This window comes from Urocitellus parryii, chromosome 10, assembly GCF_045843805.1.
Source record: "Urocitellus parryii isolate mUroPar1 chromosome 10, mUroPar1.hap1, whole genome shotgun sequence".
In the NCBI taxonomy this organism is placed as follows: Eukaryota; Metazoa; Chordata; class Mammalia; order Rodentia; family Sciuridae; genus Urocitellus; species Urocitellus parryii.
In genome coordinates, this window is record NC_135540.1 from 116,138,362 (window position 1) to 116,210,450 (window position 72,089).

At 39.1% G+C, this 72,089-nt stretch overlaps 1 protein-coding gene across 1 annotated transcript; it reads right to left on the reverse strand.

Annotated features, from left to right (window-relative positions):
- Positions 1 to 9,591: 9,591 nt before the first annotated feature.
- Pgm2 (phosphoglucomutase 2) lies at positions 9,592 to 42,350 on the reverse strand. Its single transcript, XM_026385908.2, has 14 exons — positions 42,227 to 42,350; positions 38,619 to 38,786; positions 34,388 to 34,494; positions 33,035 to 33,119; positions 31,013 to 31,096; positions 30,692 to 30,885; positions 26,599 to 26,788; positions 25,799 to 25,896; positions 24,834 to 25,014; positions 24,643 to 24,736; positions 23,017 to 23,146; positions 22,001 to 22,190; positions 16,297 to 16,430; positions 9,592 to 10,246 (listed from the first exon to the last, which is right to left on the reverse strand). Exons 1-14 carry the CDS (start codon positions 42,275 to 42,277, stop codon positions 10,144 to 10,146), a joined length of 1,809 nt encoding a protein of 602 aa, XP_026241693.1. The 5' UTR covers positions 42,278 to 42,350; the 3' UTR covers positions 9,592 to 10,143.
- Positions 42,351 to 72,089: the final 29,739 nt, after the last annotated feature.

Sequence of the window (72,089 nt, forward strand, 5' to 3'; positions counted from 1 at the left end):
ACACTTGAAATTGGCAAAGATGATTTCCTTAATTCATGGGAACTGGGTGGATGTGAATCAGGAGAGAGATTTTTCACTATATTTTCAATTTTGAGTTTTTCATCATTTCGATATTATCTAAGCAAAAATTAAATTCCTGTATTGTTTGGGTGAAGGATAGGAAAATTATTAACTTTGGACTTGATTAAGCAGGTATATATGTTAGGACTTTAAAAGTAAATTCAGAAAGAATGGAAATGGAATATACATCTAAAATGGCACAGGAAGCTAAGAGTAAAACAATTCTCTTTTTTTATTTATAAATGACAGCTAAATGCATTACAATTTTTATTACACATATTCAGCACAATTTTTTATATCTTGGGTTGTATACAAAGTATATTTCACCAATTCATGCCTTCATACATGTACTTTGGATAATAATGTCCATCACATTCTACCATCATTTCTAACCCCCTGCCCTCTCCCTTCCCCTCCCACCCCTCTGCCCTATCTAGAGTTCCTCTATTCCTTCCACGCTCCCCCTCCCTACCCCACTATGAATCAGCCTCCTTATATCAGAGAAAACATTCGGTATTTGGTTTTTTTGATTGGCTAACATATTTCAGAATCATTTGTGTTTCCTCTTCGTGAACTATCTGTATCATTTGCCCTTTTTCTTAATACTTTGTGTCATTGATAACTAGGGGATCTTTTTTACATTAGGGAGATAAGCTCTTTGTGACACAAATCGCAAACATTTCTCCAGTTTGTTGCAGAATATTTTTATTTAACATAGACGAATTTTTAAGTCCTTACTCTCATTACTTGAGTCATGGTTAGAAAGATCTTTATCACTCCAGAATTGTAAAACAACTTTGTATTTTATATAAATCTGTATTTTCCCCCAATTATTCCTTAGGGAGATTATCATTTTTTTCCCCAGACAAACTTTTATCTAGGGAGGAACAAAAATGGCTACACCTCTATGCCATACAAGGGGCCTGATGCCTCATAGGTTACAATAAATAGTTTCTTTGGATGATCTTCATTTCCTCCTTAGTTACTGATTAGTATTGTACATTATTTAAGGCAATTGAAAAATGTTTTTAAAAATTATTTTGAAAAGAATAATTTGAGCTGGGTACAATGGCACATGTGTATAATCCCAGGAGCTTGGGAGGCTGAGGCTGGAGAATTCTAAGTTCAAGGCCAGCCTCAGCAACTTAGCAAGGCCCACCTTAGCAACTTAGCAAGGCCCTAAGCAATTTAGTGAGACCCTGTCTTAAAAATTAAAAATAAAAAGTGCTGGGGATATAGCTCATGGTAAAGTGCTTCTGGGCTTAATCCCTAGGACCTCCACCTCAAAAAAATATATATATTTTTTGATTCTATTCCCAATAAAGAAGAGGAAAATGAGAATTACATTTTTTTTTAAAGAAAGCCAGGGCCTTGTACATGCTAGGCAAGTGTTCTAACCCTGATTTACCTCCCCAGCCCAAAAATGAGGTTTAGAGACGTCAAGTCGCATGTCGATATCACACAGAAAGCAGTGAAGTCGCACCTGAAACCCAATCTCAACTCCTACCGGTGTGGTGAGTCACATAGAAATGATATTTCTTTTTCCAGCTTAATTAAGGTATAATTGTACAGCATAATGGTATAAATTTAAGATGTACAATAGGATGATTTGATATACTTAAATATTATGAAATGATTTCCATAATCAAATTAGTGTACCTATCAATCATGTTTTTTCCTTTTTTTTTTTTTTGCATGTGTGGTGAAAACTTTTCAGATCTACTTCAAGTATACAATACTGTATTGATAATCATAGCACCATGCTGTATATTAGATCCCCAGAGCTTATATATTGTATAATTGAAAGTTTATATCCTTGGACTGACATTTCCTTTGATTCCCTTGCCCACCCAACCTTTTATATCAGTTTGATATTTTTGGAGTCCGTATATAGGTGTCACCATACAGTTTTTGTCTGTTAGCCTCTGGTTGGTATTTACTTACTATAATGTCTTCTGGATTCGTCCATGTGGTTATGAATGGCAAGACTTTTTTCTTTAAAGCTGAGTAAAGTTCCTCTGTATATATATAATCCACAATTTCTTTGTCCATTTGTTCATCTCCCAACAGCCACACGTTGCTTCCATGTCTTGTCCATTGTGAATAATGCTATAATAAACATGGGAGTGCAGACACCTGTTCTATTTTCATTTCTTTCAGATATATTCCCTAAAGTGGGATTGCTGAATCATATGGTAATTCTGTTTTTAATTTCTTGAGGAATCTTTATCAGTTTTCTCTAATGGCTATACAAATTTACATTTCCACCAACGGGTATACAAGGGTTCCCTTTTGTCTGTATCCCGACAAATACTTAGCTCATCATTTTGATAATTGCCATAATAGGTGATGTCTCTTGGTGGTTTTTGATTTTCATTTCCCTCATAATTAGTGATGTTGAGCATCTTTTTATATACTTTTTGGCCATCTGGATGTCTTCTTTGGGAATGTCTATTCATAATTTTTAAATTTGATTTTTTTGATATTGAATTGTATGAGTTCCTTACGTATTAAACCCCAACAGGTATATGGTTGGCAAATATTAGAAATGATACTGATTTTTTCTTTTTAATGATTACTGTCAACTCCTGGGAAACAGGACAGTAGAAAGATTTTTCTAAAACAGAACTGTACTCATTAAATAGGTAGTTATGAGTATAGTTTATAAATCTAATTTGTCCATTTGTACAATGATAGTCATACTTAACACTTGCAATTTATAAAATATTTTCACCTAGATCATCTCCTGCCATCTTTGCAACAAAAAAAATGTTAGCTTTTGCAACAGAATTTATCCCATACTAGAATGGGAGGAAAATGGATATAAAATGTTATTAATTGCAATATTATATTAATAAAAATTAGAAACAACTAGAATGTCCATTTTTATTTAATTACTTATTTAATAGTGCTAAGTATTGAAGCCAGGGCATCGCTCATGCTAGTCAAAAGCTCTACCACTGAGCTACATCCTCAGCCCTTTTTATTCTATTGTGAGACAGGGTCTCATGAAGTTGCCCAGGCTGGCCTTGAACATGTGATCCTCCTGCCTGAACTTCCCGAATTGCTGGGATTACATGTGTGTGCCACTATGCCCTGATTGGGGATGTCCACCTTTTAACTAGGGCTAAAAAGCAGTGACAGAACAGCATGTAGAGTTTAATACCTTTTATGAGCAAAAACCTAATATTTCTCCATTCCTTTGAGTTCTAAATTCAGAAAGTAAAATATTCACTTTGTGTTTCCTCACAGTCAATATTTCCCAAATAAAATGAATGCATTGGCCATAAATTCTGAGTCTGTTTCATGCACAAGATCTGACCATTCAACTGTAGGTTCAGTTCTCTATTTTAGGTTTCCACTCATCAGCCTACCTCTGGCCTGTGTTGCCAGCTGGCGATTCTGGAAAAAGCCAAACCCTCAGATCTAGTTGTTAGAGATGATAGAGATGATATTGTGATAGAGCACAGCTAATAGGGAATGACACTGACCAATCTCTGGGTGACTTCAGAGACTTCTCTCAGAAGCTTTGCCTTTGTATGACTTTGTGGGGTCCATTCAACTTATTGCTTGACACAGAAACGCACAGTCCAGGGCAAAGTTCAAGGCCATCACACAGTTCAACAGCTTTCTGTGAGTATTTTCTGCACAACAGGTACCACGTGCCTGCTCTCTGTTCTGACCAACATAGATCTCTAATGACTACCCCCTTCTCACAAAGCGCACAAACTTATCCTCATTTAAATCTCTTGCGTGCCTTACCAACAAAGACTGGGGTTCTCATTCTGGGTTTCACATCAGAGCACAAGCCCTCCAAAGGAGGAGTCTCATCTTCCCTCTGACTTCTGGTGGTATCTAGGATGTGGCTGATCCACTTGAGCAGTCTTTGCCAGATCTCTGAGATTCTCAACACCTTGCTCATGTTTTCCTTCTCTGTTGGTCTTCATAACAGCAAAACAGTGTAATTTTGTTCTAGAATAGATGAGTCATCAAAAGGAAACTTCGAAAGACTGAAACCCAGTAGAGCTCTCAATGCTTCAAGTCCTTTCATGAGGGTCGTTAGAAATTACTAACCTGCATGAAACAGTCCATCAGCTCCGCCTGCCCCTGCTTGGGGAGCCTGCCAGGCTGGTATTATTCTATAAATTGTATGAGTGATACCAGACACATTGATCCATCTTCTCTTTTTAATTGAATCCCATTGCCTTTGACTGATCACCCTTTCATTATGTAGGGCGGAGCAGGAGTGGACACAGTGGCTGGTGATTGCTAATCTTTAGGGCTACGAAACAACTAGGAATGCGGTGAGTGCCACACTATGTGCTTCCATCAAGTGCTGAGGCCCTCTCATCTCTCCTGGATTCTGGCTGTTAGTTAAGGAGATAACTGGACACGCAGGAGTGATGGGGGATGAAGAAAAGACAAACAGACACACATAACAGTAAAAAGCTGGGGCCAGGTAGGTCATCAAGCCTGGATAAGAGCTAGCTCAGCAAGTTTATTACAAAGGTTTTATCAAAAGGTTAATTGTGGGAAAGTTTCAGCAAAGCAGGCAATCTAAAGGATGCAGGAATGGCGAGACATTAGGGTCATCTTCTTTTGCTCAGAATTCTCTATTCCTGGGAGAAGGTGCCGAACTCAAGGCCTCGACTGATCAAGCTGTGCACCTGTGCACATAGCCACCCCTGGCTTACGTTAGCAACTGGGGCATCTTGACCTGCACTTTTGCATAGTCAGCTCTAGCAAAAACATAGACACAAGAGAATCAAAGGTCATGATTTGATTCAAATCACCACTCTCTACAATAAATGTTCTTGCTAAAAAAATCAAACCTGAATCAGATCATGTTTCTCAGTCTAACTGGACTAGTTGGCAGGAAATATAGGGCACAGAAGAACATGCTACACCCATGAGCAGAGAATAAGCAGAACAAAAAATGTGGGAGACCCTAGGGACAAATTAGGTACTTTAGAATAAATTATAAGAAAAAGAAAAGGAGTAAGGAACTTCTAGACTGAAAGAGATTAAAGAGGCTGATGAGTCAAATACAATGAGTGGACACTATTTGAACCCTAATCCAAGTAGTTTAAATAGAATGGGACACAAATGGGGAAATGTACACATTGACAAGGTATTTGGTATTAATTGTCAATATATTTTGGTGTGTCAATAGTAGTGTGATTATGTGTATGTATATGTGAACAAGATCATATATCTTTTATAGACACATACTGAAATATTTAGACATACTGAAATATTACAATGACAAGTCTGGGATTTGCTTGTCCCTAGTAAGAATGGTTCCTTGGTAAGATGGGGATAGAGGGAGAAATAGATGTAACAATATTGGCCATGAATAGAAATTTTTGCTATAGCTGGGTAACAGGTATCATTCTTTGAGTAAGTTTTAAATGGTCCATAATAAGAATAAACAAGAGTAAATTCTCACAATAAGAAAGACAGGTGAAAATCAGATGTGGGAAGCACTCAAGATTCTGGGCAGGGGTCCGTGCAGAGTACATCATAGTAAATGGCCATGGGCAACGGAGTGGGGAAAACTGATTTGGGTCCAGGCTACTTTCGATGCAGCTTGAGGACATCTGACTGAAAAGAGTCCAAGCATGAAAGTACTGATACCATCAGGTCAGAGCATAGTAGGGATGTCTGTGGTCCCACGATAGCCAAGATGATACAGAAGCTCCCAGGGGGCAGAGGACAATAAATAACACCATGGGGAATGAGCCCACCCAGGGCTAGGAAGGGAAAGAAGGAAGCCTGCGAAGCTCATGGAGATGACCGGCCTCCTCCACAGTTCACTTGTGCTTCACTAAAACCAGGGAACGCTAATAAAAGAGAGAGCGACGCTCCACTCTTGCCACCTAGAGATTTTTACAAAACTGCCCTTTCCCAGTGAAGGTGAGAGTTCAGAACAGTGTACTTTAAGGACCTAATCCGGCTCTGTCATCTAAAACTCACCCTCCTCACTTCCCTTTACAAGTTACATAACACCGTTTTGCAAGGGTTTCAAAAAGCTGGTTAGACCAGGAGCTGGCTCTTCAGTTTGTACGTCCAACTCCATTCTGTACCAAAGTTGGGCCCAACCTACATACAGTGGTATAGCTGAACCTACATGGGAGGTGGATGACAGCTTTGTTTCTCAAATTTTATTTTTGAGGGACTACCAAGGGAGCCAGGTCAAAAAAGCCCATATCCCTCAACCCTGCTCTTCATCCAGATGACAATGGACAGGGCCCCAGTCAGCTGGAGCTCTTCATCTCCCCAAACAGTCTTCCTTCTTGTCCAATGAATCTGAGTATGCTTTGCTTTCAGGGAGCACTCTATAGAACAAGTAATGTTATTTTAAACTTTGATTCTCATCTGACCAAGAGCGTGAAATCTTGCTTCTAATGATTGAGTTAGTCTCTACAACTATTCTTGTAGTAAGAATGGAAAAAAGGAATGATGCAGAAAAATGATATGCCAATGGCTTCACAGAGTCACTTTGCTTTAAACACAAATGTCAGGTGTTTGAACTTGAAAGACACAAGTTCAAGAAGGGGCATTTCAGACCTGCTTGCTGATGATTCAAGGGCCTTCTTATTGCAGGGCAGCATGTTATGGGATATTATTTGCCTACCTGTGCATTTCTCTTGCTTGCCTACATTTGAGATCAGGACACTGTTTGTATCAGAATCCAGAAAAGTGTCTGGCAGAATTCAAATATGGCCCAATTAGTGAACATGTGAACTGATGTGAGTAAAAGGCCTGACATGAACAACTTAGAGGGAGAAAGATTCCTTTTTGCTCACCGACCTTCAGAGGTCTCAGTCCAGGGTCGACTGGCTCCATTGCTCTGGACTTGAGGTGAGGCAGAGCATCACGGTGGAAGGATGTGGCAGAGGAAAGGGTGTGGCTCAGCTCATGGCAGCCAGGAAGCAGAAGAGAGAGAAAGGCTTGGGGACAAGAAATGCCTTTCCAGGGCACACCCCCACTAACCTACTTTCTTCTTCCATGCCCTTCCACCTCTAGTTTCCACCACCTCCCAGCAGCCCACTCAGGTATCAATGGGTTAATCCACTCACGAGGTCAGAGCCCGCATGATCCAGTCACTTCCCAAGGTCCTACCTCGGAACATCACTGCATTGAGGACCAAGCCTTCAACACATGAGACTTTGAGAACATTCCAGAACCAAACAATAACATGAATGAGAGCACAATTAACTCTGAGGAAGCTGTCTTTGGGATGTAGAAATCATATATGTAATTTAGATGTTCTTCTTTCAAAATCTCTTCAAAGCAGGATATACATATCTATTCTGTCCCTTAAAGAACGCATTTTTTTAAAACCACACAATCTTCCAATGCCAATGAAATAACAATACTTTCCCTTAATAGCATCATGATTTCAGATATAGATCAATGAGACAATCCCAATGGTTCTTAAAGAGGAACAGCTGTTACTTCAGAGACCACAAAGAATAAAAGTAAAAACAGTTGGCCTGCATTTCCTCCTGCAAGTCAGACTCTTAGGTAACTTGGGACTTGATCTTTCTAAGCACCAAGAGAAAAACGGACTGCCACCTCTGTGCTCAAGTTAGGAGATCTCCCCAGGCAAGTTTAGTGATTAGGATGAAGATTGGGCTGTGTGACAGTTCAGTCCTGAGCAGAGGCTGGTGACCACTGACTCTTGCAACCACTTTGTGAGACATCTGCATGCCATGTGACCCTGTCTCACCTGTCTCCAGTCTGACCACACACATCCTCCACTCTGCAAGGCAAGGGAAGGTGTGAGCACAAGGCCATCATCCTATTTTGGTACAGAATATTTTCCCCTCTTTGAGACGTTAGGTCTTATAAGAGGGCTAGCTAAGCATTTTGCCAGAGGGAATTGCCAGTGATGTTTTGGTGCTGATAGTTGCTCTTATGGATTTCTACATAATTTAAAGACCTGCAACATGAAATGACCTCAGAGACCATGTAGTGAAATTTCTTCATTTTAAAAATGACAAAATTATCACCCAGAGTTCATCATTTACATTGGGTTCACTCTTGGTGTTGTACCTTTTATCGGTTTGGATAAATGTTTAATGACATATATCCTCCACCATAATAGCATAGAATGATCTTTTCACTGCCCTAAAAATCCTCTGTGCTCTGTCTGTTCATCCCACCTGCCCTCAACCCCTGGTACTCACTGTCTTTACTGTCTCCATCGTTTGCTTGATAATCATGTGTGTAGATTCACTGTAATAAAGGTACACTCCAGCAGGGAATGCTGAGAAAGGGGGAGCCTATACTTGTGTAGGGGTAAGGAGTATATGGGGTATCTCTGTACCTTCCTTTCAATTTTGCTATAAAACTAACTAAAACTATACTTAAAAGAAAGTCTTTAAAAATGATAAAACTGAGACTTTGTAAGGTTAAGTGAGTTGACCAAGGTCACAGGGCTGGCTCCCTGTAGGCCAAGAATAAAACCCAGGGGTCTTTTTGCTTTGAGCTTTATGGACCAGGTAGTGGGCACTACCTTCTATCCCATAACAGGAATAAGTTAAGAAATACATAATGAGCATCCACAGTGTGCTATTTCTTAGTAATACAGATAAGAACCTGAGTTGGGAGGTGGGATCCCCCCTTGGTCCAACAGGATCATTCATTGTGTGAGTGGCAGAGAAGTGGGGTGCATCCTGAAGATTCATCGAGTCCTGTTTCCCTGTCCCTCTCTCCCACACCTGCCAGCTCCTCTGCATGTATTGATGCTGCTCTGAACTGGGAAGGCTCTGTCCTCCCAGCTGCTCTTCACTTCCGAATCTGCTCCCCACTTCCGAAGCTGCTCCCCACTGCCCCTTTTGTGAGGTTTCTCTGGGCAGAGGGAACTCTGCACTTCAAATACCTAGTACTCGCCAATAACTCTTGGATAGAATTTGCAAGTTCTGTTGTTACTTGTCACAATTTGGATTAGACTGTGAGCGCTGCATAGTAGGACTGAGTCTTAATCATCTCAGACACAAACTCTGAGAACCAGTTCAGGATATGTGCTCAAAGGGGTTATAGAGAACACAGACCTAACTTGTTTTTTGTTTTCGTTTTTTTTTCCCTAGAGAATAGTCCGAAACCAGAAAACATAAGCCAGAAATAACTATGGCTTCTGCAATAAAACTGATAGAATACATTGAATATAGATTTAAGAGTTCTGGTAGAACATAAACTGTGCATCATGAAGATATAAATTATCTTCTCCCCTGACTTTAGCAAAATGACTGTCAATAGTATTATACATCTTCATTGTTTTAAACCTGTTAGTAACCATTAATAATAACAATGGCACCATTTGCTTTAATAAAAGAAAGGGTCTGGAGATGTATTTCAGTTCAGTATACAGCACTTGCTTAGCATGTACGAGGCCCTGGGTTCAATCCTTAGTACTAAAATAAACAAGTAAATAAATAAAATAAAAGGAAAAAAAAAGCCTTGCATTTTTAAAGTACATTTTGTTTCACTTTATGGGTTTCAGTGAATTGTATTTTCCCAAACATGAATACAAACATTTGACCTATTATTTTAATTTATAAGTAACTGATAGAAACATATATGTACATATACCAAAAACATGGCTACCCTACATATGACATCCCAGAATTTAATAATTGTACAAGGTTTTTGATTATTTCAACAGAAAACACATTTATGCAAATTAAGGCATATTGATTACAATCTGGTTTTTGAAAATTATTTATTTTTAAAATTGTAAAAATTCAGAAAATGCCCAAGCTTAACATTTTAATAGGGATGTTAGTTTGCTAGGTTATCTTTTCTTTAGTCACCTTAAGGATCAAACATGAAGCAATGAGGAATGTAGATCTGTTTAAAATATACAAATACTTTTATAGTGATAATGTGATTCATTTGGTCTTCAAAAATATTGGTTAAAGAAATCAAGTTTAAAAAGTATTGGGGATATAACTCAGTGGTAGAGCATTTGCCTAGTATGCATAAGGCCCTGGGTTCAATCCCCAGTACTGGGGGGGGGGGGAAATCCAGTTCAGTTTAGTTGGAGGTAAATGTGGTTATGTCCAAGGCTGAAATTCACTCTGATTTTGGCTGCAGATTATACTTTTGTGGCTGGAAAAAATTTTCTTCAATAGCATTGACTAGTTCATTCAGTTCCTTCTTTAGCTGCTCAGGATCACTGAAAAATAAGGAGGAAAAATCCAGATTAATGGATTATTCCTAAGAACATATTAAAAGCTCCCTTCATGGACCAAGTGGCATGAAATCTAACTTTAAGAGAGGGACTAAATCAGAAAAAAAAAAAACAAAAAAAAAAAAACCAGAACTCCAGTGACTATTCATGGGAACACATTTGTTGACTTAGGCAGAAAAATCCCATGAGACAACATGTATTATTTTCCCTAAAGGTTTTTCTAAGTTCTTGACTATAAACAAAGCTAGCCCTTGCTCTTCTCCTAAGATTTTTCAAGAAACACAAATTTTGGCCTATCATCCCTAAAAGATCTATAGTGTCTATACCTAAAAGTGTAAGTCTTCTTGATCCCAATTGCTATTAACTCATTTATGAATGACAGTTCTGTGAAGACCTCAGTGTCCCAGGCTTCAAATATTCCTGAAGATGCTTATCCTCAAGCTATGAAACCGCCTTCCTAGAATGGACTCAGGTGGGAACCTCCTCACAGGTGCCTGCAGTCAAATACCAAGAAATGGGCCCCCGGTGTTTTCTTATTATTTATCTACCTCCAGAACAAAATCATCACCACTAAAGTATAAACAAATCTAGGGAAAAAAAATCTAGGGCAATTATCATGCTAAGAAAATCAAGTTTTCAAGGATCAAATAGGGAATATTTCTATGCAAACCATTAGAAAGTAAACAACAGAAATAAATGGACTCACAATTAAACAGGTTTCTAGCAGCTTATGGAGTCTAGTGAGTGATTCTAAGCACTTAAAACCACAAGGCTGAACGTGAAAACTAAACCCTTCAAACCATCACATTTTCCATCAGTCAATTACTTTATATTTGATTATCTGCAAAATTTATATGCAAAGTTTATTTGAGTGGAAATGGCAATTTCTGTAATTAGGTAAAGTCATTTTTACATTGCTATAGCTAGGCAGTACGATTAAAACAATCAATTTCATTGCCGACATTGATTCTGGCTGTACTCCGGTACTGGTTAGGTGCCCTTGGGCAAGTGGCTTAGGTTCTCTTAGGCCCAGATTCCTCATTTGTAAAATTGAGATAAAGACTTTACCTTCTCAGGAGAGTTGTTGTACAGATTGAGATATATTATATAAAGTAATTAGCACAGAACCTGGTCCAAAGACCTCAATAAATGTAGCTATCATCATAATTATTTTTATCCCTATTGGCAACATGTACAGTAATTATGCTTCATAAATGCATATGAATTATAATTTTTTCCTTCTCCATAAATGTGCTTTGAAGAAAATAATAGTTCTCAAGAAGGTAAACAATAATTATATTTAAAAAAACCCACAAAACCGAAAACTAAAACTCAGTGAATTTACTACTTTCTTATTTATTAATCAAGTTTGTTTTTAAAGCTATGGCACATTTGCATATTGATTCCTTTCCACACCGATTTGTAATGTTTCTGATATTGTGTTTCTTCTGTGTAGGGGAAAAAAAAATCAGTACTACTGCATATGGCTTACTGATACTGTAATTCCTAAAACTAAAGTTTTGTCTTTTTTTTTTTTTTGTGTTTTGCCAATGTTTTATTAAGAATAATTTTTTTTATTGGTTGTTCACAACATTACAAAGCTCATGACATATCATATTTCATACATTAGATTGAAGTGGGTTATGAACTCCCAATTTTACCCCAAATGCAGATTGCAGAATCACGTCGGTTACACATCCACAATTTTACATAATGCCCAATTAGTAATTGTTGTATTCTGCTACCTATCCTATCCCCTACTATCCCCCCTCCCCTCCCCTCACATCTTCTCTCTCTACCCCATCTATTGTAATTCATTTCTCTCCTTGTTAATTTTCCCATTCCCCTCACAACCTCTTATATGTAATATTGTATAGCAATGAGGGTCTCCCTTCATTTCCATGCAATTTCCCTTTTCTCTCCCTTTCCCTCCCATCTCATGTCTCTGTTTAATGTTAATCTTTTCTTCCTGCTCTTCCTCCCTGCTCTGTTCATAGTTGCTCTCATTATATCAAAGAAGACATTTGGTATTTGTTTTTTAGGGATTGACTAGCTTCACTAAGCATAATCTGCTCTAGTGCCATCCATTTCCCTGCAAATTCTATGATTTTGTCATTTTTTATTGCTGCATAGTACTCCATTGTGTATAGATGCCACATTTTTTTTATCCATTCATCTATTGAAGGGCATCTGGGTTGGTTCCACAGTCTAGCTATTGTGAATTCTGCTGCTATGAACATCGATGTGGCAGCATCCCTGTAGCATGCTCTTTTAAGGTCTTCAGGGAATAGTCCGAGAAGGGCAATAGCAGGGTCAAATGGTGGTTCCATTCCCAGCTTTCCCAGGAATCTCCAAACTGCTTTCCAAATTGTCTTACTGGGGCTGAGGTTGTGGCTCAGCGGTAGAGTACTTGCCTGGCACATGTGAGACACTGGGTTGTATCCTCAGCACCACATAAAAATAAATAAATAAAATAAAGGTATTTTGTCTGTCTACAACTAAAAAAAATTTTTTTTTTAAAAATTTTGTCTACTATTCCTCATCCTAATCACTAAAATGTTCCATTTTTTAAATTAAAGTGTGAGAAAATTTCACAACATTTTAAAAAACAACAGGACACCATCTATGACCACTCAAACCAGGATGAGGAATCCCCTTTTCTGGAAAATCTAAGTCTGGAGCACTTTATAGAAGTGTATTATATAGCACTTGTTTTTCTCTAAAATCATGAAAAACCATGTAAGCTAAATGACACTTGGGACTTTCAGGCAAGTTTGAATTTGTCTATGCTTTTGCCCGCAGTTATTCAAATACTAACTTGTTGTTAGTTTGAAGGTATTTTGTAGATGTGATTAACCTTTTAAAACCAGTTGACTTTAAATGAAGGAGTGTATCCTAGACTATCTGGATGAGTCAGATCCTAAAAGATATTAAAAGCTTTTCCTGAAGAATTTAACCTGTGACTGCAACTTGGACCCATGCCTAAGAACACTAGCCTGCCTTCTGGAGAGTTGCCCTATGGATCTCAAATGTGCCTCACCAGCCTCCAAAATGACCTAAGATAAATCCTTGCAATAAATCTCTATTTTATTGGCTATTGAAACCCTCCTTACTACAATTATCATCTAATAACATTGGGATATTAAGAGAGTGGCCTTGTTCCTAGAAGATACATATTGAAATATTTGGGAATGAAGTCTCATTTGAAAGTATACTTTCAAATAGCTCATAAAAAATATATATATATATATAACATATAGTGAGAGACAACAAATACCGCAAGATGTTAACAAAGCCCGTGTCTAGGTTGGGGTCAGCAAACTACGCCTCATGGCCTGTTTTTGTAAATAAAGTTTTATTGGGATACAACAGTATCCATTGCTTTGTGTATACAGTTGATTCTGCACTGCAATAGCACAGCTGAGCAACTGCAGCAGGAACCACCCAGGCAGCAAACCTGAGGTGTTCACTATCTGACTATTTACAGGAAGTGTGTCAACCCCTGTCCTAGGTGAGGGGTATGTGGGTTTGCTACATTATTATTTTGATATTTTCATGTCTGAAAATGTTTAGGTGTTAGAAATTTTGTTAAAGTTAATATTCCATGAGGTCATACTCAAATAAAACAAAATGCAAAAAATTCCAGGCATACAAACTACCATCTGTGTTAGTAGGCCATTTTTCTTCTAAAAAGCTCAAAATGCACTGTTGTAATGATACTTAAACGTCTTGAGAAAGTCAAATCCACGGTCCATTTGTGTGGGTAAGAAACCTATGTCTTCATTCTTTCATGGAATCGCTGTTAAAAGATCCAACTCAACTTCTTGCTGTCTGGGTTGTATATTATCACAGCACTCTGGTGTATTTTCCTCAATCCCCCATAGTGGACTGCCATCTTGATTTCTCAGTAGTAGGGTTTATTTGAGAATCTTCAAGCTGACTGGGTATATGTGTTTCCACCAATGCCTATTCTGTTGTATAGGCCCTTAGATTATTCAGTCTGAGAATTCACACATTTGCTATATAAAGTACAAACTTTGTCAAAGATTTATTTTATCCTCAAGGATAAAACTCTAATGTCTCAGTCTTCAAAATGACATACCTGAGCTCTATTTGTTCAGAACTCTCAGCAACCAAATTAATTTTAATCATATAAATTATCTTTTTAACACTGCCACTGTTTTCAAATTTAGCTTTGAAAGAGGTCCACATTTGAAATAAAAAGCTGGACAAAACTAAAATCATTGCTAATAAAACTGCTTTTAAACACCAAGACTTGGTGTCAACATACCTTATATATAATCAAAGATATGATAAATTATTGTATAGTGGTGTATTAAGAATTGTAATGCAAAATAAATAAATAGGAAAAAAGAAAAATAAATAAATAAACACCAGGACTTATACTTGAAAGGATTTTCTATTCTAAATGATTAGCAGGCTATAGAATTCTATGAATACATAAAATCCATGATATAAAACATATTAATAATATTTAAGCTTCTTGGTCATAGATTCACTGCTGTTGTATACTGGGTAGGCTGGTGTTTTGGTTGAGCCAGGATGTTCTACTTACTGGCCAACATTTCAATAAATATAATACAAGCACAGATTTTCAGTTTTTCCATCAGCCTGTAAACAAATATTTGAATTGAAGTCTAGTCACTAAGCCATGTGAAAAGTTTAAATAGTTTATAGTCTTAAACATTATTGTTGTTATTAAAGGAAAATATTCTGAAATACTGAATACACTTCAAGGATATTGAAAAAAGAGAAGACAAAGACAGGGAGAAAACAGATCCTTAAACTGAACTGATGTTCATTTGGAATGATGCCTAGGGTTTGAAAACCTGAAGTAGGAATGAGAATTACAAAGAAATGTCTATGGAAGACCATACTCAGTATAGTAACAGACAGCTTATTATTTAACCACAAGGAAACACTGATACCTATACAATACCACGGTAAAATGTTGATAATCAAGGATTGTTAAATGTTTGCTTAATGGTTGAGTTTTTGCCCCAAAATTTAAAATTAAAACTGACACTTGATTCTGTTATTGGCATAATCTGGATATCAAAATTACTCTTTCTACTGAAAAATTTATGAATTCTAAATACAGAAGAAATATATCCAATAAAAATAGAGCATTCAAGTTGAGACACACTGTAAGTGCATATACTGAATTAATTTTGAAGACTGTCAAGTACTTTTTTAAAAAAATGTAAAACATCTCAAAAATTGTTTATGTGGATTATATGTTGCAATAAAAATATTTTAGATATATTAAATTCAATATATTATTAGAATTAATTTCACCTGTTTTTTTTTCATTGTTTTAAAATCTGGTTAGCAGAAAGTTCTTAACTGCATATATGGTCCATTTTATTTCTATTGGGCAGCACTGGCTTAATGAACCTTTAGAAAAAAATTGTGCTGATTCTCCATCATATCCTGAATAGGGAAGTGCCAGTTAGCTCAGTATTAAGTAGGTACACAGTAAGTACCATATTTACCTGTGCCTAGGACACTTTGGTTGGAAGGTGTCCACTTCAACTTTTTGCTGAGATCACAGAAACCTGACCCTGAAGCCACTAAGCCCTCAGCTCTTTAGTGGCAGGGGCTCTTTATTCCTGGCTCAAACCTGTGTAGATCCTCAAGGGTATTTATTGAGAGCATGTGGAAGAAATTTTAATTAATTATATCAGAGACACAGGAAGACTGTCCCTTTTTCAAGAAGAATAAAAATTCACGGATAGCAGTTACCAATGAAAATACTCAGAAAAAGGAAGTTTTATTACTATAGCTGAAATTAGGGATGTGATTTTTCCCACACAAAAGGTAGGAGAGAAATAAGTAGGTAAGAAAGAGCACTCTTATCCCTGGATGCTCAAACAGTTGCTACTATCACATCATTACCACAATTTCCAATTAAACTACACACTAGAAAGATGAAAATTTTAATTTCATACTTGAACTGAACCAACTAGGAAGCCTGGGGAACGAAAGTCCCATCAGCTGCTACCGTGTCATACCTGTTTCCAGGGGGTGCACACAGCTCTGCGTAGTACTTGATTTTGGGCTCTGTTCCGCTGGTCCGCATGGTGGCCACACCTCCATTAGCAAAGGTAAAGGTGATCATTTGGCTGCTTTTGCTTGTAGGAAGAACCTAGGAATCAATTTACACACATTGCACATTTAGCAAGTAACAAACCAGACTGATTTAACTAATATTCTCCCCTGGATAAGCAAGAAAATAAATGTCAAACCAATAGACTGAATATTTTTGAGGAAATCAGAAAATGTTCTCCATGTGAAACACATAGTAAGAAATTTAGGGTGCCAGTTTTTTACTTCCCTAGATCTACTGTTACAAAGCTTTCATTCATATTAAAGCATATCATTTCATAAGCAATGAACTTAAACATATTAATAATGTACTACAAAAAAAATTAGGCCATATCTCACTGTTGCTAAGTGAAATTTTACCCAAAAAAAGTCTATAAGATTTTTTATTTTTTGGTATTGGGGATTGAATCTAGGAGCACTTTACCACTAAACTACATCCCTAGGGTCTCGGGAAGTTGCAGAGGCTGGCCTTGAACTTGCAATCCTTTTGCCTCAGCCTCCCAACTCACTGGGATTAAGGTGTGTGCCACTGTGCCCAGCAATTCTTTTTTTAATATAAAGTTTTTGGCATATGAATTTATAGTTGATAGCTTCCCAAATTACTAAAATTAGAGTGGAAGTATTTTCAGAAACATACACATAAGGGCAAACAGGAAAAGAAGAGAGCAGTTGATGGGTTGCCAACCAATTGTGGAAGTCAGAAAACAGATGGAGTTGCAGAACTGGGGTGATGGGACCCGTGCCAGTGACATCGTAGTTCCCTGAGCAGGAGACACAGACAGGAAGCAGTTGGAGTGTGCATGCTATGCAGAATCCCAGCCAATCTCAAGAACTGGAGGTACCAGGTACACAAGGTATGAGGCAAGAGGGGAAAAGGTGGGCAGTGTTGAAAAGAAGCTACTGGATCCACCCAGCTCCATACCCCCAGCCCACATGGGCCAGGGAGCCAGCTCTTCTCCGTCCCTGCAGAAGATGCTTCAATTCTCTGGGGCCTGAACCAGAACGTCTCAGAAGCGGGGAACCAGGCACCATGGAGTGCAGGATATGGTTAAAAGGGATTAAGGTCCTCAGCCTTCCCCCAGCATGTTCCAGGGCCTTGGCTTAGAGCTTTAAGGCAATCCACCAGGCTTGGACTTCCCTGGAGCAGCCAAACAGCCCCAGATGAGGGTCCCTGTTGAGAGCCACAGCCAAAGGGGCCCCAGCAAACTTCCAGCTGCCAGCAAACTTCCAGCTGCCGGCTGATGATTGGCTCACAGTGGCCCCAGCAACATCTAGCTGATTGGCACCTCCGCGGTGATGTTCATTGGGCTGTTTCCCTGCCCTTCAGACTGCCAGCTGATGATTGGCTCGCAGCGGCCCCAGCAACATCTAGCTGATTGGCTCCTCTGTGGTGATGTTCATTGGGCTGTTTCCCTGCCCTTCAGACTGCCAGCTGATGATTGGCTCGCAGCGGCCCCAGCAACATCTAGCTGATTGGCTCCTCCACGGAGCTGCTCATTGGGCTGTTTCCCTGCCCTTTCAGACCAAGGATCTGCTCATTGGGGGACTTCTTTGGCTCCGCCCACGTGACCCAGCCAATCGGCCTCAAGAGCAGGAGGATTGTGGGAGGTGGTGAGGTTTGTGTGGGTGAGAGGCTTGTGGAAGCCGGTGGTGGCAGTTGGGCTCTGAGGGTTTTTTTCCTGAGGAGCTGTTTTGCTTGGCGTTTGTAGTTCTAAAAATAAAGTTAGTTTCTTTTGACAAGTGGCTCCTGAATTGTGCCCAGCCAGACTGTGGCATTTGGTGGCCCGTACGGGGATTGAACCCGCGACCTTGGCGTTATCAGCTGGCAGTCTGAAGGGCAGAGAAACAGCCCAATGAACATCACCGCGGAGGAGCCAATCAGCTAGATGTTGCTGGGGCCACTGTGAGCCAATCATCATCATTAAAAAAGCTGACTTGCTGCCCAATATCCTTGGAGTGAAGTAAGTCATTTGAGGTGTACACATACACAGAGCTTCCAATCAGCTTTTAAACATTCAAAGGATAATTAGGGACCAGCAGACTCCTGGGAAAAACACTGGAAAAATGACAATGTCCAAAACAAATAGGGGGAAAAAATCCCAAAAGAACTTTCAGGAAATAAAGACGATAGGGCAGCAGGATCTATATTTTTAAAAAGGTATAACTAACATCCTTAGAGAGATTATATATGGCATATATAAAACAAGAATAATAGCCTGCCATTTTGAATGTTAGAGTAAGGGCTGAAATAAACAGTCAACAGAAGCACTGAAAGTTAAAGTTGAGGAAATCTCCTCAAAAGTAGAGGAAGCCTGGGTACAGTAGGGCAAACCTGTAATCCCAGTGGCTCAGGAGGCTGAGGCAGGAGGATGGCAAGTTCAAAGCCAGCCTCAGCAACTTAGCAAGGTCTTATGCCACTTAGCGAGACCCTGTCTCCAAATAAAATATAAAAAAGGGCTGGGGATGTGGCTCAGTGGTTAAGAACCCCTGGGTTCAATCTCAAATATTCCCCCCACCCCCAAAGTAGAGGAAGATAGAGACAGAAAACAGGAAAGGAGGGGCTGGAGATGTGGCTCAGCGGTAGCGCGCCCGCCTGGCATGCGTGCGACCCGGGTTCGATCCTCAGCACCACATACCAACAAATATGTTGTGTCCGCCGAGAACTAAAAAATAAATATTAAAAATTCTCTCTCTCTCTCTCTCTCTCCTCTCTCACTCTCTCTTTAAAAAAAAAAAAAAAAAAAGAAAACAGGAAAGGAAAAAAAAAATAAGATAAGTAGAACGTGCATCCCGGAGAGCCAGAATCTGTCTGGAAACTCTTCAAGGAAGTGAAGTTATTTTACAAACAACCAACAAGCCCCTTCCTCAACATATAACCAAGAAAACTTAGAAGAAATAATTCCACAGACCAAAACAGACCCACCAAGTACCCAGAGAAACAAACCTACTTCACTGAGAAATCTTAAAACATGAAGTTTGGAGAAAAGTTCCTAAAATCTTCCCAAAGAGGGGGGAAAAAAAAACCCAAGTTGCAAGGAAGTGACCCGATATGGCCTTAATACCCGGTGTGCAGCATGCTGGGACCCCGACCATTTGGAGGGGATGAGTGAGTGCCACTGTGACACCCACTAGCCAACCAGCAATGGGCCCGGCTTCCAAAACTGAGTCAATTAAGCACAGGCAGGAGTGAGGCATTTTCAGAACTAATCCCAAAAATTTCTATCCTATTCACTTTTTCTCAGGAAACAATTAGTGAATGTGATCTAGAAAAATAAATATAGAAAGAGGAAGACATGAGGTCAGGAGCAAGGGACCCAATGCTGTCAACTGCATTCCCAGGACTACAGCTGTGCCCTCGACCTAGAGAGCAGCTGGGTGGGCCCAGATGGAGGGATCAAGAGAGGCCAGGAAGGAAGCCACTGGAAACAAAACAGAGCTACAGAAGAGCTGAATCTGTGGGATGTGTGACACACACTATTGGGAGGTATCCAGAAAATTTGAGAACAACTGGTAATAATTACATGGAAATCCAGGCATATAAGGGGACAGAGCAACTATTCATTACAGGGAACATGATTTTTTATATAAATTATGGAAACCTAATAAAAAAATACACTGCTCAGCTAAGCAGGCTACTGTAGTTACTAGTCATAATGATAGAAGCTGAGAATCTGATTTAACCAGCAGGGTGAGATGTAAATTTACTGTGAGGACAGAGAGAGGGAGAATCAAATGTGGGAAATGAAAGAACTAGATCCTTATCTCCATGATAAAACATTAATAAAGTCTAACCCCGATAGTCAAAATATCACACTATTTAGAAATTTGGTGATAAACTCCAGAAATACCAACTGAGAGGGAAGTGGTTGACCCAATGTTTCATCATAACTATTTTAATTCTATTTATCTCTTTAAAAATTTTGTGGGCAGATGAAAATAAGATACATACAAAGGTAAGTATCAAAGAAGACATAACATCTCATAAGGATATTCTTACACTTCTTCTCCCAACCCCTGGCCAGAGTTAGCAACTCTTCCTGGCTCCAATGGAGGAGTCACAGGGTGTAAAGAAGGTGAACTCAAGGTTTTTCAGCTCACAGTTCCATACATTCAGAGAACAGGGTAAAATTAACTTTAAAGCAAGTAGTCAAAGCCAGGAGGGACCAAGGGAGGCTATAATTCCAACTACTTGGGAGGCTGAGGCAGGAGGATCTCAAGTTTGATGCCAATCTTGGCAACTTAGAAAGATCCTGTCTCAAAATAATGTAGAAAAAATGGTACTGGGCTGAGATTTCATCTCACTCCAGTCGAATGGCAATTATCAAGGATACAAGTAATAACAAATGTTGGCAAGGATGTGGGGAAAATGGTATATTCATACATTGTTGGTAGGACTGCAAATTGGTACAATCACACTGCAAAGCAGTATGTAGATTCCTCAGAAAACTTGGAATGGAACCACCATTTGACCCAGTTATCCCACTTCTTGCTATATAGCCAAAAGATTTAAAATCAGCATAATATAGTGACGTGGCCATATCAATGTTCATAGCAGCTCAATTCACAATAGCTAAGCTATGAAACCAACCTAGGTACCCTTCAACAGATGAATGGATAAAGGAAATGTGGTGTATATACACAGTGGACTATTAATCAGTCATAAAAAATAATAAAATTATGGCATTTGCCAGTAAATGGATGAAACTAGAGACTATCATAAGTGAAATAAGCCAATCCCCCCAAATCAAAGGCCGAACGTTCTCTCTGATATGCGGATGCTTGGGGCTGGGGATATAGCTCAGTTGGTAGAGTGCTTGCCTTGCATGCACAAGGCCCTGGGTTCAATCCCCAGCACCACACACACACACACATACACACAAAAAAAATTACACTAAAACCAAAGTCCACATGGGAAACTAAACTGATACGTGGATGCTGACTCACAATAGGTGGGGGGTGGTGAGTGGAGTTTCACCAGATTGCTTGAGGAAGGGAGGGAGGGAGGGAGGGGTGAAGGAAGGAAAGGTGGGAATGGGAAAGACATTAGAATGAATAGACATAACTTTCCTACATTCATATATGAATACATGACCAGTGTAACTCCATATCCTGTACAACACAAAAAAGGGAAGTTGCATTCTATGTTCGTATGAGGTCTCAAAATAATTCCACTGTCACATTTAACTAAAAAAAAAAAACAAATAGAAAAAAAAAGAAAAAGGTCCTGGGGTGTAGCTCAGTGATTGAGTGTCCTTGAGTTCCATCCTCAGTACCACACACACACACACACACACACAAAAAAAAAAAAAAAAAAAAAGAAGAGTAAGAAAAGAAAAAAAAAAAAAGAAAAGAAAAAGAAGAAATGTAGTGGTTCCCAAAGGGTAGACTGACTATGTCAACATCTTCATCACATGCAAATTACTGGCCCCATCCTAGACCTGCTCAATCAGAAACTCCGGGATGGCCCCAGCACTCTGTGTCTCAAGGAGCCCTCTATGTGACTCTGATGCTCCCTCAGCTGAGAACTGCTGATAGAAAGCAAAAGCTGAAAATCCAGAGTCCATAAATAAATAGAAAAGATTTTAGTTGATAAAAATAAATGTTACTCACAGCTTTTTTATCAGGTTGGCTGTCATCATAGCCAGTTGTAAGATCTCTAATGGCAGAAATTTCAAATTTGCCACAAGTTTTGGGATAATTATTCTTCCCATCATAGTTTCTCAGGTTTCCAAATAATTTTTTAATGGTATCTTGATCGTGGCAGATGAAATATGAAGCTTTGGTAATATGGTAGCCATACCTATCCAAAAAAATTACAAAGTCATACAAAATGAGAAGCACATAATTCTGGAGAACATATACACAATATGTATCAACCAGTATACTCTAAAATAAATGAAACAAATAACCATAACCAACTTTAAAGAAATAATCTAGTATTTAAAAAGAAGCCCAATGTTTGGCATGGTGACACTAGCCTGTAATCCCAAATACTGGGAGGCTGAGGCACAAGAATTATATATTTGAATTATACATTTGGTCAGCCTTGGCAATCTAGGAGATCCTGTCTCAAAAAACTTGCAGGCAGTGCTGGGGATGTCACTCAATGGTAGAGTGAACCTGGGTTCAATCCCCAGTGCTACATACACACAAAAAGAGGTCCAACAATCTGTCTCAGGGATCACCAAATGCCTTCCTGGCCTTCACACTATATTTATAAATTAATATTGTTTTATTGGAACACAGCCACACCTCGTCCACTACTTTGTGTGATATCTCTGGCTGCTTTTGCACTCTTATAGTCAGAGTTTGGTACTCACTACAAATACTAGAAAGATAAATTATGAATACATTTAATTTTTCTTTGACCTTGGATACTTAAAATCACATTCTTCAATTAGCTATTTCTGCAACTAAGGTTGTCATTTAAGAATAAATGCAATTGCAAATGAAATTATTAATTAGTGGCTTAAGTACCAAAAGGAAAGGTGATCGTTTTTTTCATAAGAAATAGAACACATCACCAAAGTAAAAGCATTAGAAAGAATGTTAGTGTCTCATGCACAAGAACACAATAAAACATTTAAAAATATTACTCCAATCAAACAAAGTCAATAGAAACTTACTCCACATAGATGGCCTTTAACTGCTGAGATAGAGACAAATTCTTTGTTGCTAGAAAGCTAGCCAACTCTGCACTTATGACAGCAGCACTGACTCCATCTTTGTCCAGAACAAAAGGGCAGCACATATATCCTGCAGAAACACATGTCACACACACACCCTGAGCAGTGAAGTCCCTTATTATACCATGTCAGGCTGCACGTGCGGATGCATCCTGGCTATTGCATATTAGAGGTGGTATATTTACCACCATATGGCTAAGAATTTATGCTGGGTGCGCTGGTGCATGCCTGCAATCCCAGTGCCTCTGGAGGCTGAGGCAGGAGGATCGTGAGTTCAAAGCCAGCCTCAGCAAAAGTGAAGCACTAAGCAACTCAGTGAGACCCTATCTCTAAATAAAATACATAAAAATATGGCTGGGGATGTGGCTCAGTGGTCAAGTGGCCCTGAGTTCAATACCTGGTATTCCTCCATTCCCCCCAAAAAGAATTTATCCTAGTTCCTAGCACAAAACAGATCTTCAAGCAGTCTTTGTGGAATAACCAGTGAGATTTTCCCTCCTCGTCAAATGATGCTCATCAACTAGATTCATGTCAAGTCCTCCCAGGTCATATGAAATTGGTTCTAATTGTTTTAATCATTATCTATCTCTGTCTTCTCTCAAACCCAACAGCTCTTGATAGTCACACAATTTGTCTTGACACCTGGCCTATATGCCTATGTGTGATTCCTCAACTAGAACTGTCAGTTGCTCTAGGCCAAGGTCAGTGTCATCCATCTCTTTCTGTCACTGAGTGACAGATATACAATTAATAAAATATTATTTTTAAAAAAGCTATAGGAGGCTGGGTTTGTGGCTCAGTGGTGCAACGCTTGCCTAGCATGAGGCACTGGGTTCAATTCTCATAAAAATAAATAAATAAATAAAGGCATATGTCCATCTACAACTAAAAAAAAAAAAAAAACAAAGAAAAGCTATGGAAAAACAATTCTGACAAGAATACAAAGGCTGAGCTACTACACTTCATTCAATTAAATAAATGACATGCATTAGCTGCACTGCAGGGAATATACAGAGGAACAAAAATAAAGCTAATGTGCAAAACCTTTTACCAAGTTAACAGCTAAACAATTTCTGGTGCAAACATCTGATAGTTCGTGTTTCTAGAACTAGCTCTCCTTTCTGTTTGTATATACTGACAGATTAGGACAAGGGTCTTCAGTCATTCTGGGTCATGGTTTCCCGTGACTATGACTTTGAGGGGAGCACCAGAGCAGTGCCTTCCCCTTGCCCTGGACAGACTCAGCAAACATCTTTGTTTGCACTTTTGCAAGGGAGTGGACTCAGGCTGGGTTCTCAAGCCACCCATAGCCACATGCATAATGTTCTGTTTTCGGTTGTTGGCAGATGGCCTGATTATTTGCAAGATATTTCTCTTTGTTTTAAAAAAAAAATGAGATGCCAATTTTGGAGTGGGATAGTTTCACATTTGATCTGAGCAACAGAGAAGCAAAGTAAACTGTGTGCTCTTATTTCACTGTGGATCTTTTGAACCCAAGTTCAAATCTTTCATCTATTTATATCCTACATATTAACTGAGTCTATGATCCTCATTATTAGTTCTTACCAATAGCTTCTTCAAATGCAAATAAGACAGTCTTCCCCTGGTCCATGAGTTGTTTGGCTCTGTTTCCCATCCACTTAAAGCCAGTTAATGTTTCCTAAAGGGATAATGCAAAAGAAAAAAAAGAAAAAGTCTTAGGATCTCTATGAGACAAAGAAAGGAAAATGCATGGATGAGTCCCACCAACACCTTACCTCAAAATGAAAACCCTCCTTTAAAGCAATGGCCCGTAAGATTTTGGAGGAGACGGTGCTGGACAACATGTATATGTCTTTCAGGGCATTGCGATCTGGGTTCTTCTCTTTCCAAGAAGTAAAAAGCCACCAGCCCAAGAGGGCCCCCAGCTCATTGCCGGAAAACACTCTCCATTCACCACTGAAATAAAAATTCAACTTTGTGATCTTAAGAAAGGCATTAGAAGCCAGCAGAATAGGACTATCATGCAGATAAGGCCTCCCTGTGCTTTCTGCAAGACTATCTTAAAAAACACATTGGAAACATAACGACTGCCGCTTCACAAATACATGAGCAGTAACCGTGTACCGGGAAAACAGTCCATCTCTGAAGACTGAACAAATTGAGCATGTCAGAGATGACACACAATGCTTTATTTTAACTGCAAAAACTTAGGTTTTTGAAACATAATAGACCTCCTTACTATTCCTTTGTACAAATTCAATGGCCAAACTTGTCTTAAACACTGTGCCAATACCCCACAGGTATTGCCCTCTATTTGTTCCATCTAAATTCAACATTTCCTTGAAGATCCAGTTCCTTAGGAGACCCACTGACAAATACTGAGTCGTGAAGCCGGCACTCAGCAAAGTACTTTGCCCTCGTTCGGCACTGAGAGAGTTACATCAAAATCAATTATAAAATGAGGGAGGAGCACAAACAGCAATTTCAATCCCAAATACACACTGTGTTGATTTTCCCTGCATAAGGCTTGTCAATGATGTGATCCCCCTGCCCTTGAGAGCAGTGTCTCTTTCTAAATTAGAGGACTCCACAAAAAGGTTCTCTTGAGATGATTTGCAAAACAAATGCAAAATAAATGGAAAATGTTTTCCCTTGGAGTTAGCCTCCCCAGGAATATATTATTGCCAAAAATGTTGTCCTTTATAGTTTTCATTATATGGATAATCACAATTCATTTCACCTGTCTTGCTTTTCTGCCACAGCAAGTCTATCGGCATCTGGGTCGTTGGCTAAAATAATTTTGGCCTTGGTCTTGTCAGCCAAAGCAAAAGATAAAGTCTGAAAAAGAGTATGAAAATTTAAATATTATTGAAATCAAGAAGCAAGCATATCCTACTTTTTAGAAATGTTCAGTTTTTAAGAGCTAAAAAGAACTTTCCTTCAACTAAGGCTGAGTTTTATTTCTGGAGCTGGTCTTTCTTGGGTCAGATAATATCTTCCTAAACCAGAGGTCAAATAATGGGAGATAGTGTGTGGCCCATACCTGCCCTGTGACTCAACCTGCATGTGACAGGATGTGTGTGGCTGGACTGGTATTTCCCAGCATGCTATGTGATCAGCACCACAAACAAACCAAAGTAAACTGATTCTCAACGTCACTGTTACTTAATCTTTAAATCTGTTGTATGAACCATAATTTAAATAATACTCTTTTACATCAGAAAAATGACAATTAAGGAAGAACAATCATTACAACAACAAAAACTCCATTCTATTATGATTACCTTTTGACATTAAGGAAACAAAGTACATTAAATTTAATTAAAACAATATTTAGATTTCAACTCTTACATTCTGGCTCTAAAGTGTCTAATTTGAAAGTTCCTTTAAGAAATTAATGACTAATAAACACACATATTTCCAATGATGAAATTCATTTTTCTTTAGCACAATGAAGACACATAAAAATTTTAATTTTACTTGGTAGTAATAATTTTGAAGATTAAAGGCAGGTTTCATAATCTTAAAAATTTAGGTTACCAAGACACCTTTACCCTCTTCAGGATTCGGGTATTTGACGGTTGGAAATTCAGGATCGGGGTCTTTCTGTTGAGGAACAGCCTCAGGAGGAACAAGGTCAAAAGCCTTGAAAGCCAGTTGCACAAAGTTATGACCCACGCCATGGACGGAGGTGTGCACAAATTTCACCTTGGTCTCCCTGTTTATACTCCTAGGATCAGACACATCATGGAAAATGTTAAAGCTACAAATATGACTCTCAAAATACAAATATGACTCTACAGATATGACTCTCTGGAAGGTTTGCCAAATACCAAGGAGCCTTATTCTTCAGAATGTAAGAAATTAATGCAATTTAGGATGTACAAGAAAAGTGAACAACTCTCCACTTTCATTTAAAAGAAGAACCAAAACTTATCTACACTCTCCCTAAACACATATATCTCCCCGTGACATACACAAATTTAAATTTTACTCTGAAAATCTGACTACTTTCTGACTATTATATTCTATGGCACAGCTTTCACATTCAGAGGAAGACACAAGAAAGAAGCTCAGCTCATTTTTCAGGACGAGACACACAGTTGGTCCCATGGGTGCTGATCACAGCAATGCCTGAGCTGGGATCAGGGGCTCCATATATTCTTTATTAGCTTCAGAAATGACTTTAAAACGTCTCTTTCAACAAATTGTGATGAATTATGCCATATGTAAAAATGTAAAAAAATAAAAACTTTTTCTTTGCCAAGTAACAATCCTGTTTGAGAGTGTCATGACCTAGAAATTCAATAGAGAGAGAATAACTATAAAAATAAAAATAAAAATTTGCAGAAGTTTCAGAGAAGTTGACAACTTCCGATGTTCTGACTGCTAGAAGCTTAAGTTATTATCTGTTTGTTTTGGCAATGAATAAATGTACAAGGTTTTCTCTAAAAGGATGGTGGTTTAACATAAGCATATACTTAAAAAATGCATCTGGAAAAAGAAGTATGCAAAGATCAGGGAGGACAAAGCTAAAAAAACTTTTGGATATTAAAGTACATTACAAAGCTATAGTAATTAAACAGTTTGGCACTAGATATAAAAGGCAGATAAAAAGAACAGAACAGGGCTAGGGGTGTAGCTCAGTGGCATAGCACTTGCTTAGCATGTGTGAGGCACTGGGTTTGATTCTCAGCATCACGTATCAATAAATAAAATAAAATTCCATTGACAACTTAAAAAAAAAGAAGAACATAACAAAGAGTATAGAAGCTAATTAAGTTTCAACTGGGAAAATTGTACGTATGAGAAGCAGTAGGGTTTAGTGGTTAACGTGCTCTGGAGTGAGACTCTGAATTAAATCCTGGAGTTCTGCCACTTCTAAGCTATGTGAATGCTGGGTATTGCTTAACCCATCTGCTCTCTCATCTATAACCCTGAAAAACACCAGAATCTACTTTTACACTTTGCTGGGAGAATTAAAATGAGATTGTAAGTGAAGGAACTACAACAATTATCTATACATAAGAACCATTCAATTAATATCAGAAAATGATTCCTAGAATTGACATTTCCAATCCATCCAAAAAAAGATGCATTCTTCAATTTATGGCTTGTATAACTGCAAACCTTTCAGAAAACAAAAATAAAAACAAAAACCACAGCTACTTTTCTATTTCATATCCCATACAAAATTAAAAATCACCAATGACTCAAAGACTCACTATTATAAAATGTAAACTCAAAAATTATAGGAAAAAATAAGGAGACTTTCTTATAATCTTGGTGTAGAGAAAGTCTTTTTCTCAAAGTATGACATAAAACTCAGAAGCTATATATTAGAAGATAGATATAATATTAACAAAAAAATATATTTTTTTGTTTTGTTTTTTTAAAGAGAGAGAGAGAGAGAGAGAGAGAATTGTTTTTTAATATTTATTTTTTAGTTTTCGGAGGACACAACACCTTTTGTTTTTTGTATATGGTGCTGAGGATCGAACCCAGGCCGCACGCATGCCAGGCGAGCGCGCTACTGTTTGAGCCACATCCCCAGCCCACAAAAAATATTTTTAAAGTTCAACAAAAAATTTCAATTAGAAAATTCCAGAGCTGGAAATATGTCTCAGTGGTAGATAATTTGCGAGGCCCTGGGATGATCCCTAGCACCACAAAAAAAGGAAAAAAAAATTTAGAAAATAACAACAGAATACTAGCTTTCTTTATAAACAAAACAGCTTTCTAAGTACAAAATATTAACAAATACATAGAAAAATATAGGTTAATAAATAGTTTATTCATAAAAGAATGCAAATACAAGTGATATCACTCCCATCTAGCAAATCAAAAAAAAAGAGATTTTATGGGGTCATATACTTTTAACATGTACTGTTGGTGGAATTGTCAACTGCTATAACATTTTTGGAGGGCTATTTGTTAACTATCAACTTTGTATTGCATGTACAATTTTGTGTGTGTGTGTGTGTGTGTGTGTGTGTGTTGGGGGGCGGATACTGGATTGATTTACTACCAGAACTTTTTAAATTTTATTTTGAGACAAGGTCTCACTGAGTTGCCCAGGCTGGCCTCAGAAAGTTATTTGATGGATACACGGATACACACACACACACACACACAAGCAATGTGCACCGAGGTTCACTTCATGCTACCTGGAGTAACAAAACACTGTAAACTCTGTGAAGTTGCATTAGCGGGTCAGAGGTAAGGTTCACAGATGCCTTTTGCTTGGTTATTCACCAGGGAAACAATGGTCCTCAAAAGTTAGAAATTGACAATTTTCCCTCAGGGAGAAAAATATTGCTATGATTGGCAACTTGGACCCACATGTCACAGCTAAGAGTGACATTCTACCGTCTGGCTGCTCCCCTTAGATGGGATTGGGGGGGCACATCCTCTACTGAAGCCACCATACCCAGATGCCCCAAAAGTATAATATTAGAGATAACCCAGGGATTCAGCTTCTTAAAGCAGTGATTCCTTGCTGAGGGAGAATCAGGAGTACTGGGACCTACAGCACACTATTGAAGGAGAACACTGCCACCCAGCTACATTGCTTAGCAACTAAAATGATTGAGTCTGTGTCACAGGGCTAAATGAATGGGTGCAATGACCTTGAGAACACAGGGTCACGATAGACTGGGACTAACACAGAAAGGTGCCCACAGCAAAATAACTGGGTGGCAACAGTTACAGAACAAGCTAAGCACATACTATATTGGTATTTATAATTTTGAAGTACATGTGTATATGCTTGCCTATGCACAGAAAATTTCTCTAAGGATAATAAAAATGTCAGTATTTCCTCTGTGAATCTCTTCTTCAAGTTTTCAAAAATATATGTGTGTGTGTATGTGTGTATACATATATATATACACGTACATATATATGTATGAATGCATATATATATATATATATATATCGAGAGAGAGAGAAATTTTCTGTGTATATGTGAATGCATACATGGGTATTTCAAAATCATAAATAACAATATAGTGTATGTGTAGCTTGTTTTGTGACTTTTACCACCCAGTCAGTTTGCTGTGGGCACCTTCCTATGTTAGTCTCTGTCCTGACCCTGTGTCTAAAGTTCACTGCACCTATTTGTTTGTATATATATGTGTATATACACATATATATTTGTACACATGCATGTACATGTACATGTACATCACACCTATGTCACAGCTCAATAGACTGTGGCCCGTGGGCTGGCCACCTCATTTTGTAAGTGTTTGGGAACACGGGTCACATTTGCACTGCTTCCCTGAAGGGACATCTGCAGTGTGCTTCCTCCCTCAGCAAATTACAGATGCCCTAAGCAACTTAGTAAGACCCTGTCTCTCAATAAAATATTTTAAAAAGTGCAGGGGGGCGGGATGATCTGGGGATGCAGCTCAGTGGTTGAGAGTAGCTGAGAGAGTCCGGGTATCCTGCACAGCCTGAGAGTATTTACTATCTGTCCCTTTAATAAAAGTTGACAACCCCTGACCCACAGGATACAGCTATAGGATATGCAGCAACTCAAGAGAACAAACAACTCAGTGGAAATTGATAGAGTTTGCTGAATTGCACTGACTTAACTCTCTTAAGGTCAGTGAAGACACAATCCACTTACCTGTGAAAACAGTATTTTTTAAGGTCTTCGAAGTAGCTGGCATTGATGGAGGCACTGGGGTTGTGAAGGAGGGGACTGTCATCAATTAAGGAGTCATCCCAAGCTTGAGGCCAGGGCTCGAGGTTTTCTTCAATAGCTTGAGAAATCCCTTTATCATGAGGAGAGATGATCTGGGCTCCGTTGTCCCAATAAACCTAGAGAAGCCGGGGATGTATTCGGGAGGGTGAGGGTGAATGCAGACAGAGGAGCCATCACCTCAGTGCCAGAACAGCGTGGGTTCAGGATTCTGATAAAGGACAATGAGGGGAGAGAAAAACCCACCTTATAGCCATTATCCTGCTTTGGATTGTGGGAGGCAGTGATCATAATTCCAGCGCAAAGCTTCAAATGTGATACTGTGTAGGGCTATAAGAGAACAGGAGACGAGAAGAGTTTTTAATAAAAAATTCAACAGACTTGAAATGCATATTATATATTACTTGTGCCAATTTAGTCCCCATTTAATAAATGTAAGTATCAGAATGTGTCACTCGATATTTTTGTTCTATACCCAAACAGTGTACACAAGTTCCCCCCCTTCCAACTAGAACTAACTGGCTTGGAACTAGATAGCTTAGGAACTAACTGGCTGCCCAAAATCCCAGGATGTGTGTCCTAAAAAGAAAGTTAAGTACTTTCCTAGGATCTGCCTTCTCTTTCCACCTTCTATTTGGTAGAGCTAGAAAATTCTTCTAAGAAAAGATGGTCTAGGCTAGGCACGGTGGTGCACACCTGTAATACCAGTGGCTTGGGAGGCTGAAGCAGGAGGATCACAAGTTCAAAGCCAGTCTCAGCAAATTACAGAGGCCCTAAGCAACTTAGTAAGACCCTGTCTCTCAATAAAATATTTTAAAAAGTGCAGGGGGGCGGGGTGATCTGGGGATGCAGCTCAGTGGTTGAGTGCCCTGGGGTCAATCCCCAGTACCCCTCCCCCAGAAAAAAAAAAGTTCACCTAAAGCTCCGTTCCATATTCTTCTAAAGCTTTTGCTCAGGACATAAGTTCAAATATTCAATTTATTCCCTCCAAGTGATTTCCTTCTCCTCTTTCTCATTTGCTTTTAAGGGAGAGGCTGAGGAAACGGACAGTGCCCTTACAGGTTGCTCATTTCTCTCTCTCCCAGGGTTAAACATCCCTCCCTTCTATTTCAATGTTGCTCCTTCTTTACAAGACTACTTCCAAAATAAAGGAGAGGGGTTGGATGATACCCCCTATGGCTGCAAATGAGATGGACTACCCACAGGCAAGCTGAGATTCGAATCATCTGTCCCCTTCCACTTTCCTAACAAGAGTTACTGCATTTGTCTGCTCTCAGAAGTTACGTCACATTCCTTAGATGTCCCTGGTATGAAGAAAAGGTCAGAACTACTCCATAATCAGGAAAATGAATAGGAGACACTCATTTATTTTATGCCTGACACAAAAATAATAGTTACTAACACTTGCTACAGAAGATAATTAGGATGTTTAATGAAGTATAATTTTCCCACCAAACAACAAAACGTGAACAACATCTGGATGTGAAATACGCCAGTGTCTGCTGGGTGGGTTATTTATAACCCAGGAGGTGCTGCAGCTATCTGTCAGTGTCCTGGAGACAGCAAACACAAATGAGCAGACTTACTTCTGCACGAACACACTCACATTTCTACCTGATGCAAGAAACCGCTAGTTCTAAGAAAATACTCTCAGCATCTGGCTCAGCTCAGTTCTGTCTACTTAAAAGCAACAGCTCTCCCAGTCCCTGGTGCCCTGTTCTTTAGATTCTGCTTCATTAAGGATTTCATTCAATCTACAAGGGACTGGTATTTCATTTGTACACCATCTTGTCAAAAATATTCATGTAAGTCATCATTCTGCTGTCATGTACAACAAATTAGAAAAACATAAATAAATTTAAAATTAAAAAAAATAATAAGACAGGGTTTGAAGTGAATTCAGATTCAAGACCCAAAAAGTTTCCTTATTATGATAGTGGGGGAAAAAGATCTACACCAAATTAAAAACCAGACAAACAAAAACCATTTTGCTTACTTACTAAAATATTATTAGAATGCAAGCAAAAGGAAAATCACACCTAAAAAAAAAAATCAACTCTGATGAATCCAGTGTTGAATACTAGAAGATTATTAGGATTTGGGTAAACTTTCCTGGAGATAAAATAGATAAAATAGGTGGCCTGATAAAAGAAGAGGTGCAATTCCGTCACTGAAATACCTGAATCCCAACAGCGCTGAAGACTAAAATTCAGCCAAGTCCCATCCCGGATCCTGTGACAGGAAATTAGAAAAGGAAATGGTGCTTACCACAAAGGGCGTTGGGGTTATATCAGAAAAGAGGTGCACAGGAATCCCCTGGCTGATAAAGGTAGTTGCAGCAAGTCGCGCAAACCTAGAAACCCAGGGATGAGGAAGAAAAGGAAATTCGGTCGTCAGGGATGTGGGTGAAGTAAATGAACTTGGAACCCTTCTTTAGGCTGCACACAGCAGAAGGAGCAAGGAAAATGTTTCTCCCAAATATTTACATTGGCATGGAGCAGTAAAGCCTTACAAGTCATCTCATTCCATTCCACTGTTTTACAGAAATGAGACGAAAGCCAAGAACGGCCAGGCAATGTGCCCCACGACCAACGGTCACTCAGCATCTGAGCATGTGTCAACTTAAAAGCAACAGCTGTCAGGGTTTCTGCTGCCCTGTTCTTCTGATTCTGCCTCATTAAGGATTCCACAAACACCTACCGAGGAATAGTAATTCCACCCGCCACAGGACATCTGAAATGGAGACATTTTCAGTTGTCACATGGGGGAAAGATTTCAATGACTGTGAATTGAAAATGTCATGATGTTGCTTACACGGGCTACATGATGAGGCCTAGCATGGCTGTGTTTGTACTGAACACCTGCAGACTTTCATTCTTGTTATTATTCCCCAGATGATGCAGTATAACTACTACTTACATAGCATTGACATTGATTAGGTATTATAGTAATGGAGAGTTCATTTAATGTATATGGGAGGTGGTGCATAGGTTATATGCAAATACTCCATCATTTTATAGAAGGGACTTGAACATCCACAGGTTCTGGTATCTGGAGGGGTCTTGGGACCAATCCCCCAAGGAGACCAAGGGATCTCATAAGTACCTTCCAGGTTGTTGTGAGGATTCAAAGAGTAAATACATGAAAGCCTGGTGCACAACCAGCACTCGAAATGATGACTGCTATTCCTATCATCACTACTGTCATCATTATTCACTACAGCTACGGAAGAGAGTCCCACTGATTAGGGAATATTATAAAAATGCAGCCTGAGATGGGTGTTCAAGAATGGGAAGGGGACCATAAGACTTGTGAATAGTGGAAGAAAAAAATATACATAAAAGCAAGCAAGCAAGAGGGAGAAATAATATTGCCATTTGAAAATTTTTCTTCCCCTTAGATAGGGATTACTTTCTAAATTGTCAAAGTCATTTATTTTCTTAACTCAAATCTGGAGCCAGAATTTTTAAAAGTTGCAAAGAAAGTTCACTCATCACTTTTATTGTTAAGCAACGTAGCTAATGAATGTATTTAAAGTCAATCTACTGAAATGTTAAAAAAAAAAAAATAAACTGCAAAGTGAACTATCAAAAGACTGTTTCCTAAAAAATGTCACAGTACCTTCTGCTGCTCCCTCCACTGGATGGATGAGCTCGGGCGTCAAAGCTGATGACAACGCCCCTCTGCTTCAGGTCACTGAACTGCTCTTCCAGGTATCTACAAAATCCCTAAAGACACAAAAGAGCATGTGTTTTAACACATCCTTTTCATACATATGATATAGAAAAGTTAGCACCAAATTACATTTTTTTTTTACTTTTATAGGAGAATATTGTAGCAGAGGGAGAAAAAAAAATTAGGCGAACAACTGGAAATCAATAGCTTTATTTATTATCTATGTGTACCAGGCACTGTTTCAGGTACTTAGTACCTATTATCTCTAACCCCAAATCAATTCTGCCAAGAAACTGCATTTCATAGGTAGAAAAATGGTAGCTCAGAGAGGCACAGTGACTTGCCCAGTTTCAGGCATGTAAGTAAGACAGCCTGGTTTTGTCCCAAGGTCTGGTGAGAGGTGGTTCAATGAGAGGGTTAAAGCACATGCCTGGAGCCAGAACCCGGATTTGTACTTCACTCTGCTACCAATGAGCAACTGACAAGTTTGGTAACATTTCGACACCTCAGTTCCTCTTCTGTAAAACAGGAGTAACAGTTCCTACCACACAGGGCTGTCATAAGAATGAATGCAAAATGTGGAGAATCCAATACCAAGTATATGTCACTAAGAGCACAGTTCTAATTCTTATTTTCCTGCAAAGCCTGTATTCCTTTCTCTTTGAAAATCAAGTGATCAAAATCAGTTTTGTTTATTTGGGATATTATTTTCCAAAAGTCTAAAGGAGGCCATAATCAGTCCAAATATAGGGCATAACCAATTAGAACAAATAAAAATTGTGTCGTTTGGGGCTCTCACCACCTACCCAGACCTGATAGTGTACACGACTCCTGCACCCCAGTGATAGAGTGATATCACATCACTCTCAAATACAGAAGATTGAAAAAACAGTGAACTTGGAATTCAAGATGCAGTTTACTGGATATTATTATAGAGCAAAGAGATCTCTGGTTTTGTAATAATGATGGTTCATATTACTTACTTCACTTCAATTAGAGAAAGTCTTGTAAAAATAACTATAATTCTTATTTTGGTTAAGGAGATACTTCCCAGTCTATTGCTAAAGCAGTATCAATGTAGGATTGCTTTAGTTTCCCCTGACAGACATACTGCATTAGGCACATCTTCTAAGGTTCAGTGATTCAAGAAAATTAGGATACATGGGTATTGATTTTATGGGCCCCTAGAAGGCATGTAGACTCCTAATACTCTAAGAGCAATAGCACCCGTCACTTTTCCTAGTCAACCTGTATTGTTCCTCAGTGGTTAAGCGGGCAAAAAAGCATGCAGCCTTATTCCAAATCCTTGTATCTCCAAATTCTCTAAAAATCTCTGGGCCTACTGAGCATGAGAATTTGAGGGAATGGCCAAGAGAAAAGGATGTTTATTCTAGACAAATGAGTCACTGGGGATGAGGGAGGTTTTCAGAACTGAAAAGTTATTATAAAACACAAGAAGGAAACTTGTTTTTCTGACTTTAAAAAAAGTAGAATTATGATCAATACTTATAAGCTACAGAAAGATTTTGGTTCAAAATAATGATACCCTTTTTTTGTTGAGGGGGGCACCAAGGATTGAACACAGGGATGCTTAACCACTTAGCTACATTCCCCGGTCCTTTTTTGGAAATGTTTTATTTAGAGACAGGGTCTCACTGAATTGCTTAGGGCCTCTCTAAGTTGCTGAGGCTGGTTTTGAACTCTTGATCCTCCTGACTCAGCCTTTTCAGCTGCTGGGATTACAGGCATGTGCCACCACACCCCGCCTTGAAACCTTCTCTTAATGGGAATGTTCCAGAGATAGACTGGGCTATTTCAGAGGGCAGTGTGTTCTCCATCTCTGATAAGTCATAGCTAGATTAATTAATTTAAGCTCAAGGATCACAAGCAGCATAAAAGAGACACAAATCAACTGTCCAAAAGAAATGATAGTCTCTGTCAATGAGGCAAATAACACAGAAACTTTCCTTCAGCCTCTGCCCTGTGATTTTGAAATGTTCTTGACTCACATATATCAAACCAGGCAAATTTTAGAGGATAAGGAACCAATATGGCTGTACATCCGCATTCTCCCTGGGGAATGCTCCTTACAGCTGAGGTGGAAGGTTGAGGGGGCTGTTCTGGGAATTTTCTTTCCTCCAAGGTTAGAACTACTCCTGAAGTTAAAGATGTTCCTGCTGCTCCCATAAAACTTTCTTAACCCTGTGGTCCTCACCTCCTGTTGTAAGTATTCCCACATGGCTAGAAGATCACTTTTTGAGTGGTAAGTTTGCAAAGAGTGTTCCAAGAGGTGACTGGCTGAATCAGATGACCTTTAAAATATCTATTCATCTTGATTTTATAGGACTCTTAACTATAAACAGGATCTATCCTCAGAAAAAACTAATTCTTCTAGGGGAAAGTAGGTGAGATAAGTTCTAAGACTTACTTGCAGATGCACTTACTCATTCTTGAAAACTAGATATAATGGATAGTGGAGAAAAAGCTTTTGGTTCATTGAGAATCCTGAGATCTCCTAACAATGTCCACAAACATGTCCACAATAGCAGGTGCAACCCATCATGGCAATATATCCCAGCCCATGATCTGACAGTGACCTTCTTCCAATGAGAAGTAGGTTTCTACATTCCCTCTCCTTGAGTATGAGCAGCCTTCCTTTTAACAGATGGGATATGGTGAAAGTAATTCTGTGAGGCTTTCAAACTTAGTCATTAAAGTCAATAAGGCTTTTACATGTAGGTGTTCCAGCCCTAGTGATCCCAGTCTACACCAGCAATAGCTTCAGTTATGTGAGTGAAGAATACCACAATTTATTCCATACTCCAAAACTGGCTCAGATAATGCCAAGAGGAGCAGAGAAGAGATGTCTACATGGAGCTCTCCTCAAACTGGAGATCTGTGGGCAAGATAAATGTGGTGGTTATGTTAAACCGCTGTATTTTGGGTGATTTATTCTACAGCCTTAGTAACTGAAACAAAAAGTGATCTCATTCAGGGGCCATACCTACACTGGAAAAGGATTCCCATGCATACCACCTCCTAAGCCTTCTCTCCAAAAACATCAAAGAGAGGCCTGTAGCTTAGTAAGTTTGTGGCCAGGGTTCCCAAGGCTTATTCCTTAGATAAATTTTCCTCATTGGATTTCACTAGAACATGCCCGACTCTGCCTTTTACACAGGGCTATATATGTGAGGCACATGTTATCAATGTTAGGCAATTTTTCTAGCCTTGGCTTTCCCAGAATTAAGGTAATGTTTCTTAATTTATTTTATTTTCTTCTGGTGCTAGGTGGAATGTTCATTCTTAACAAATCTAAGGAGTTGAAGAAATGGAAAAAGCTGTTCTACTTCATTTTTCTCAATAACCCTCCTCCCAGTTCTCAGTGGCAGCTCTTCTGTTTTGTCACATTCCTCATTTCTATTCCTAAAAGTTGGGTTTTAACTTTGACAATGAACATCACAAATCGAGGTAAGGGAATTCAGTAATAAATTCAACCAGTGAAAATTTCATTCAATTTAATACAAGTTAAAACTAAATAAAATAGGCTCTTGATAACTCTAGCAGGACCTTTCATCACTAGCATCTATTTAACCATGGTAAAAATAAGACCTTGAAAGTCAGCTTAGTAGGTGGTCTTGTACTGCAACAGAATCACCATGAGGGAATCTGTTTTAGTCATTAATACATCCTCAATGTTTGGAACATAGTAGGTACACTCAATAAATCTGTTAAGTGAATGGATGGACGGATAGATGAAAGGCAAAATGAGTTTTAAAACAAATTGCTTTGACCAACTGCACAAGCCTTACTTGATAAAGTAAATGGTGCTGACTCCTTGCACTAGCTAAGTCCACAAACATGTCCACATGTAAAACAAATTGGGTCTGTCAAATACAAAAGGAGCCAGGGGATACATTAAGAGTAACTAGGAATTACTCAGGTGCAGTGGCACAAGCCTATAATCCCAGCAGCTTGGGAGGCTGAGACAGGAGGATCACGAGTTGAAAGACAGCCTCAGCAAAAGCGAGACACTAAGCAATTCAGTGAGACCCTGTCTCTAAATAAAACACAAAATAGGGCTGGGGGTGTGGCTTAGGGGTCAAGTGCCCCTGAGTTCAATCCCTGGTATCCTGCTCCCCCACAAAAAAAGTAACTAGGAATTATAAAAACGTGGTACCTGTGTAGTCTGAATGATGGTCAAATCATTCATATGAGAAATCCCTGCTCCCATGGGAGCTCGAAGGCCAGCTGTCCCAAACTCCATTCGGGCCCCAAAACATTTCTGAAGTTCTTCCATATTACCTTCTGCAATTAGTTGTTTCACTGACTCCAAAGTTAAAGGATTCTGCAAAAAAAGAAATATATATAAAAGATACATCCAGATGAATAAGAATGAAAAGCCTGCAATAAAAAAAAGTCCCCAAAACAACAAAAACCCAAAAAAGAGCAAAAATCCAGTTGGGCATGATGGTATACACCTAAAATCCCAGCAACTCAGGAGGCTGAGGCAGGTCGATCACAAGTTCAAAGCTAGCCTCAGCAACTTAGTGACACCTTTTCTCAAAATGAAAAATAAAAAGGGCTGGGGATGTAGCTCAGTGGTAAAGTGCCCCTGGTTCCATCCTCAGTACAAAAAAGAACAAAAACAACAAAAAGAAACCACAACCATTCTAATCTCTGGGGAAAAAATACATACATATAGGCTTTCCAATTTTTTGATGATTTCGAAGTCTGAAATAGAAAGTTGGTTTGATGTTATAAAGTATTATTTTCTTTATCAGGGCAAGCATATTTAGAGAAATGGAAGACCCAGAGTGGGATTCAAGTCACATCACTTACCAACTCCATGTGCGTGGGTAGGTTATCTAGCTTCTTACATTTTCAGGTTCCCTATCTTTAACCTTCAAACAATATAGAACTTCCCTGATAAATTTTTTAAGGTTTTAAATTAAATTAATGAAAAATGTCTTTCTCCACTTGGCACTTATATAACTAAATGTTCATTTTCTTCCATATTGTCCTCAAATTTTTCCAAGGAGTGATAGAGTATACAATATAAATCAAAACCAAATATTCTACAGTGCTTTATAAGTTGTACAAGGTGTTCATATAACTGATTAAATTTGAATCTTGTACTAACTCCTAGAAGTAAGCAAGAGATGGAAGACTTTCAAGTGTTTTTTAAATTTTTTAAAAATTATTTTTAGTTGTAGATGAACACAATACCTTTATTTTATTTATTTATTTTTATGTGGTGCTGGAGATCAAACTTAGTGCCTCAAACATGCTAGGCAAGTGCTCTACCACTGAGCTACAACCCCCACCCCCACCTTGCATAGTGTTTTATAGTACAGAAATTGAGTTTCTTGCTTAAAGTATATTATGGGCATTAACCTAGCTCCTTTTCTATTACATTAATTGCTTCAAACAGATACTACCATGAATAACTTAAGTTCATTATACATTGCCCTATTTCTTTGTACAACAGTTGTAGAAAATGTTAAGACTGGAGAAAAATAATGACAATCACATTAATTCCCCATCAGACTTTTAAATTAAGAGTTTCGGGAAATAGATAGCACTTCACTTCTATTTTATAGTTATTACCCATTTAGATGAGCACTTAGGCAAGATGTGACCACATAAACTTTGAAATGCTATTGCAATAAAACCTTGACTTCCTGGAATTATGCCCATCTTTCCAGACTGTTCCAGATTCAACAGAAATCGCCTACAACCCCCCTTTTTTGATTAAAAGCCATACATACTATTATCTTACCCATCAAATTGTCAGGTGCCCCCAAGGAAGGGCTCAGAACTGGTACATAAAAGAGGCTCAATAAATATCTGTTGAGTGGATGAGAAAACCTAGACTTCACAGTCACATCAATATCCAGTGATTCTCTCATTCATAGTGTAGATGTGGTTAATCTTAATTGGCCTTGGATATCTATAAAGGACCCAGTAGCCTGAGAGAAACAAAGCAGACAGAGAGATAATGAAAAGTCAGAGGGCAGCAGAGATGAGAATCGCCGCTGGGAGTGACCAAAACTAATATCCAGGAAAAGGACAGGGATGAAGGTACAATGGAAATGCAGAGGCTGCTTCCCCAGCCTTGCATGGTATCAGACCTGCAGCTGCAATGCTTTTTGCTGGTGGGAGTTCCATGAATGGGCTGGTGAGGTGCCTGAGTCAAGTCAAAGAAGAAAAAGAGAGGAAAAGAGCATCAAGGATGGGTGAAAATTTAAAAATAAATAAATAAAAAGACAACATCCCTTTCACTTCTACCCAGCAAGGCTACCATCTCTGTCAGGATGCATCATTTTGTAGAAATTATATTTTATTTTTCCTCAAAGGGAAAGTTTTATGGAAAAATGAATGACAAATTCTGACTTTAAAAGAATGCTGTATGTATACTGCAGTTACTAAGTTATCAGAAATGGAAACATTTTCCTTCCCTTAAGAATCAAAAAATTATTTTTTCCAGAAAAGAAAAGTTCCTATAAGGAGTTGTAAATAGCATCCTGGAAATGGGATTTGCTGACTTTTCATACACAGGAGCCAGAGAATGGCAAGTAAAGAAAAAGACAGGGCCCCTCTCACTGGATTGCAGTCTCCTGGATTCATTCATTCAACAAATATGTCAGGCATCTACTGTGTGCCAGGACTCTGTTCAGGCACTAAAACCAGGAAGTGAGAGCAGCCAGCACTGGCTAAATAATTTTCAGGAACCTAGCACAAAATGAAAATGATTCAACAACTACAAATGAAACTGTTCAACAATTAAGAATCTGAAGACAAGCCAGCAGAACATGACATTAAGAACAGGCTCTTCTGGGATCACATCCTGTCCAAGTGCACCGTGTCACCACCCACTGAAGTCAGCCCTGGACATAGATAGTACAAGTGTTTTTTGTTTTATTTTTGTTTGTTTGTTTAGTTGTTGCTGCTTCCAATTGCAGGAAGCACTATGGAAAAGAACTGGCAATTTAGAATCAGTATTAGAAATAAGTTACTCTTAGGAATTAGGGAAGCTTTTCTATGTAAGTTACATAACAGAAGCAATAATGTGAGACCCTAGACCCCAAACAGCTTTTATAATATAAGATACAAACTCAGCAGAAGAAAGCAGAGAAATGTTCTGGGCAAACAACAGCACCCTGAAGGAACAGATAACAAAAGACAGACTGAAGTTAGGAAAGAGGAAGTGCTGTCCAGAGCTGGGTCCCAACTCTCTGTTCTAAGAGTGTAAACAGAAAAAGTGACGCTATGTCCAAAGGGGTCCTTGTCTGGGAACTCCTGAGCCAGCCAGGTCCACTCGGAAGGGCCCTGTTTGTAAGAAAGCCCCAAGGAAAGGCGGATCGGAACATTACTCTGCAAAGTTCCCAGAGTCGAAAGGAATAGGAGGGACTATTTTGGATCGGTGGGGCTGCACAGCCCACTGCAGAGGATGAGCGGGTGTGAGTGACAGAAGGCGTGCGCTTCTCAACGTCCTGCGGCATTCGAACCTCCCGGGCTCATCCTGCAGTCCAGGCCGGCCAGATGGCTGGCCTGGTTTGGGGACAACCTTTACGGGACTAATCTGAATGCTGCCACATGCCAGCAGGAACCGGGGAGGCTGGTGGCCGCCGTATCCGTATCTTTCCTGGGACTGGCGGCGGGAAGGCTGGCAGGGGAGGGAAGGAAGGAAGCTCGGGCACCCGCGCTCGCTGCAGGAAACGCGGCGCCGCGCCTGGGGAGGAACCAGCACCCCCTCCGGCGCCCTCGGTCCCGCTCGCCTCTCACCTTGTCCCAGCGCAGCCACTGGGCGGTCTCCTGCTCCAGCCGGGCGTCCATGCCTATACCGCTGCCTCCTAATGCCGGTGTAGTCGCCACCAAGGTTCCTGCGCGGCCACTGCTGACTGCAAGAGGCCGGACGACCCTTCCGGAGGGGCGGGGCGGGGCGGGGCGGGGCCGGAGGGCGGGGACACCGCGGAGCAGCCAGCCGCACAGCTGGAGGAAAGTGACGCACAGCCTGCTGCGTGCAGCTTCTTGTCTTGCGGTTGGCAGATGCGGCTCCGGGAGTTGGGAGTGGGGGTCTGTGGTAGCAGCTGGCGCGTGAAAACTTTTTTGCCATCATCTCTGAGAGCTCCCGAGACCTGCATTCATGCGATAGCTATAGGTTGAGTTCCTCCTGTGCGCCAGGCACGTGGATGAGTACACCCTGATAGGAGCCTAAAAATCATATAGAAATAATAAGTAAGACAGACGTGAACAGTGGGAACATGAGGGTAAGGGGATAATTCTATAAACCAGGGCGACTGTGCTGACCCCCAGCATGCTTTCTTTTAAAAAATTCCTTGTTGCATTCTTCAGCAAACAATCCGTTGTTTGCAAGAGAAATGCAGGCCCCAATTCTCCTCCCTGCCCATAAGTACAGTTACTCTGAAGAGGAGAGGTTTTGTGATCTTTACACAGACCAGATTCCAGAAGTCAGGGAGCTAGGCAAAGCCCCCTAACCATAGAATCTCCAATTTCCAATCAAAATGGGTCAGAGGAGGCCTAAGAGTTGCCTTAGATCTTTAGCACATCATTATAATAGTACAATCTCCATGGGATAAAATCACACACCTGGGAACTTGGAAATCTAAGACAATGCTGCTGTCAGAAGCCAAGAGGTGGACCTGGGCAGCACCCCCTGGAAACTTATCTGTGAGCCCCAAGAAAACTGGAGGGCAGAAGGTGCACACTGTCCTTTTCCTTCCGAGAGGACCCACTCTTTCCCTTGAGAGTGTCCCCTTTTCTCCTTTTCCTAGACTGTCTAATAAACTTATGCCTGCTACTCTGAGCTACATGTCTGAAATCTTTTAGGTGTCATTATAAGAACCAGTAACTGACCACTGTGGTTGCCTCAGCTCTGCAGTGGGGCTCTTGCTCTGTAACAGGAATTCAAAAGGTTGAGATCAAATGACTGGGTGGGGTGGCACAGGCTTGTAATTCCTGTAATTCAGGAGGCTGACACAAGAGAATCACAAGTTAGAGGCCAGCCTCAGCAACTCAACAAGACTGTCTCAAAATAAAAATAAATTAATCAATAAAAGGGACTGGACTGGGGATATAGCTCAGTGGAAAAGCACTCTGGGTTCAATCCCTAATACAAAAAAAAAAAAAAAAAAGGAAGAAGGAGAAGAGAAAGAAAAGATAGGGAAAAAAAGAATAGGAAAGGGAAATAAAAAGAAACCAAAGAGTAGAAAAATCTTGAAAACGAACAAAATTAAAGTGTTAAGAAAAGTAGACTGGTGGAACAGAATGGAGGGTCCAGAAATGAGGCTACCTGTGCATGTGCAGTTTATTTCAGAGGCAGCACTGCAGAGCATGGGAAAGGACTGTCTTCAGTTCATAGGGCTAGATGACCTGGAAATCCACACAGGAAAAAGAAAAAAGAAACTCAACACTCACCTCACACCTGAATTCCAGGTCAGGTGTCACTTTAGGTGTGAAAGGTAAAATGAAGCTCTAGAAACCAACATAGGAGTACCTCTTCCTGATGATAGGACCACTAAGCCTGAAAGATGCAGTATCTCAGCGTGAAAAAGCATGTGCAAGACTATTCCTGGCAGCATTAATTATAAAAGCCCCAACCTGGACACAACCCAAATGTCCACCAACAATAGTATGGATAAATACATGGTGGTATATTCAAACCAAGTTGTACAAATAAATTACAGTAATTCAGGAGGCTGAATTATATAGTTATACAGCAATTATATAGCAATTATATAGTTATACACAACATCATGGATGAATCTCATAAACATTATGTTAAGTGGAGGAAACAAAACCATCCTCCCTACTTTTCCACCCCCCACCAAAAAAATTTTTAATCATTTAACTTGTATGAAATTCTGGAACAGGTGAAATTATAAGGTCAGAAAACAAATCAGTGGTTTTCAAAAGCTGGGAGTGGAGATGGAGTTGACTATAGAGGGCACAAAGACATTTTGGGGGTGGTGGAGGTGTTTCAGTGTGATTGAGGTAGTGGTTGCACAACTCCATGGATTGATCAAAACTCAGAACTGTGCACTATAAAGGTAAATGTCACTGAATTAAGTTGTATGACAATTTTTCAAAGTCTTAAGATCAAAATCTAAAAAGGAGGCAAATGCAGTCTATGGCCATCTAGAGAAGTTTCCTTGGTAAAGAGGAAGACTGCTCTCTGGGATTCTGGACTTGTTCCATTTTTTGACCTGGGTGAAGGTCACAGTGGTGTGTTCATGTGTAGTAATTTACTGAGCTGCAATTTTATGAATAGTGCATTTCCTGTTTGTTCTACTTAAATTGTAAAAAGAAAATATATATATATATATATATATATATATATATATATCCAGGATATATATATATATATATATATATATATATATATATATATATATCTCCAGGATCTATAATATCATTTAAGTGTAATGTAAAAGGCATATTAATCATATAGTCATAGAAGTTAATTCATAATAATCAACTGAAAAAATTTCAGGAAAAGAAGCAAGGAGATCCCAGGTTGGCAGAGGCTGCCCTGGTCAGGAAGTTTCTCTGAGCATTTGCAGCTTGAGTAGAGACAAGAAGGAGGATGTGGTTAAAGTCTGGGAGGCGGCCTGGCAAGTGTGGTCATTCCCTTGCACAGAGAAGAAGAAAAGAAGAGGCTTTCTTAGTCCAGTTTCTTTTTTTTAATATTTATTTTTTTTTTAGTTTTCAGCGGACACAACATCTTTGTTTGTATGTGGTGCTAAGGATCAAACCCGGGCCGGACGCATGCCAGGCGAGCGCCCTACCACTTGAGCCACACCCCCAGCCCCTCTTAGTCCAGTTTCTGTTGCTATAACTGAGTCCCAGAGGCTAGGTAATTTAGAAAGATGTCTATTTAACTCATAGTTCCAGAGTCTTGCAAGTTCAGGATCAAAATTACTCTGACAATTATGTTTCCAACACATGAACTTTGGGGGAGCACATTCAAACTATAGCAAATGGATGGTCTTGGCTTCCCCATCCTTCACTCTGCAGTCTGCTCCACTTGGGCTTTCTGCTTTCTCTGCACCTGACCAATGTTCTTCTCAGTTACACTGGGGCAGAAATTGTAGGGCACAGAGACCAGGCAGGGACTACTTACCACTTACTTGCCAGAGTGCTCTCAGATTCCCACCTTCTCCCATGGTGGGTGTGGGGCCAGGTGTCTAAAAATGAGCAGTCCCAGGCCTCAGCATGCATATGAGTCCCTCCGTGATAAATGGAGTGGTTGCCCCTGAGTCTCTGCTAGGGGTCAAAAGTCGTGTAGAGTCAGGTTAGCAAGGAGATGTTTTGACACCATTTAGTTAATTAATTAATTTATTTATTGGTACCATGGAGTGAATCCAGGGGTGCTTAACTACTAAGCCACATCCCCAGCCCTTTTTTATATTTTATTTAGAGACAGGGTCTTGCTCAGTTACTAAGTGCCTTGCTAATCTGCTGAGGCTGATTTTGAACTCTCAATCCTCTTGCCTCAGCCTCTTGGGTTGCTGGGATTGCAGGTGTGTGCCACAGCACCTGGCAACACATCTTGTTATATTAGAAATTTGCAGACCAGAGTTATGTCCAATCAAACAGCTTAGACCTCATCAGAGACACCAAGAGGCAGGTTTCTCAATATTTCTTTATCAAACCAAGAAAAGAAAGCAAGTAAGATTTTCAAGCGGCAAGAAACTTCTAACAAGGAAGTTGCCAGACTGTAAATAAATTCTCCTGCCATACTGAGACTGCACCCAGATCTTAAGCCCTGTGCTGAAATATGTTGCACAATAGTGAATTACTGCCACCTGCTTCCCATGTGAAGCAGAAGTCTCTCCAAAGTCATGTTGGGGTGGGGGGGGTTGACATTCGGGGGGGTGTCCAACCATGGAGGTTTATTGGTTTCTGACAATGATCCTACTGTATCTTGAAGTTGCTGATTCCCCACATTGAATAGTAGACAAAACCAGGAAGGATCCTTAGGGAAGAATTCAGACTTCCTGTTTTATAGATGAGGTATAGATTCACAGAAAATTTGAACCTATCTCCAAGACACACTGCTGGCTGATAACATAGCCAGAATCTCACCCTGAGTCTCCTGATTTCCTCATCCAATACTCAGTCCCCTGCTCTACTCAGCTCATTTCTACACAGGCCCATAGAAGGAAGTTCCATGAACTCTTGTAGTCTGTTACCATGTGATAACAGCCTTCTCTTGATGAAAAGCAAATATTAACCATCTCTGACATTGATAATGTGAGCTGATGCTCAAAATAACTAGATTTGTTTGTGCAGGCTCCCTCTCGGCCTAAGAATTCTTTTTCAGGTGGATGTCTCAATATCCTTGGAAGCCTTCCCAACATTTCCAAACACCTTGTCAGCAATTTTTTAGTTCCTCTGTGTCCAGCCCAGGGACAGTTCTTCTAACACTTTTTATTTTGGAAAGTTTCAAATATTTACTAAATCAATCTCCATGTAACCATCATGCAGCTCAACAATGATCCATCCGTGAGCAGTCCTGCTTCATCTGCCTATTTGCCCCTCCTGTATTTTCTCTGAAGAAGGTTCCAGACATAGCATCATTTTGGCTACAAATATTTTGTTTTCAAGAGTGATTTGTGTGTGTGGTACTAGGGACTGAACTCAGGGGTACTCTACTACTGATCTTCATCCTCAGTTCTTTTTTTTTATATATTTATATTTTGAGACAGGGTCTCACAAGTTGCTCAGGCTGGCCTTTAGTTTATGATCCTCTGTCAGGACTTCAGCCTCTCAAGTCGCTGGGGTTACAGGTGTGTGCCACCACACCCAGCTCAGCTAATATTTTGGCATGTATTTCTGAAATGCAAAGACATTGATCACAAGACCATTATCTCACCTACAATTTTTAACATTAAAGTTAATAATTCCTTAATATAATCAATTGTCTATTTAGTGTTCAAATTTCGGATTATCTATTGAGTCTTGATTTTCTTTTCCAGTTTGCTTGAATCAGGAGCTAGGTTGCTAAGTCTGTTAGGTCTCCTTTAATCTGTAGGTTCTGCCTCAATTATCTTGCAATTTCCTTGTCAAAGACACTGGCTCACCTGTCCTGTAGGATGTCTCTACTCTGGATTTTGCTGATTCAGCCTGTTCCTCTCTCTCTCTCCTGTATTTCCTATAAATTCATTTTATTATAATTCTCTCTTGTGGTCTTTCCCTCACTGTACTGTGAACTCTTGGAGGACAGCAATGCTATCTTGTTTTTCTTTGTCTATCTAGAGCCTAGCATTGTAAGTGTCCAATAAATGCCTAAAAAGATAAATATAGTTGAACAGCTATTGGTTCTTTTCTCATATGGGAAATGTCACAAGACTCTAATGTCAGGTATCTGGGACCTGATGTTGGTTTTACCCTTGATTTCTTGGGGAACCCTGGGAAGTCATTTAACCTCTATTGGCCCCAGTTTTCTTGTTTCAAAAATGGAAGCAATAGTTGTGTCCACCTCGTAGGAGTGATGTGGCTTAAATGAGAAAGTACATGTAAAAGGCTTAATTAACACAGTGTTTGGCAGAGTAAGTGGCCCATAGAAGTTGGGTATTATTAGGAAAGTGCTACTGGTTTGACATTCTGTATTAGGATAGACTAAGCTAAAGTAAGAAATTTATCTGTGAATTTCAGGATTTAGTCAAAGAAAATCCTGTTATATGACCAAAGTAAGTGGATGCTGTATTGCACACAGTCCCTCAGGGATCAGGAGGCCTCTATCATGTGGCCTCCGCAGTAACTGTGGAATGATCAAAGTGTGGGGAACACAAAATGTCTCTTAAAAGCTTCTTCCTGGAAGTGGCACATGTCACTGCCACTCACATCTTATTTCCTATCATCCCACCAACCCCATTTTTAATTTTTGAAACAGGGTCTAGATAATTTTCCCTGGCTAGCTTTGAACTTTCAATCCTCCTTTCTTGGCCTCCTGAGTCTCTGGGATTATAGCCATGCACCAATGTACCTGGCAGGAATAATAATTAGTCATTTCAATTTTAGCTGAAGTTTAGAACCTCCACTTGATAAAACAATCCATTCTCCTCTAAGGATAGAACCAACTATGTTCCTCCATACAACGGCATGATTGTGAGTCATATAGATCAGACCACATCCCTCTCTGTTTTCAATCTTCCCATGGCTTCACTATGCACTTAGGATAAGATCTGTGCCTTCTACCTGGGCCTCACAGTTCTACTACATATGTTCCCCAACCTGGTTGTCTCCCTCACTGAGATCAGCCCTGAAGTTCTCTGGTCCAGTCATTGCATGTGTCAAGCAAGTGCTGGTCTAAGGCCTGGACCTGCATTGCTCTCTCCCGATGTTCCAGTGACAAATGTGCAAATTTCATTCAGGCCTTTGCTTAAATATCAGTTAATCATAAAGGCTTCTCTTCCAAAAAGTGCTAGTAAATGTTTAACAATTAACTATCTGAGATTTAAAAAAAAAAAATCCTGCCTATTTCCATGGTATAAATGAATCCATCATGGCTTATTTCAAGTTACCGTGTGACATCATCAAACAAAAAATCAGAGTGTCATACCATTATCTGATATTTTTAACAAAGAGAAATAATAGATGACAGCAATATTTATCAAGAATGGATCTCATATACAATGGTGGGTTCATAAGATTATAATGGATTTGAAAAATTCCTTTGGCCTCATGTCATAGTAATCACTGAATGTCACAGTGCCAGATGCTACTCACCTGTTTGTGGTGATGCTGCTGTGAACAAGGTTATTGTGCAGCTGGAAATAAGCATCTGCCACATACAATTATGTGAATTACTGAATACTCCATAATGATATTAACTATGTAATTGCTTTATGTATTTACTATACTATTATCATTATTTTAGAATATTCATTTTACTTATTATAAAAAAAAAAGTAAGCCTGATGCGGTAGTGCACGCCTATAGTCCCAGCACCTCAGGAGGCTGAGACAGGAGGATTGCAAGTTCAAAGCCAGCCCTCAGCAATGGTGAGGCACTAAGCAACTCAGCGAGACTCTGTCTCTAAATAAAGTGCAAAATAGGGCTGGGGATGTAGCTCAGTGGTTGAGTGCCCCTGAGTCCAATCCCTGGTTACCCCCCAAACTGCAAAAAACATAGCCAGGCATGGTAGTGCACATCTGTAATCCCAGCAACTAGGGAAGTTGAGGAAGGAGGATCACAAGTTCAAAGCCAGCCTCAGCAAGTTAGTGAGACCCTGTCTCAAAATAAAAAAACAAAAAGAGCTGGGGAAGTAGCTTAGTGGCAAAGCATCCCTAGGTTTAATCCCTAGTGCTCCTCGACACTAAAAAAAAAAAAGTTTAATCAGCTTGGTGGCACATTCCTATAGTCCCAGCAACTTGGGAGACTGAAGCAGAAGGGTCAGAAGAGCAACATAAAGAGACCTTGTCTCAAATAAATAAATAAATAAATAAATAAATAAATAGGAGTGGGGATGTAGCTTAGAGTAGAGTATATCCCTGGATTCAATCCTCAGTATCCCACATCCCCCCAATTTTTTTTTTCTGTAAATAGGTGAAATAGCTGTGCTGCATTTTGTTATTTTGGCAGCAGCCCCACAAATCTTGTGTCTACCTCCACTCCTGATCGCATCATTTCTTCTTGTGCTTGATTTAATTTCAAGCTCTTCATGGCCCTAGGAACAATAAAACACACACACACACACACACACACACACACACACACTATTATGGAATATACATATCATGGAGTATATATGTATATTTATTCCTTATAGTCTGGGTGCAGCGTAGGCTATAAAATCTAGGTTTGTGTAAGTAAATCCTTGGATGTTCACCCAATGATGAAATCACCTAAAGACACATCTCTCTAAACCTGTCTAGTCATTATGCAACACATGCCTGGAACATAAAGAGTATTGTTAATGCTAACAGGTAGTAAACAAAACAGAAAATGGTGAATTTGAGGCATTTGTTATGTTTTTAACATAATGTACTTACTTGTAGTTTTATACAATTTAATTTTTGATAATGGCTGTATTTTTATATCTGGTTTCTGAGTTTCCTAAAAAACGTTCTAGTGAGCCCTTTTAGTCTATTTTTCTTCAAATGTTTTGTCACTGTGTGCCATGATGTTATAAATGATTTTTTAAAATACTGTTTTTCTTGCTCTTTTTTTTCTGATCTAGGACGATGTGGGGCTCATAATACATGTTGAAGAATGAATCACTGGGTTGGTTTCCTTCCATCTATGAAGAATAAATCAAAATATAGTAATAATATAATATACAGGTATAAAATCATGTCAACTTTTTCTCTAAAACCTGATAAGCTCCCTGAATTTAACAAAGAAAATTGAACTGCTAGTCACCCTTCTCTAGTGGCCTAATTTCAAGGCTGATTAAAAAATGAGTAAATAATGTACCAATAGACTTTATCAGTACACTCATTGCTGGCCATAAACCCAAAGTACACCAACAGTGAACGTTTCTGCAGATCAGCTGGAATTTAATGGACTTCCTTTGTGAAAATTTAAAATATCTATTATTTATGCCCATTTTCATTACATTCACGAAATCGGCCAATTTACTCTCATTATTCATTTTAATAATTCCTTGTACTTCAGTTCCCACTAGGCTTTCTGATCATTAAAAATTGAATACCAGGGCTGCTTGTGTTCCCTTTCCTCTCATGGTGTGTAGTTGTCACGCACTCCCGCCCCACCCGCCCCTTGCCTGCCAAAACGAGATTTCAAGACAAGTGTCATTTATTCTCTTTAGGCGATGGTGCCACTTAACCATCCATCATTGTGTCCTCTTGCCTGAGGGATTTGGGTATTTGATCAGGCGTCAATGATCTGGTGAACCTAGGAAAGCTCTGTCTTCAATCACCAAGAGTTCAGTTTCTGCTTGATCAGAGGAACACCCTAACCACATCAGAAGGGACGGGACAAAACCCTAAGAGATTCACATTTGGAAACTTCAATGCCCTGTAAACTGTTAGCATGCTGAGCAAATCCGTCTCCACAAAGTGCTGAACTGAGGAGAATTAGCAGGGTATTTTGGTTTTGCTTTTCCTGAATACCACATAATTCCTGATGTTTCTGAAACATCACTGTCTCAGCCTTGCCTTTGAAGTCAGAACCCACAGAACCCAGAGTGTCTGCTGGGGTAGCCCCTGGGGAGATGATCGTGCTCCAAATGAAGCTGCCTGATACACGGTATTTTTGTTTTTCATCGGTATTACTTTGATCTACCACCTTCTCATCTCTCATCTCTAATTCTATCTGCATTCATGTGGAATGTCTGTACTTCTTGAACCAAGCAATATTAGAAAGGAGACCTTAATGCACCATTTTTATTAGTTCTTTCTTAGATATACATGACAGCAGAGTGCATTTTAACATGTTATACAAACACGGAGTATAACTTACTCTAATCAGGATCCCATTCTTGTGGTTGGACATGATGTGGAGTGTCATTGGTCGTGTATTCACATAGGAACATAGGAAAGTCATGTCCAATTCATTCTACTGTCTTTCCTATCCCTATTCCCCTCCCTTCCCTTCATTACCCTTTGTCTAATCAAATGGACTTCTAATCTCCACTCCCCCATTACTGTGAGTCAGCACACCAGTATCAGAGAGAACATTTGGCCTTTGACTTTTTGGGGGGTTGACTTATTTCACTTAGCATGATAGTCTCCAGTCCATCTATTTATTGGCAAGAATCATAAAGTCATTATTTTTTTATGGCTGAGTAATATTCTATTATGTATCTATACCACATTTTCTTAATCATTCATCTGTTGAAGGGCAACTAATTTGGTTCCATAGCTTAGTTATTGTGAATTGAGCTGCTATAACCGTTCATGTGGCTGTGTAACTGTAGTGTACTGATTTTGTCCTTAGGGTATAAACCAAAGAGTGGAATAGCTGGGTCAAATATGGTTCCATTCCAAGTTTTCTGAGGAATTTCTACACTGCTTTCCATAGTGGTTGCTCCAATTTTTACTCCCACTGGCAATGTATGAGTGTACCTTTGCCCCATAGCCTCACCAACATTTATTGTTACTTGTATTCTTGATAATTGCCATTCTGACTGGGGGGAGATGAAATCTTAAGAGTAGTTTTGATTTGCATTTCTCTAATTGCTAGAGATGTTGAACATTTTTTCATATATTTGTTGATCAATTGTATGTATTCTTCTGTGAAGTGTCTGTTCAGTTCCTTAGCCCATTTGTTGATGGTGTTTTTTTTTTTTTGGTGTTAAATTTTTCAAGTTCTTTATACATCCCAGAGATTATTGCTCTATCTGAGGTGTGTGTAGTTAAGATTTTCTCCCATTCTGTAGGCTCTCTCTTCACATTATTGATTGTTTCCTTTGCTGAGAAGAAACTTTTTAGTTTGAATCCATCTCATTTATTGACTCTTGATTTTATGTTTTTGTGCTTTAGGAGTCTTGTTCAGGGAGTCAGGTCCTAAGCCAATATAAGGAAGATTTGGCCTACTTTTTCTTCTATTAGGCACATGGTCTCTGTTCTAGTTCCTAAGTCTTTGACCCATTCTGAATTGAGTTTTATGCAGGGTGAGAGACAGCCTTGAAACTATTTGCAACTAGGCAAAAGAAGGAAATTAAAGGGATGTGAATAGGAAAAGAAATGCTCAAACTATCCTTATTTGCCAATGACATGATTCTATATTTATAAGATCCAAAAACATCTACCAGAAAACTTTAAAAACTCATAAACAAATTCAGAATAGTAGCAGGATATAAAGTTAACAACCATAAATCAATTGTGATCCTATACACCGATGATGAATCAGTTGAAAGAGAAATTAGAAAAACTATTCCTTACAATAGCCTCAAAATAAAATAAAATAAAGCCAACCAAACAAACAAAAACAAATGTTGAGAATCAATCTAACAAAATAGATGGTGAAAGACCTCTACAATGAAAACTACAGAACACTAAAGAAAGAAATTGAAGAAGACCTTAGAAGATGGAAAGATCTCCCATGTTATTGGGTAGGCAGAATTAACATTGTCAAAATGCCATACTACCAAAAGTGCCATACAGGTTTAATGCAATTCCTATTAAAATTCAAATAACGTTCTTCATAGGAATAGAAAAATCAATCATAAAATCTATTTTGAAAAATAAGAGGCCCAGAATAACTAAAACAATCCTCAGTGAGAAAACTGAAGCAGGAGGCTTCACAATATCAGACTTTAAATTACGCTACAGAGCTTTAGTAACAAAAACAGCATGGTATTGGCACCAAAATAGACCTGAAGACCAACTGAACAGAATAGAAGACTGTTATGGTTTAGATGTAAAGTGTCCCCTCAAGCTCACGTGTGAGACAATACAAGACTGTTCAGAGGAAAAATGATAGTTTGTGAGAGTCTTACCCCAATCAGTGGATTAATCCCCTGATAGGGATTAACGGAGTGGTAACTGAAGTGGTAGGGTATGGCTGGAGGAGGTGGGAATTAGGACGTGGCTTTGGTGTATATATTTGTATCTCTGCTTCTTGATCACCATGATGGGAGCTGCTTCCCTCTGCCACACTGTCCCATCATGATGTTCAGTTTCATCTCAAACCATGAGGAAAGGAGCCAGCCTCTTATGGACCAAGACCTCTGAAACTGTGAGTCCAAAAATAAACTCTTCCTCCTCTACAGTTGTTCTGGTCATATCCTTTAGTCACAGCAGTGAAAAGCTGACTACAACAAAGACACAGAGACAAACTCACGTAAATGCAGTTACCTTATACTAGACAAAGGCGCCATAAACACACACTGGGGAAAAGATAGCCTCTTTAACAAATAATGCTGGGAAAACTGAAAAATTCATATGTAGGTACACTATTAAAAGAATATTAGCTTTGAATTGTGCATCAAAGATAACCCACAAGTTATATATATATAATCTTCTATATGTATGTGTGTATTGTGCATACCTCTATCTATCTATCTATCTATCTACACACTTTTTTGTTGTATATTTTTGGTGGTATTGGGAATTGAACCCATGGCCTAATGCATGCTAAGCAAGTGCTCTACCACTGAACTACACAACCAACCCACACAAATCATAATTTAAGGTCTACTATACAGCTTGGACTTCTTTCTTTCTTTTTTTTTCTTCTTTTCTTTCTGTCTTCCTTTCTTTATTGCTACTGGGATTGAAACCAGGGGTGCTCAGGTTCTCAATAAATTGCTGAGTTTGGCCTTGAACTTGAGATTCTCTTGCCTCAGCCTCAGGTGTGCACCCATTGCTCCTGGTTTAAATTTATTAAAAATACCTTAGTATTTAACTCAGGGGGGGAAATCTGTTGACTTTTCATTATAATTGCTGTTTAATTTTTTTCTAATCTCATTTTCTTTCAGTAATTTAAGTACTCAATCTCTATTCTTCTCTTTCTTTTTTTTCTTCTGTATCTCTTCTACTCTAGAGATTACATGAGCATTTAGATGACTCACACATTCCTTTCCTTACAGAAGGACCATGGACATACGCGAGGGACAATCAGTGTTCTCAGTTCCCTCTTAATAGTAAGGAAACAATTGTTTCTCAATAAACTCCAGACACCACGATCACATTTGGTTTTACAAACTGCTGTGACTAGCACAGAGATAAAGATTTCTGCACAGTCTGCACAGGAGAAACACGTCCACGGTTCTTTAATACTAGTAATTATCCGTTCTGAAAAATACTGTCGGTTTGACTTGATGAAATCTTATTAAAATATGATTTGACAACTATAATTTGCTCTAGTCAGGTTTCTCTTCGAGTTAAAGGCTGAGGTAATTATATACTTGAGCATTTAAATAATTAAAGCTTTTCGGTTAATTTGATCATTTCTGTGTGCCCGATGTCCCACTCCCTAGTTCTATGTCTTAATATTCACTTCTATTTTTATGTATGTATGTCTTAGCCCTTTCAGACAGCTATAGCAAAATGCCATAGACTTGGTGGCTTTAAGATAACGGAAATAGACTTCCTACAGTTCTGAGCTTGGTGGTCCCTGATGAAAGCACAGGCTGATTGGGTGTCTGCTGAGGCTGCTTCTCATAGATGGCGACTTCTCCCTGTGCCCTCAAATATGGAAGGGGTAAGGGGATCCCTCTGGCCCCTTTTATAAGGATAGTAATTACCTTCATTAGGGCAGCGCCCTCTCAAAGGCCTGACTTTTTAATATCACCATCTTGGGATTTAGAGTTTGGGGTTTTTGTTTGGTTTTTATGTGGTGCTGGGGATTGAGCCCAGGGCCCTAGGCAAGCTCAGCAGGTGTTCTACCACTGAGTTACACCCCAGCTCCAGGAAGGTGGGGGTTATGTGGGTTAGGATTTAACATATGAATTTTGGGGGAATACAAACATTCAGTCCATAGCAACTTATATGTATGTATTAGCTTTTAATTTTAGTCATGGACGAAAAATTTCCATGCTCAATCAGTTTATTTTATTTGGTGTCAGAAATTGAACCCAGATCCTTGCTCATGTTAAGCATGAGCTGTACCACTGAACTACACTCCTAATCCCCCCCTCCATAAAATTATCTTTTAAAATGATTTTCATGGGAATTTGCTAAAACATCAACTGGTTTAATTTCATGTAACATCAATCTAACAGAAAACCAGATGTAGTAGATATTATACCAAACAAGGAAAAAACAGAATTGAAAAGGTAAGTAGCAAATCTCAAATCACCAACTCAACCTGATGGATAAACCAGTTTTATTACTGGTAAAACCTGGACTGAAACTTTGCATCATAGATAGCAGGTTGAACTGGGTGTGGTGGTGCTTGCCTATAATCCCAGTGAGTCTGAAACAGGATTGCAAATTCAAGGTCAGTCTCAGTAATTCAATGAGACTCTAAGCAACTGAGTGAGACTGTCTCAAAATAAAAAATACAAAGGGCTGGGGATGTGGCTCAGTGGTTAAGTGCACTTGGGTTCAATCCCTGGTACCAAAAAAAAAAAAAAAAAAAAAAGCAGCAAGTTGAAGTTGAACACATATACTGGCGACCACTTCTAAAACCACAGTAAGATAGAAATAAAGGGATATTTTAGGAAAATACATATCTACAAGGACAGAGAGCATGAAGGGAGTTGGGCCACAGCAGCCCATCTGGAAAGTGGGAATTCAATCTAGGAAATGTTAACCCAAACTGTGGACCTCCAGGCTCACAGTGGGAAAGTGAAGAACAACCCAGAAAAGGGCAGAATCCCAAAGACTCCGAAGGGGCAGACCCAAATGCTTCTGAAAGCAAAGGCGAAGGTGAGTCTAAAGCCAGAAAGATTGGTTGAACGTTGGAGACACAGTTAGATCCTTATTCTTGCCCTCCATGTTCATGGTCGTTGCTCCTTTACCACATGCAACAGCAGAAATTTATTTTCTGGTGTTTAAATTGAGGGCTTCTTGACAGAGGAACTCCAGATTTGGATTAAAATCAAGATATCCAAGTGAAGACAGGGGGAATAGGTAAAAATGTATATAGTAAATATTGATACCATCCTAGGCTGCTTCTTTTTGTTATTAATAAATTTATTGATTTCTATAACAAGATCTATGGATAGGTATGGCAACTCCTGTAATTTTGATTTTTTTGGTTTGATTATTTTTTAAATTAGAGGTTTATAGTTATGCATAGTAGTTGGGTTTATCCCGACAACATCGTACATGCAGGGAATTCCATTTCAGTTCACGATCCCCCTTCCTCCCTCCTGTTCTCCCTCCTCTCCCCATTCTCCTTCCTCTACTCTGCTAGACTTTCTTTCCCTCATTTAGTTTTTTATGTTTCACTGGTTCTTTGTACCTATGCATAAAGGTGAAGTTCCCTGTGGTATATTTATATACGCATGTAACTTTTTGGCTGGGGCAGGTACTGGGGATTGAACTCAGGGGCACTCAACCACTGAGCCACATCCCCAGCCCTTTTTAGTATTTTATTTAGAGACAGGGTCTCACTGAGTTGCTTAGCACCTAGCTGTTGCTGAGGCTGGCTTTGAACTTGCAATCCTCCTGCCTCAGCCTCCTGAGCCACTGGGATTACAGGTGTGTGCCACTGTGCCTGGCTGTAACATGTTTTTTTTTAAAGAATTCATTCTGCATTGCCTCCCCTTACCCATCCCTATGCTTTGCCTCTTAATCTCTTTCTTCTACGTTACTGATTTTCCCTTTATCTTTATGTTATCCGTTCCTTCTCTCCTCCTTTCCTTCATTTTCACCCTACACTTTTTTTATGGAACTGTTTTCCTAGAATATTGACTGAAGCCTACCTGGAGAATATAACCAGATCAATAAGAAACAAGAACTACTAATAATGCTGAGTTACCCCAGTGAGGCAATTTTGTTACATAGAAGAGGAGATAGAAAATAATTCTTTCCAATTGTCATATATGCTGGGTTTTCACTGCCATAAGCTTAACCTCTTCCAAATACTGCCCCCCTCCCTTTCTCTCTCTCTCCATTCATGTGATACAGTAGTTAGAACAGGTTAAAGTTCACACACTCTTAACTAAATTCAGTATTTTTCCTTAATACTGTGTAATTGTTTTTGTATTCAGTATAAAAGGGATTTCCTTTCATATTTCTGCAGTTGACCAATGTCACTCAATTTATTTTGTACCATCCTGGTTTTGTAAGAGGACACAGATAGTCTCAGCTAGATGAAATTCTTCTACACATAGGAGGCAGGGTACCCTTAGCATGCATGGTCTTCATCAAGATACCAGGGAAGTACAAGGTCTAGATAATATCAACAGTCTAGGACCTTGTCTACTGACAGGCTTTAACTAAGAAAGGTTATCCAAGGCTAGCTGCCGCAGTCTGGCTGCAGCAAAATAACGGAGGGGGGGGGGTGGTTGTGACGAAAAACTTGTGTAGATTGATACAGCAGGAGTGGAAGCCCTTTATTGTAGGACAACAGAGGTATTGATACATTTCACACAGCTTATCTTAATTAGCATAAACTAGATACATCAGTCAACCAATAAGGAATCTCCACACTTAATAGCTCACTTTTGTTATTTCTCAAACCACTCCCTCTGGCATTTTGCCAGGCACCATCCAGACTTGTTTACAGACTCTTAACAGCTAGCTAAGATACAGTCACAACTATTATTAATAGCATGTACAGTTGAAGCCAAAGTATTGCAAATCACCACCACAAATCATGTATATACAGAAAACTACATCCATTTGTAAACTTTCTTTTCCCCACTACGAGAACATTGAGAATGCTCATGTATTGGTGATGGGGGTAGATATCGGTAGAGGTCCCATGGGAAAAAAATGAAATTAAAAATCCTAATACTGTATGCTTCAGCACTTCCATCTTAGTTAGATAACACAGAGCTGTGTCTTATGATTTTTTTCTGTAAAAGGCCAGATAGTAAATGTCTTGAGCTTCACAGGCCACAAGTTCTTCATTGCAGCTACTTGACTCTGCTACCTTAGTGTAAAAGCAGTCATAGACGACATGCAAGTGTTACATAGAATTTTTCTATGTCTAAATTGAATGCTGGCCAGGCAGAGGTTTCTTTCCTTAACCATGCTTTAAGCAATACTATTTATGTAAATGATAGAATTTATGCATACATCTTTTACTAAATATTTCATTCAAAATAGCAAGGCTACTGAAAACTTGAAATTGATATAATACTTCTATTTTACAGATTTTATTTATTTTGTTGTTTCTTTTAAAAACTTTTTAAAAAAGTTTTAGCAAAGGGAAAGGGTGCCCTCTTCAGGCAATATATTCAATGGTAAAGCATTTGAATAGAAAATGGAGACTTTAAAAAAACACCGGAAACTTGTACAAATCATTTGGTGAGGTCTTCTTTGTCTATTCTTACCAATCCAAAGTATTTTATTTTTAGAAATCTACAGAAAAGGATATTATTTCCATTTAATAATATGATCAATTTAGTTATTTTTTAAAAAAATCCCCAGTTTTTTTGTACCATAATTCTATTTCTTTTCAATATGTGAAATTCCTAGGCTTCTTTCTTGAAATATTTAAAGTAGTACTGCAGAAATGCTCAGCATGGCCTCCTTTGGCCTGTGGCAGCACTATGGTGGGGAAGACTGAGTTTCTTGCTAATTGGTAATGGCTTAGATCCATTCACAAGTATTCAGAATTCTATTTCTATTCAGTGGATAGGTTACATTTATACAGATCTAAGATCTTATGTGAAGTACTCTGGTTACCTGAATATTTGACATACACCTCTATTTAATTTGTACGTTACACTACAGTAACCTATGAAAATGATTTAAGCAGAAATAACCATTTGCTCAATAATTGCCAAAAATATAGTTGAAGCTATAGCACTAGCAGCTTGGAATTTATAGACCAATATTTTGATTAGGCATTACAATGTAGTTAAATAACATTTGCATTTTAGGTAAGTCATGTAACAAACACTGTTTTATTTTTGTTATTGTAACCTTAAATCAAACAGTATTTATTCACCCATATCATCTTATAGAACAATTGTGCTAAAATAATACAATAAAAGATATTAGATTTTTACATGATGTTAGTTTAAAATAATTGCATAATATTTCAGCTAAGTTATCATTTTCCTTTTCTTTACAACCATCTGAAACAGTACAAAATCTTTTATTGTCTCTAACATCATGTTTTGGAGAAGTACTTTTAATTGAGTCAAAAATGGATTTCGCTGGGGTTATGGCTCAGTGGTAGAGTGCTTGCCTAGCACACGTGAAACACTGAGTAAAATCCTCAGCACCACATAAAATAAGAGTGTGTCCATCTGCAACTAAAATTTAAAAAAAAATGGGTTTCATTTCTTTTAAACATTTGTGCTATTTTTATCATGTATAGAAGAATGGAAAGTGAACAGTGGGAATTAGAATCCTGGAATTTTAAAACAGGAAGAGATTTTAGAAGTCTATGATGATGTTTTCATGTCTATGTATACATTTTACACAGCTGAATAAACCATGCTTAAAAATGCTCACTTAATTTGTCCCAATGCACATGATTTTAGCAATTGAGACCACTCTTTTAACCAGTCTCAACTGGAAGGTGGATTTTATCTTGACAGAATAGGCTCTTTAAGAGCTGGGCATGCCTCACTTTTGTCACTGGGTAGCTGGGAGGCAGTGTTGTGTAATGGAAAAATCTGTCAAGTAGGGGTGGAGTGGGGCCTAGCTCCTGCCACTTGGTGGCAGATCTTGGGCAAATTACTAGGGATATGAATGGCAATAATCATAATATATATCCTATATTGGCATGTTGGGGATTAAGAATGCATAGTTCTTAGATCACAGTAGGTCTTTAATAGTCATTGCCATGTGATTAGCTGTATTTTTTAAAAATTTTTTTTAAGAGAGAGAGAGAGAGAAAGAGAATTTTTTAATATTTATTTTTTTTAGTTTTTGGCAGACACAACATCTTTGTATGTGGTGCTGAGGATCGAACCCGGGCTGCACACATGCCAGGCAAGTGCGCTACTGCTTGAGCCACATCCCCAGCCCCGATTAGCTGCATTTTATTAGTAGTGGTATATTTTGTTATTAGCTGTCTTTTGTATATTATGAGTTATGTACTGACAGTATATTTTTATACTCAAATGCATTTTCCATTTGAAATCCTCTTCCTTAAATTTGAGTGACATGCCTTGATTCTCCATATTTGCTCACATCTGTAGCAGAGTGAATTCCTTGGAATCTCAGCTTCCTCATTTGTAATAGAAGGGAGGAGTTGAACAATGTAATTTTAAAGTTCCTTTTAGCCCTAACTTTCTATGCACTCGCCAGTTGAAGCCAAAAATTCCTGTTTCTCAAAGGAAAAATTTCAGGTCTGAATTCTCTATGCTAGCTTTCCAAAATAATTTATTGCTCTGCCTTGAGAAAACCATTGGATTAAAAAATCACTGTCAGAAGTAGGAAAAAAAATGCTGGGGTGGGTGTGGGGATAAATGACTTCGTAATAAATATTGCCAAACAAATAGATAACAGTATGAAGAAAAATTAGCTTGGATCTATACTTCATATGATATATTGAAGTAAACTTCAGATGTGTCAAAGAGTTAAATATTTAATTGCAGTCTATTGTGTTAGATATTTATTTTGCAATCTATTAAGTTAAATATAGAAAAAAGAACTTTTGAAAATGCCATACATATTAATCTAGTTATGAAGGAAAAATAAGTATTTGAAGCTTTAAATACAGGATATGACCAGATCTGCAATATATCTAATTATACACAACCACCCAAACTAAAATTTGTATATATACAATGAATTTAAGTTGATATTGAAAGAAATTAACAAGACAGAGGAAATAATGTGATAACATTTGACAAAATTTCACTCCTCAGGTCTGAGGATGTAGCTCAGTTGGTAGAGTACCAGAGTACTTGCCTGGCATGTACAAGGGCCTAGGTTCAATCCCCAGCACCACACGTGCACACACACACACACACACACACACACACACACACACACACACATCACTATTCAAACCTAGCAAGCACATGGATGTAAAAACCAACACATAGAACTCATAGGTGGTCATCCTAAGTGGTGTAGAATAGGAGATAGTACACTCCCACAGAAAATCTATGAGAAAAAAATAGAAAAAGGAAATATAAGAGTAAAAAGTAACAAAAACAATGTAACCAAGGCCACATGGTCACTCTGAGAAAACAAAATATGCTTTTTTTCCCCCAATAACCCACTGTAACTTATTTTCTTAGAATAAGTTTACAATATTTAGCAGTCCCTTAAAAATTCTTCATACACTTTAACCTAGTACTTTTGTTTTGGAAATATACCCTAAAGAGATAAGCTAAAAGGAAACAACTTCAAGTTGTAGTAAAAATAGAACTATTTCATTTATAGTACAATATAAATAAATAGGGACAATTACTTAAAAAAAAGACAAAATGTATGACATACACACATACACACATCAACACACTCTCTGGGCAGAAAAGGTTTATTTGATCTGTGCAAATACTAGAAACTGTGATAGTGACAATAATCTTTTTGTGGTTATTTTTGGTACTGGGGATAGAACCCATGGTCTCATGCAAGCCAGGCTAGCACTCTACCACTGAGCTTCACCCCCAGCCCCAGTATTCTTAAGTTGAAAAAGAGAAGCACAAGAGAGCAATTCTACCTTGAGTGTAGGGGTGCACCCTCCGTGCACAGATTGCTTATTTAATTGAGTTTATGTCTCATGGTCTCTATGTCCACTGTGAAGCAGAGGACATTGTTTGCTGAAAGTTCCTGAGGGCGAGGAGGGCGGAAGATGGCAAAGGGAGATTGAGAAAAATGTCCAAGAATTGAAGTGGCTGTTTGGAGGGATGATGATGGAGAGCTGAGCATTCTTGGAAGGACTCTGGCTGAGATTACAGAGCCTGGATTTCAGGGGTGAAGAATGTGACTTCTTTTTTCCCCCCTAGAACTGATATAAAGTCAGAATATGGAAACAAAGAAAGGGGACAGAGTCTATGAGTAAAGGCTGAATTTTGCAGACAGGTGAACAGAGTGACAGAGGAGCAGGTGAGCTGAGTGGTGGTAAGTTCATTAGTCACTTGGCTGAAGTCACAGCAATGAACCATTAACTTAAGTAGAAAATAGATAGTTCATAGACAAAGGGCAAGGTTGAAGGATCAGGCTTAAAGAGAGATGGAAATCAAGGGTGATCAGACAGCCATCACAGGAGAAGGATGACCAGGACAAACCTGCAGAAATGGCTGCCTGTGTGGCCAAGGGGCCACTTCCACCTCTGGGCCTGCCCTGTCAGGATGCAGCAGCCTTGGGGACATTATGAAGTCTCCTTTTATCTTTGGATGTCAAGAGCTGAGGCCTCAGGCAGCAGCATCCATTGGACAAGCCTTGGTCATCTGTCTGATATCTACCTCCAGGAGGAAGAGACAATCACCTGACCTCTCAGCATCCATACCAGGGGTGAATCTAGCTCCTAGCAGACTCTCACTATCGCAGCTCTCACAACTGAAAGGGGACTTAGACACCCTCGAGGAAAACCAATAGCACACACACAATGACGACAGGCCTTTTATTCATTGTGATCAGAGAATGGTTGGGCACTTGGACTATTTTTAGACCGTAAGTTTTAGACATATCCCAACACACAGCTAAGAACCTAGCACTTAAACTAGAGGGTGAATAAATGAAGATTCTTTTCTTCTATAGAGTTTTCTAAACTTCGATTTATTTTTAAAACACAGAAAGTTGAATCTAACATTTGTCCTGATAATCATTAAATCTGACTGTTTGCACGTCAGGCTGCGATATAGTGGAGACACCAAAGACTAAAATATCCAGTCTTGTTAGCTTTTCTGCTTCATTAGTTAGGTACTGATAATACTTTATTGTATAGACGTAAGCAATCCATTTGTCTGCTGTTAGATTTGAAGTGTAGAGTTGGAGGAGATTATATATTATTATTGATCACTTTGTTTGCTCTTACATCCATTCCATGCCCTTTCCCTGCTTTACTCTGTATTTTAAGTACCTATACTTCTCAGGCTCTTTTGCCAATTGGCTTCTTGGGAAGTTCAAAGAGGCAGTAAAGGTAGATTTAGGGCAAGGAGTTTCTCTGTCTCTCTCTTTGTGTGTGTATATGTATGCACGTGTGTGTGCAGATGTGCATGCACCTCTGGCATAGTCTCCTAGAGCAGTTGGCTATTCTTCCAGGACCACTTTCTGCCCACCAACCCTTCCCTCCTTCTGTGCATGACCCATAGAGACAATACCATCTCATCCTTTTGATCTCCAGTCCTGGGGATAGCAATGGCCTGGGTAGTGTCGTTGTTCCCTATTTGGTCTCTCAGGCCTTGTTTTAAATTCTCATTGTTTGAAAGACCTAGAATGTTATCTGTTCTCCTTTCTGGATCCTGACCAACATAGTATTTTTTTTTTTTTTTTTAGAGAGAGAGTGAGAGAGGAGAGAGAGAGAGAGAATTTTTAATATTTATTTTTTAGTTTTTGGCGGACACAACATCTTTGTATGTGGTGCTGAGGATCGAATCCGGGCCGCACGCTTGCCAGGCGAGTGCGCTGCCGCTTGAGCCACATCCCCAGCCCTGACCAACATAGTATTGATAGCAAAATCTAAATATTGTAGAATTCACTGATCTTCATCTGAATTCTAAGATTATCAGATTTGGCCATTACCTCAGAACACTTCCATTCAAATGGAAGTTATAACCTGACAAGCAAATCCTCTCTCTTTGCACCTAGATTATGAGCTAGCCTCCATTTTCCAGCAACAAAATGGGTTGCTGGTAAACAGAATGTGGGTAGAATTTGTCTGGAATTTTGTGCCTGAACCATAAAATCTCCCTTCCCTCCCCCTTTCCCTCCCCCAACTCTCTCTCTCTTTGTTCTTCTGAACAAAGATATATTTTGTGTGTATATATATATATATATATATATATATATATATATATATATATATAGTGATATATAATCTGAGAAATTTTTTATTAGAAAAAAATGGTTAAGAATAGAAGTGGGGGTGCTGGGGTTGTGGCTCAGTGGTAGAGCTCTTACCTAGCATGTTTGAGGCCCTGGGTTCGATCCTCAGCACCACTTAAAAATAAATTAATAAAAAATAGGTATCGTGTCCAACTATAACAACAACAACAAAGAATAGAGGTAGTTAGGTTTGGAATCCCATCTCTGCCATTTACTACCTGTGTGGCTGTTTAACTGAGTCACTAAATCACTCTAAGTCAGTTTTCTTTGCTATAAAATGGGAATAGTAACAGCATTATTCCATGGTGATATGATAAGAAATTACTAAACTCAATTCTATAATATCCATATGCATGATTCCATACATAATTACTATACTATATTGCATGCAATGAATAAGAACTTGATAACAGTCATTTTGTTACTAGAAAGCAGATTAGATCTTTAAAACAGCTGTACTTGGGGCTGGGGTTGTGGCTTAGTGGTAGAACACTCGCCTAGCATGTGTGGGGTGCTTGGTTCAATCCTCAACACCACATAAAAATAAAAATAAAAATAAAGGTATTGTGTCTAACTATAACTAAAACAAAACATTTAACAAACAAACAAAACAGCTTAACTTGCTCTGTGTGCTATTTTAAGTAGATAGCATCCCATATGACTTCAAAGTGCTTCAAAAAGTTGAGTAAAGTACTCTTTTTAGATAAATGGAAGGTCATTATATAGTCAGTCACATGGCCATTGAACTTTCTTCCTAGGGTTGTCATCAGATTTTCTCACCACAGTTTCTGAAGTGTGGCCGATTCCATCTTGCTAGGGAAACTTCAGTATGCAAGTAGAAGAGTCCATAGGACAAGGACTTCATAAAGCACAACCTCACTTGACACCCTCCCCACCACTAGTTAGGACCGATGGCATATTCTTTCTCATGCTGGCCGCAGAGCTGACACTGTAGGACGTTTACTTGTTCCATTTGTCTTCCTGGATGCACATACAGGAACTAAACAAAAGAAAGCTAATGGAGGGATGGTTTACAGGTCACAGAGAACCAAGAGTTGGGGGAAGAAGGACTTCAGTCTACACCATGGGGAGCCACGGAGAGCCCTGGGATTGACGGAACTGGGCATAAGAAACTGTGTCTGGAATCTGGCTGGACATGTAGCATTGTCCTTCTCAAGCGCCGTGACTGGAGGGGACTGCAGCCACACAAGCCTTAGCAAGGCAGGGAAGGATCCAGGGCAGTAAAAACTTCACCTTGCTTCTTTCCCGAACTTCTTTTCTGGTTCTCCCTCCCATGGACTAAACACATCCAAAACTGGAGGGAAGTAAGCCCAATTGGGGCTATTCCTGAAAGTCAGCCTCCAGGGGCCACTGGGCAAGGTAGAGAAGGGTGGAAAAGAGATCAAGAGAGGCAGAGAGTACCCTGCACCCTTCCCCTACTGAACTGTGAGCTTCTTAGGAGTCCCCATCTTACAACCCTTGTGACCTCAGTGCTCAGAGAAGGACAGATGTTAATGAATGTTAGTTGAACAAATGAATGTGGAGAATGAAGGTTCTTGCATTTAAACTTGAAGAAAAATGTGTAATGTCTCTATATCCTTAATTCATCCTTGGGATGATGACATTTCCTCCTGGAAATGCTGAGTCTTTCGGACTCAGGGGCGGTCTGCTTTACGAGTCCTTTCCAGTCTTCGTCCTGCATTGACAATTGATCTTCTCTCCTGAGGTCATTCCGTACCTGAGGCCACAATGTCCTCTAGGGCAGGTCAGTCTTCCCAGACTGTACTGCTGCTTCTGAAGCTTTTCCAAAAGTCAGAAGGCTTCTTTTCACCGATGCCCAATTGCCTGCTGCTCTTCATCCTCAGTTTCCTTGACCTTTTACTTCCTATCTCTGGATGCACTAAAACTTGCACTTTAACATTCAGGCCGATTCTCATTTCCTTGACCTTTTCCTTGATCATTTTTGAGATGCACTAAAACTTGCATTTTGACCTTCTCGCTGAATTCTTTTGATTCTTTATTGCAGATCCAGCTCTATCAATTGCTCAAGATCTCTCAGCTAATGGATAAAAACTGTTCGCTAATAATGGCAAAAAAAGAGATTACATACAGAGGAGCAGTAACTATCTCACAACATCTCAATCTAGGACAGAGCAGTAGCTGTCACTGGGCACGGTGGGAATGTACTGTGGAGTCTGGTGTACTTGATGCTCCATGTGATGTACTTTAAATTGGCAATATTACAGGACTGCAATAAATAGAATTTGCATTTATTGGCAAAAGAGAAACTGTTTTGGATGTTATAAAAATTTATATCATATGAAGAGTACACAGTTTTACTATCAAACTTGAAATTCTTTTGTTGTTGTTGTTTTAGAAATCACATTCCCATTTTTTAAAATTTTTTATTTGTAGTTGGACACAATGCCTTTATTTTATTTATTTTTATGTGATGCTGGGGATTGAACCCAGGGCATTGAGCATGCTAGGCAAGTGCTCTACCACTGAGCCACAATTCCAGTCCCCATTCCCATGTTTTTAAGTCAGTTTATTTTGAGATGAAGTATATGTCTAAAAGGAAAATAGACATTATGGAAATGGAAAATTGTCTCCGGTGGCTTTTTTGATTTTCTTATTTGCTCTGAAGACAGTCAGAAGAAAAATAATATTCAAAAGAGAAATTTGATCAGAAAGGTATCTCCCAATAATTCAGTATATTGAGCTTTAGAATTCACATAAATAGATCTTTTTAAAGTCTTAATTTTTAACAACTTTCACTAATAATTAAGCTCCTTTACATTTCTACGTTGAGGGTGTCCTTAAAGGTCACAAATCAATTTTTTTCTTGATCATGACTTATGTAGGAAGGAGCTTCTCCGGGAGATGAGATGATTTTCCTTGGTATATGATAGCTAAACAGGGAATCTGTGGCATAAAACTGTAAGTTCAGGGGCTGGGGTTGTGGCTCAGTGGTAGAGCACTTGCCTAGCATGCATGAAGCTCTGGGTTCAATCTCCAGCACCACATAAAAATAAAAACAAATAAAATAAAGGTATTGTGTCCACCTACAACTAAAAAAAAAAAATGAAAAAAACCCCTGTAAGTTTATATTGTGCATATGCATGGACACATGTATGTGCATGTATGTACACTTGTGTTTTATACCTTATTCACGAAGTCATTGTTTATTAGGTACCATTTTGTATGGGTCATAGTTTTATACCTGATGTTCCAGAACTTAATGAAAAGTGAAACATGGTTGCTGCCCCAGAAAATCTTCCCTAGTCAAAGAGAAGTGGTGGAGTGGAGAAGCTTCCGAAAAGGAAAAGTAAATGAGACTGATGGAATTTGACATGACAAGGATCAGTGAAGGAGATGATATGAACAAAGGTCTCCAGAGGTTTGTTATTACCACCTTGACATCATTTCTCTTTAGAGCATGAATCGGTAAGCAGGTCAGCCCAGACTAATTGAGGCAGCACAATGGTGGGCCATCTGACTATGGGCCAAATAATTGTGTGCATTATTTACCATGTCGGTAATCTTTCCTAGGTAGAATACTCAGATCATGAAGAAGAAAAAAAACCACAACTGGATAAGTCATTCTATTTTAGAAAAGAAGTTAAGGGAATATTTTTGCTTCAGGAGTAAAAAAGAAAAAAGATGTAAAAATAGGTAAAAAAAATATGAACATGTGATTCTGAATATCCAGTTATTGTCATTAGATTATATGTTATAATACCATAGAAGTTTTTTCAAAACATGTCAACACATGACAGAAAGAAAATGCAAATAAATAAAAAATACATCAGTACATCTAAGAATTAAATACTAATCTACTCTTTTCCTCCTTTTCTTAGTTTTACTGGTTCCTGAGTTTGACCAGGGTTTTTCAATGACAGCACTGTGAACACTAAGAGCTGGGTGACTATTTGGTGTTTAGGACTGTCTTGTGCATTGCAGAATGTTTAGCAACACCACGGCCAGCAGCATCACCCTCCTGCTACCAACACCCCAGTGATGACAACCCAAAATGCCTCCGGACATTACCAAATATCCCTTTAGGAGCAAAATGACCCCTGCTGGATAAGGTGAATGAATGAATTTCCCCCAAATAAATCCTAAATAGGTTCAACAAAGGATCACATGTGTAGGGTAGAGTAGAGGGTTTGCACAGAAAGGGAAAATTTAGCTGGGGTGGTAGTGCATGCCTGTAATCCCAGTGGCTAGGAAAGCTGAGGCAGGAGGATTACAAGTTCAAAGCCAGCCTTAGCGAGGCCCTAAGCAACTCAGTAAGACCCTGTCTCTAAATAAAATACAAAAAAGGACTGGGGATGTGGCTCAGTGGTTAAGCACCCCTGGGTTCAATTCTCAGTACAAAAAAAAAAAAGCAGGAGGGGGTGTTTAAAATCATTTATGTATGCAAGGAAGTACATTCTTAAGTACACCTGAATCTCAATTATTCCTAGAAGAGGACACACATAGTAGTTCTGAAAAAAACCCCAATGACTTGAGCTCTCCAAGACAAGGCTTGGATATGCTTGTCAACTGACCTCTGCTGGCTGAGCACAGGAACTTTCTGCACCCACACTGGTTTAGGCAAGTGACCTTTCTCCAGGGTTTACAGTGTCATCTCAAAGTGGACAAGCAAAATACTGGCAGCATGCTCAGTTGAATGGCCCCATGGAAATGACTTTCCTTGTCAGGAGGGAGCAAGTCAAATTGCTCAGGCTCTGATGGGCAAGGCTCTCTGGTCAGCTGGAGTCAACACTGTGATCGATGCTCATCACTATGCAGAATTATCTCATTAATACCGGCAGTGTTGTCCTCTTCAAAATCCCTAGGGCTTTAGACTTCCGTATCCTTTTTAGAAATGCTTTCTATTTGATGTAGGAGAGTAGAGGATATTTTTATCTGAACACCTGGCAACAGAATTTCCTTTTAGGGAGAGTTGACTTTATAGGAATAAAGTCAACTTTATAGGAATATACTTTAAAGGAATAAAGTATTGGTGAATACTTGAAATGAAGGAAGAGATGTCTAAGGTACATTTGACCAAAGCGGGGGGCAAGGGGGAGATGCAGGGGGGAGGTCATTGTGATTTCAGACACTCTATGGGAATCTAGGAGATGAGAAATAGGGTAAGGGACAAGGAAAATGTGTCCTTTTCACTCTCCCTGGGACCTCCAAAATGTCACAGATATCTTTATCTGTTAGGGACTTTTTAGGCTGCATGAAATAGAATATTAGACTCATTGCAGCTTTAATAAATAGGAATTTGCTTAAAATCCCAGATATGTAGCTTTTGGCATAGAGTCAGTGGTGTCCCTGGGGACTCAGACATTCCAGTTGTCTCCACTTTACTATCCTCCTCTGTGGGTCTTTGTGCTCATACCTGCCACATTAAATTCTCAGGATAGCTGCTGTGGGCTCACACATTAAGTCCATACTCAAGGGAGCAAAAAGAAAAAAAGAGGAAAGGGTCATGTTATTTTTTTTTTCATTTTTAAAATTTGTTCTAATTAGTTATCCATGACAGTGGAATGCATTTCAACTCATTGTACATAAATGGAGCACAACTTCTCATTTCTCTGGCTGTACAAAACGCACATCGAGTCACACTGTTCAGGCAATTGTACATGTACATAGGGCAATGATGACGTTCTTTTAAGAAAGTAAAATATTTCCCAAAACACCTCTAGCAAGTTTCTGTTTGCACCACATGGCCTCCCTGAACACCAGAGATGAAAGGAAATAATTTAGCTTTTAAATTTTTTAATAGAGGCAGGCAAGGGGGAAGGCGTGGTGCTGTACTGGCCAATCTGCAAGATTGGCCACATCCAGGGAACCCATAAATGTGGCTATGGGTGGGTTAGTTTGAGAGGTCAAAGCGGGAGCTGAGTTTCACCTTGGGAGTTGATGTGACGTGAGCCAACAGTTCAAAGGAAAGGCAGAAGCTATACAACAGGGGACGCAGAAATTGTGCCAAGTGCTTTTTAGGTTTCCATAGGCTGTGGATTGTGGGGCTGGAACAGGTCAGGACAATGAGATCTCATGGCTGTTATATTGACATCTAGTTAATCATCAATTCCTGCAAAACCTTCCTCCTTATGGGCTTCAAATTTGTCACTTTCTCACCATCCCTTCTTCTTTAACATGACTTCTAAGGTCTTCCATATCATTCCTATAATTTCCATAACTGCCTTATTTCTCTGCCTTCAGATTTTCTCTAACCTCATTTGACTTATTGGTGTCTAGAAAATGTCCCATGCTTTAAAAAGACTGCAAAATTGCTTTCATGGAGAAATAATATAATTAATACATAACCAAAAACCAGATCATCTTGGGTGGTGGTAAAAATTAACAAAATTAGTCACTGTAATGCTGGGGTTATGACACCCTGTTCTATGTTCCTGAGAGCTCACTCCTTCAACACAGGAGTGCTTCAGCACCACTCCCTCAGTTCCTTCAACAGTCACATGTGGTTCCTTTGGATGCCCAGAGACCAAAGAAGGCCTGCTCTAATAACTTATGGAGCAAATTATTTGTAAAGTTCAAATAGAGAAGTTAAATCCTCCTAACAAGCAACAGGAATGTATTACAATAAACTGAATAATAACTAGAATGCGTTTTAGAATATTTGATTATTGTGGGAAAATGGTTAAAGTTTAAGGAGAAAAAGTGGACTCCAAAACAGCAGGCATGATTTTAGTTTTGATGCATACACATACATGCATGCACACATACATACATGTATGTGCACCCATACACACACAGGGTGGGTGTGTGGGTGGAATGGCATTGAATCATACTGCATTCTAGGCACCAGTTTTAGAATTTAATCTCCAGTAAGGTGTGTCTCCACTATCTTGCTTAATCAATACAATAAAAATATCTGTGAATATGTATCAAGGTCATAGTTGCTTAAGAGTAAATACTGCCAGTAAGCAAGACAACCTCAGAATCCTCCACCCCACTTCCCAGGTTATCATAAAATATAACTTTTATTTCTTCTCTTAGTCTAGTCGAGCAGTTTTCAAACCTTTGCATGCATAAGAAACACCTTTTGCATAAGAAACACCTTCTAGAATGACTCAGTGTCATGTGCACAGTACCTCATGAGAACCTTGAGTTCA

Excerpts from the sequence above, each read along its gene's own strand:
- Pgm2 (XM_026385908.2), bottom strand. The coding sequence starts at position 42,277 with ATGGACGCCCGGCTGGAGCAGGAGACCGCCCAGTGGCTGCGCTGGGAC. Across the intron at positions 22,191-23,016 it reads TTAAAGGCCATCTATGTGGA|GTATGGCTACCATATTACCA; the intron begins GTAAGTTTCTAT and ends TTTTTTGGATAG. Across the intron at positions 10,247-16,296 it reads TGTGCACCCCCTGGAAACAG|TGATCCTGAGCAGCTAAAGA; the intron begins GTATGACACGGT and ends CTTATTTTTCAG.